The 72,089-nt window shown below is 39.0% G+C and overlaps 1 protein-coding gene and 1 pseudogene across 1 annotated transcript; both read left to right on the top strand.

Moving 5' to 3' along the window:
• The first annotated feature begins 21,456 nt into the window (after positions 1-21,456).
• On the top strand, positions 21,457-22,390 carry LOC131898770 (vomeronasal type-1 receptor 4-like; annotated as a pseudogene).
• Positions 22,391-56,344: 33,954 nt separating this feature from the next.
• LOC131898663 (zinc finger and SCAN domain containing protein 4C-like) lies at positions 56,345-59,739 on the top strand. Its single transcript, XM_059249914.1, has 4 exons — positions 56,345-56,674; positions 57,889-58,048; positions 58,136-58,498; positions 59,642-59,739. The coding sequence occupies exons 1-4, from the start codon at positions 56,345-56,347 to the stop codon at positions 59,737-59,739; spliced, it is 951 nt and encodes a 316-aa protein (XP_059105897.1).
• The last annotated feature ends 12,350 nt before the right edge of the window (positions 59,740-72,089 follow it).

The raw sequence follows: 72,089 nt of genomic DNA, 5'->3' as shown, positions 1-72,089 counted from the left end.
TTTGTCTGAGTTTATCAAATGTTACTGGAAATTGTTAATATATATATAATGGAGTTTTTATCTGAATCTGTCAAATTTTAATGGACTCCACATCGTTAATGTAATCTTGACTGTATATTCTTATTGGATAGTGAGGTGGCTGTGACTTGTTCTGTCTCTCTGATCTTCCAGTGTTCACCCCAATACTTGGCTATGGGTTGTTTTATTAAAAGAGACTCTTTAAGTTTCCTGCTACATGGATGGAACTAGAAAAAATTATCATGTGTGAAGTAACCCCAAACCAAAATGATAAATATGTTATGCATTCCCTTATAAGCAGAGATTAGCCAATAAGTAAAAAATATCCAAGCTGCAATTCATATACATAGAGATATTAGGAAAAAAAGAGGAGTCTAGGGTTGAAACATGGATCTCCCTGGGAGGGAGAAATAAAATAGATATTACATGCAGACTGGGTAGGTAGGAACAAGATTGGAGTAATGAGGTGGTGAGGAAGATGGGGTGCAAGGAGAGAGTGCAGGGAGAGACTGTTGGAATTCCAGGCATTTTGAGGTGGTGTGGAAAACTAGTACAGTAGAAATATATTGGAATTTATGTGGGAAACCCTTTGAGAACTTCTACTAATGGGAGATTCAGAGGCTCAACTGGCCATCTCTTGTCACCAGTCAGGGCTCCCAGAGGCAGGACTAGGTTGTATTTAATTGAGTTTTGGCCAATGGGGTTCCATGGAAATCCCCAAACAACCTAGGCTGTTACTGACACAAAGGTTGTTTTCCTCAAAGTGCTGTGGGGTTCCAATGCTGAGGACAATACCCAAACAAATCATTGAACATGGAAAAGGAGAACTGGTATCTACATGGAGCCTTCACCCCTACATTCTAGTCTCTTTAGTGCAGGAAGGTACTCTGCAGAATCCCAACAGAGAAATGTAAACACCAACACAGTCACAAAATTTTTGACCTGTAATCTTTCTTGCCTGCAAAATACTCTAGGGCAATTGTGGCACAAACTTGTGAGAGTAGCCAACCAACACCTGATATGATATAAAGCACACTCCACGAGAAAGAAGACCATACCCAACGTTGCTTGAGTAAGCAAGAACCAGAGACTAAGTGGCCAGAGACCTAGGGTAAAACTGTTTAAGAAAAAAATTTGTCAGTACAAATGACTCCTAATGATATTCTGCTATTCTCACAGAGATTTTAACACTCAAAGTTTACAGCATTGTGGTTTTAGAGGACTTTAGATTTCAGAATTTTTAATCACTGAACTTCATGCCTTTTTTGGGATTATGGCATTTAGGGTTCTGTCTTTTGTGCTGAGGTCAAGAAGTTTTTTGAAACAAAACTTTATGATGAAAATCTCAACATGTTAATTTCACAGCATATAATTCAACCAAACAAATAGAGTGCTTTTAGAAAACCCATCATTGTGGCTGTGGTAGTTTGAATGTAATTGGCCTCCATAATATCATAAAGAGTGACAGTAATAGGAGGTATGGCTTTGCTGGACTAGGTATGGTCTTGTTAAAGGAAGTGTGTAATTGTGGGTGCAGGCTTTGAGATTTCCTATGCTCAGGATACTGCCCAGTGTGTCAGTTGACTTCCTATTGCCTCCAAGATGTGGCACGCTCAGCTCCAGTACCATGTCTGCCTGCATGCCACCATGCTCTCTGCAGTGATGATGATGGATAGAACCTCTGAAATTGTAAGTGAACCATCCAAATGAAATGTTTTCTTTATAAGAGATGCCATAGTCATGTTGTCCCTTCAGAGCAATGAAATCTCTAAGAGAGAAGTTAGTACCAGTGACTGGGGTATTGTGATAAGCCTAACCATGTGTTTATTTGGAGTAATATGGATTTGGGGACTATGGATTAGAAAAGCAGTTGAACATTTTAAGTGCTGCTTGATGGGCCATACTTGGAGGAGTGAGGGAAAAAAGTGGTACTGACTGTGATTTGATGGACTATGGGGTGTAGGGAGGGATATATCAAGAGTTTTCAGAGGAGACATATTTTCTTATGTTGCCCGATGTTTATTCTTGTGATATTTGGTGGAGAAAGTGGCTGCCTTTTCACTTTATTCAAAGAATCTTCCTGAGGCTCAACTGAAGAGTTTGGAATTAATTCTGTTGGCAGAAGAAATCTCAAAACAGCCTAGTAGACTCTGGTAACTATAATGAAGATTTATAACGAAAAGGAACAAATTGAGTGGGGTAAAATACAAATGTATGTTTCAAGAAAAAAAGAACAGCAAGATGTGGAATGGAGCTAAATCCTGTGTTCACAGAGATAAATGCATTGAGAAATGGAATAAAGGTAATGGTAACCTCTATGCAAGATCTCACACTAATTAAGTTTTCAACTTGGGAAAAGGACCTGAAGAAAAGCTTAGAGTCAGATATGATGGGGCACACCTTTATTCCCAGCACTGGGAGGGCAGAGGCTGGCAGATCTTTGAATTTGGGATCAACATGGTTTACAAAGCAAGTTTCAGGACAGCTAAGCCCAGGCATTGAAAGACAGAAAGCTGATGAAGATGTTTAAAGTGTGTGTGGGGTGTTCCAACCCAGTAAGGAGCAGAACTTGACAGCTTCAACCATGGGGATCTGGCCTTAGAGTTAATGATAGAAGAAATAGAATATGTAATTAGCCTGAGCCAAAGGAAAGCTGCTGAGACCAAGCATGTGTCCGGGGTGTACTTGAATGGAGGCCTCGAAAGACCATTTAGTGAAGGTTTAAAGTGAAAGCCCAAATTGCCTAGGAGAACCCAAGATATTATAGATGCCATAGTTGTGGGATACCCAGAGAAAGAGCTGCTAAAAGGGAGTGGAACTAGCCCAAAGGTATGAAGTGTGCTGCAGTCAACAAAACTGAACAGAACTGGACATCTGAAGATCATTTCAACATGAGACATGAAGGTGCAGTTTGGAGTTTGCCCAGCTGGATTTTGGTCTTGCTTTGGTCCATATTTCCTCACTATGCTGCTTTTCCTATGTTTGGAATGGTAATGTATATTCTGTGCCATTATATTTTGAAAGTATGTGATGTGTTTTTTCTTTTGATTTTATAGAGGATTCCATTTAAGCGATTGTATGAAGCTCAGAAGAGACTTTGAACTTTGGACTTTTAATCATTGCTGAGACTGTGACAGACTATGAGGACTTTTAAAGTCGAACTAAATGCATTTTGCATTTTGATATTATTATGATGCAATGGGGGCCAGAGAGTGCAATGTGGTAGTTTGAATATATTTGTCCCTCATAATCTCATAGGGAGTGGTACTACTAGGAGGTACTGCAAGGTTGGAGTGGGTGTGGCATTGATGGAGGAAGTGTGTCATTGTGGGTGAAGGCTTTGAGTTTTCCTATGCTCAGGATACTTACTGCACAGTGTGTCAGTCAATTTCATGTTGCCTACAAGATGCCTGCACTCTCAGCTCCAGAACCACATCTGCCTGCATGCCTCCATGCTCCCTGTCATGATGATAATAGACTGAACTTCTGAAACTGTAAATGAGCCACCCTAATTAAATGTCTTCTCTTTAAGAGTTTCTGAGGTCATGGTGTCTCTTCACAGCATTAAAAAGTCTAACTAGGACAGTAGCACACACCTTTAATCTGAGCACTCAGGGTACAGAGGCAGGTGAATCTCTGTGAGTATGAAGCCAGTGTGCTTACATAGCACGTTCCAAGAGAGCCAGAACTGTACAGGGAGATACTGCATCAAAAAGACAAAATGAAACAAAATAGACTAGCAAAAAAGAAGTTGCTTGAAGTAGTGGAACAGCTCTGAAACCCCAGAACTGGGGAGGTAGAAGCCATAGAATTAGAGTCCAAGGTCATTCTCAATTACTTAGTGAGTTTGCATACAGACTGGCTTACAAGACATCTTTATGCAAAAACAAGCAAACATCAAAAAATAGAAAAGAAAAGAAAAAGATGAAGGAATAAAAATATATTTATTCCCACCAGCAGTGGAGGAGAGTTCCCCTAGCTCAACATCCTCTCCAGCATAAGGTGTCTTCAGTGTTTTTGATCTTAGCCATTCTGACAGGCGTAAGGTGGTATCTCAGAGTTGTTTTGATTTGCATTTCCCTGATGATTAGGGATGTTGAGCAATTCCTTAAATGTCTTTCAGCCATTTGAGTTTCCTCTGTTGAGAATTCTCTGTTTAGTTCTATAGCCCATTTCTTAATTGGACTGTTGGGCATTTTGATGTCTAATTTCTTGAGTTCCTTATATATTCTGGATATCAGTCCTCTGTCAGATGTGGGATTGGTGAATATCTTTTCCCATTCTGTAGGCTGTCGCTTTGCTTTGTTGACCGTATCCTTTGCCCTACAAAAGCTTCTCAGTTTCAAGAGGTCCCATTGACTGATTGTTTCTCTCAGTGTCTGTGCTACTGGTGTTCTATTTAGAAAGTGGTCTCCTATGCCAATGCGTTCAAGACTACTTCCTACTTTCTCTTCTAGCAGGTTCAGAGTAGCTGGATTTATGTTGAGGTCTTTGATCCACTTGGACTTAAGTTTTGTGCACGGTGATAGATATGGATCTATTTGCAGCCTTCTACATGTTGATATCCAGTTTTGCCAGCACCATTTGTTGAAGATGCTTTCTTTTTTCCATTGTGCACTTTTGGCTTCTTTGTCAAAAATTATTTGTTCATAGGTGTGCGGATTAATGTCAGGGTCTTCAATTCGATTCCATTGGTCCACATGTCGGTTTTTATGCCAGTACCAAGCTTTTTTTATTACTGTAGCTCTATAGTACAGCTTGAAGTCAGGGATCGTGATGCCTCCAGAGGTTGTTTTATTGTACAGGATTCTTTTGGCTATCCTGGGTTTTTTGTTTTTCCATATGAAGTTGAGTATTATTCTTTCCAGTTCTGTGAAGAATTGTGTTGGTGTTTTGATGGGGATTGCATTGAATCTGTAGATTGCTTTTGGTAAGATTGCCATTTTTACTATGTTAGTTCTGCCTATCCATGAGCATGGGAGATCTTTCCATTTTCTGACATCTTCTTCAATTTCTTTTTTCAGGGACTTAAAGTTCTTGTCATATAGGTCCTTCACTTGCTTGGTTCGTGTTACCCCAAGGTATTTTATGTCATTTGTGGCTATAGTAAAGGGTGATGTATCTCTGATTTCCTTCTCCGCTTTTTTGTCCATTGTATATAGGAGGGCTACTGATTTTTTTGAGTTGATCTTGTATCCTGCTATGTTGCTGAAAGTGTTTATAAGTTGTATCAGTTCCTTGGTGGAATCTTTGGGGTTGCTCTAGTATACTATCATGTCATCTGCAAATAGGGAAAGCTTGACTTCTTCCTTTCCAATTTGTATCCCCTTAATCTCCTTATGTTGTCTTATTGCTCTGGCTAGAACTTCAAGTACTATATTGAATAAGTATGGGGAGAGCGGACAGCCTTGCCTCGTTCCTGATTTTAGTGAAATTGCTTTGAGTTTCTCTCCATTTAATTTGATGTTGGCTGTTGGCTTGCTGTAAATTGCCTTTATTATGTTTAGGTATGTTCCCTGTATTCCTGATCGCTCCAAGACCTTTATCATGAAGGGGTGTTGGATTTTGTCAAATGCCTTTTCAGCATCTAGTGAGATGATCATGTGGTTTTTTTCTTTGAGTTTGTTTATATGGTGTATCACATTGACAGACTTTCGTATGTTGAACCATCCTTGCATCCCTGGAATGAATCCTACTTGATCATGGTGGATAATTGTTTTGATGTGTTCTTGGAGTCTGTTTGCCAGTATTTTATTGAGTATTTTTGCATCAATGTTCATGAGGGAGATCGGTCTGTAGTTCTCTTTCTTTGTTGTATCCTTGTTTGGTTTGGGAATCAGGGTAATTGTAGCCTCATAGAAGGAGTTTGGTAATGTTCCTTCTGTTTCTATTGTATGGAACAATTTAGAGAGTATTGGTATTAACTCTTCTTTGAAGATCTGGTAGAATTCTGCACTGAAACCATCTGGTCCTGGGCTTTTTTTGGTTGGGAGACTTTTAATGACTGTTTCTATTTCGTTAGGGGTTATTGGACTATTTAAATAGTTTATCTGGTCTTGATTTAATTTAGGTATGTGGTAACTATCCAGAAAATTATCCATTTCTTTTAGGTTTTCCAGTTTTGTGGAATAGAAGTTTTTGAAGTATGACCTGATGATTCTCTGGATTTCCTCAATGTCTGTTGTTATGTCCCCCTTTTCATTTCTGATTTTGTTGATTTGGATGCTCTCTCTCTGTCTTTTGGTTAGTTTGGATAAGGGCTTGTCTATCTTGTTGATTTTCTCAAAGAACCAACTCTTTGTTTCATTAATTTTTTGTATTGTTCTCTTTGTTTCTATTTTATTGATTTCAGCTCTCACTTTGATAATTTCCTGGCATCTACTTTTCCTGGGAGACTTTGCTTCTTCCTGTTCTAGAACTTTCAGGTGTGCTTTTAAGTCACTAGTGTGAGATTTCTCCAGCTTATTTATGTGGGCGTTTAGTGCTATGAATTTCCCTCTTAGTACTGCTTTCATAGTGTCCCATAGGTTTGGATATGTGGTGTCTTCATTTTCGTTGATCTCTAGGAAGTCTTTAATTTCTTTCTTTATTTCTTCCTTAACCCATTGGTGATTCAGTTGGGTATTGTTCAGTTTCCAAGAGATTGTAGGTTTTCTGTAGTTTTTGTTGTTGTTGAAATGCAACTTTAGACCATGGTGGTCTGATAGAACACAGGAGGTTATTCCAATTGTTTTGTATCTGTTTAGATTTGTTTTGTGACCAAGTATGTGGTCGATTTTAGAGAAGGTTCCATGGGGTGCTGAGAAGAAGGTATATTCTTTTTTGTTAGGATGGAATGTTCTGTAGATGTCGATTAAGTCCATTTGAGTCATGACATCAATTAAGTCCTTTATTTCTCTGTTAAGTTTCGATTTGGGGGATCTGTCCAGTGGTGAAAGTGGGGTGTTGAGGTCTCCCACTATTAATGTGTGGGGTTTTATATGTGATTTAAGCTTTAATAATATTTCTTTTACATATGTGGGTGCCCTTGTGTTTGGGGCATAAATGTTCAGAATTGAGACTTCATCTTGGTGGATCTTTCCTGTGATGAGTATGTAATGCCCTTCTTGATCTCTTTTGATTGAAGGGCGAGGGTCGAGGGAAAGAGAGCTTGGGTGAGTGGGAGATCCCAGCTGGATCAACAACAGAGAGGGAGAACAAAGAATAGGAGACCATGGTAAATGAAGACCACATGAGAATAGGAAGAAACAAAGTGCTAGAGAGGCCCACAGAAATCCACAAAGATACCCCCACAACAGACTGCTGGCAATGGTCGAGAGACAGTCCGAACTGACCTACTCTGGTGATGGGATGGCCAAACACCCTAATTGTCGTGCTAGAAACCTCATCCAACTACTGAGGGATCTGGATGCAGAGATCCATGACTAGGCCCCAGGTGGATCTCTGGGAGTCCAACTAGCGAGAATGAGGAGGGTTTATATGAGCGAGAATTGTTGTGACCAAGGTCGGATTAAGCACAGAGACAAATAGCCGAATGAACGGAAACACATGAAATATGAACCAATGGCTGAGGGGTCACCAACTGGATCAGGCCCTCTGAGTGGGTGAGACAGTTGATTGGCCTGATCTGTTTGGGAGGCATCCAGGCAGTGGCACCAGGTCCGGTGCTCATTGCATGAGTTGGCTGTTTGAAACCTGAGGCCTATGCAGGGTCCCTTGGCTCGGCCTGGGAGGAGGGGACTGGAACTGCCTGGACTGAGTCCACCAGGTTGATCTCAGTCTGTGGGGATGGCTTTGCCCTGGAGGAGATTGGAATCGGGGGCGGGCTGGGGGGGAGCTTGAGGGGGGCAGGAGGGGGAGAACAAGGGAATCTGTGGCTGATAAGTGGAACTGAATTGTATTGCAAAATACAAATTAAAAAAAAAAATATTTATTTTGACCACACAGTTTTATTTTCTCCCTAGACTAGAGTGTTCAAGTCATGTCTATCAAACATTATGTTTTCCCAAAATGAAACAGTCACCTCTCTCTGCCTACACTGCTGAGCCTGGTCCAGCCTGTCTTTTCTATGTAGGGCTGCAGACACCTCCTGGGAACTGCCTTCTGTCTAATTCCACTGCCAGAGGTTTTCACCTGTTCATTGCAGCACTTGGGATCAAATCTATGGAAATCAGGAACTTCTGACAGGTTTAGAATGAACACTATATGAGAGCACAGGATCAGAATTCCTGAGAGATGGAAGTCAGTCTTGATGCTCCCTAAGTGTGGTACTGTCCCCTTTCACTACAAGGACTTGTGATGCTTGCTTAGAATGTGATCTTCTCCCAGAAAAGCCTCAAGCATTGCATGTGAGACACAGAGCTGGGCCTGAGTTAGGATTTCATCTGTGACTGAATCTTCTGGAAAGGTTAATTTCCCCTGTTTTGTTTCCTTGCTTGTTTTTGCTGCTGTTATTATGCATCTGTCAGGTAACAATGAAACCAACCATAATGGTTAATTTTTAGTTATTTTTTTACTTTAATCATGTGTCTCTTCTCTTTTTAATTCATAGCTTTTATACATCCACAAATTGTTGAAACAGAGCCTTAAGTCACAAGGCAGATATGGAATTGTCATGGTTGACTCTTTCTGAGGATCCTCACCAGAATGGCTTCACTGTTCAAAAAGCCTTTAAGCCAGAGTCACCAGCAAATGACCTTGAATTAGACAATGCAGAGCTCATTCCAAGCCAGTCTGGAGAAGAAATCTCTAACTCTTCAGGCACACAGCTCAACTTTTCCCCAAATAATTGGGCAAAGCAGGGGCTGCAAAGATCCTGGGAGATGTTTCCCTCATGGTTGTAGCCAGAAAAGCAGAGCAAGCAGCAGGTGATTTCTCAACTGGTCTTGGAGTTTTTTCCCCAAAACTATAAATTATAAGGACAGATTTGCCTTGAAAGAGATGTGGGAATCAAGTGGCAGGATCCCTGGGAGGTTCACGGAGTGTCTCTTTGATGAGTGTTAGAGCCTCCTCTCAAGGTGAGTTCCTGGGTTGAGAGATGACTAACTCAGGATGACAGTCATTTTGAGAAGCAGTACTGAGAAGGTGTTGCAGTTTTTTATATTCATGAGAAAGTACTGTCCCCAACAAAACCCTTATCAGGGAGAATACCAAGTGCCCTAAATTAGCATAAATATAGCAAAATAAACCTTTTGCTGGTTTGAGGGACACACTTAAATGTAATTTATTTACATGGTGACAGAGAGACTAGGGAATTAATATTTGGGAACTTAAGGCTTTAGAGGAGATACCCTGGTCTTAGAGATGACTCAGTCAGGGAGTCAGGGAGGTGCTTACAATGTAATCATGAGGTCTGAGGTGGAACCTCAGTACACACTTAAAATATGGCTTGAGACACTAACGTGTGATCCCAATTCATGGGATGCAGAAATTGGGGATCAAAGAATTTACATGTCTTTCCAAATATGCTAGTACACGTCATTAAGGCACTGTGTCTACACAGCTGAGTTGGCAGAATGATAGAGTAAGGTTTGTGATGTTGAAATCTGGATTTCCCATGCACATGCAGCAGTACACACCCATAAGAAATGCCTTCAGGATTCCTGATGCATCATTTCAAATTTTTGAATCTGGGAAAGCTTTATATAGAGGTAATTATATTGGATCCTTTTTCAGGGTCTAGATTTTCATAATTCTCAGTCAGTGACAGAAATGGCCAATGTAGTGAAAATTTTAAAATACCCCATATACACAATTCCAGACATTATTGTAAAAATCACTTCTTAGGGTTTTAGGATGTTTGTTTAAATATTTGTTTGTTTGGTCATATTTTTGTTATTAGAAACTTGGTTTCATTGTGTAGCCCTGGATGGCCAGGAACTCAGGGAATTATACATCCTCTGCTTTTCAAGTGCTGGAATTACCGTTGCAGACCACTATTCACTACTATTTATTTGAGTTTCTTGCTCTTATACACAAGTTCTCATTTCACAGTTTAATTCCACATTTATACTCTTTTGAGCTTTGTTTTAAATTGAGAATTTCATGACTGATACCAGTTCCAAGTACACTGCTGCCATACTGTCCTGTCATGTGCCTAAGAGCAGAGGCAGTGTGCATCTGTGGAGACAATGTATGTGAGGGAGGATCAGATAAAGTTAGGCCCATGTGGTAAGCAGAGGCTGGCCCCTTAAAGAAAGACTCCCTCCTTCAATGACTTGACTAGTTGAAGACAGCATTGTGACCAGAGCTAAGAAGAAACTAACTTTGTTTTTGTTGTACCCAGAATCCCCCAAAGACCATCATGAGACCAAATTTGATACAAAAGCAGAGTCTTTTTACTATGAGTTAACTCGGTACTCTGTCCATTGGGGGCAGCAGCAGAGCAGGAGAGACCCTGAGTAGCAATGAAGCAGGGTTTTTAAAGCAAAAGGGGCTTGGTGGTCTGTGGGGCATTTACCCACAACCCCCACAGTTCCCCAGAGTTTTCTTGAGTGCGAGCAGCAGGAAATATTAGATAGAAGGATTTATTGTGGAGAATCTTGCGGAGATAAACAGATAGAAAATAAAGGATAGCCTCGAGAGGGCCTGGAACCTATTCCAAAGGGCCCCGACTGGCTCTGCCCCAGGGTTTTTATAGAGATGCCAAGGGTAGAGCAAAAGGCCTCCTCCCCCAGCACAGCCAAGTGCAGACCATCTCAGACACCTGCACTGAGGCCCGTGGTCATAATCATCCTCTATGCGGACCCGCTGGGTAAAGCCTCGAGGAACCGAGAACAGGTTCCCACAGGTCCCCCTTTCTTAATATATAAAAAAATAACTATTAATGGCTTACTGCAATCTCCATAGCCGTTACACCTCCCAATATGGGAATAGAGGATGATAAAGATGGCATTTCTCTTTTGAATTAGGTCCAAGGTGACTACAGCAGTCTTAGCTGCCTCAAGCCTTTCTAAACCAAAAACTCTTAAGGCGACTACAAACTTAAAGAATCCCTTAGCTTCATCATTACCATTAGCAGGTTAACATAAATATTGCTATACATAGTCACAATTCTCTCAATCTTACAACTCAAACTCTTAACAGAACCATTTGAATTAGCATATATGGTGCTATATATAGTTAACAATTTTCTCCGTCTTACAACTTTAACTCAATCATTTGAATTTTCTTGCTAACAGAACACAGGAAAAACTTCGATGTATTCACATCAAACTTAAATATTTCCTTAACTCCACAAAACCAGAGTGCATTAATATCAATAGGTTAAACATAATTTCTGCAAACATAATTCAACCTTAATTCCACTCATAACTCCTCCTTTTCTTTATAATTTTAAAGCAAAATCTCAAACCTAGTTAGAAAACCCAAACTTTTCCATTTAAACAGTTCCATTTGTAACACAAAACCAGTTCTGTAAGTAATTTCATTTTTACAAAAACAGTTCCACAAAACAATTCATGAATCCCCAATTAATAAAGCATATATGCATGCACAAAACTGCATCTTGATTCTAGGTATAAACAATAAATTTCTTCATTTAAACAGTTCCATTTTTAACCCAATTCCAGAAAACAGTTCCTAGGTCATTACTATAAGTAAACTCAAAATTGTCCCATTGAAATGAAATCTCTACTGTTCATTTCATTTCTTTTTTCTTTCTTTTTGTTTTTCGAGACAGGGTTTCTCTGTGTAGCTTTGCAACTTTCGTGGAATTCACTTTGTAGACCAGGCTGACCTCGAACTCACAGAGATCTGCCTGGCTCTGCCTCCCAAGTGCTGGGATTAAAGGCATGCATCACCACTGCCCAGCTCATTTCATTTCTTGAGTCCCAAAATTCAAATGATAAATCATGGTACAAGCCTTCCAAATATGAAGAAATCCATAACCAAAATCTTTTTGTAGTTTTATCTCATTTTAAGTTCAAAAAGTTCAAAGAAATAAATTCTTGTTTTAGGCTTTCACTTCAAAATATGAAAAGACATTTTTCAACCAAAACTTTTTGCAGTTAACAATTTTTGTTCAAACAAGCATCACTGAACTTATTCTCAAGGCAGAGATCTTTTGAGGTACAGTAGTATTCTAAACTGCACGGTTTTTTATGTTAGCTTAGGTTTTTCTGTGTTGTGATGATTTTCCACGGATCTCAGCTCCAGATGCCTTGTGCTGGTTCTGGCATCCGCCATTCTTAGCTTCTTAGCTGCTTCTGGAGCTTTTGAAACCATTCAGATGGCCTACTTTGCAGTCTACTGGGACACTAACCTTCTGTGTCTTGGGTTCTTTCACCATATACATCAGGAATAGATTCACATTTAACATTTACACTTTTTTTACAAATTCACATATAATATTAACATCTACTTATTTATACTCTTTAAGGGAAATATAGAACTACTTTAGCAAATATATTTCTTATTACTTCTTATAGACTTCTTATCTTATTTCTTATTTAAACTTACATTTACAACTAGTATCTTTACTTCTTACAAGCTTATTACTACATGTCTTAAGACTACCTTAGATATTTCTTGCAAGCTTATATTCTTAAAGGAACTCTATAGATCTATTTTACAAACTTACACAGGTCTACCATTAGCATATATTTAACTTAGCAAACACCTAAAGATTTCTTAACACAGAGATCTAACAAGAGAATTTTTAGAAACTCACATATCTTATTTAAGACTGCAGCTGCTCCCTGAGACAGAGCCCACTAGCGCCAGTTGGATGAAGAGCTGATCCCTGAGACAAAAAGTTCATCAGCATCGACTAGACCAAGAGCTTTTTTTTTTTGATTAGACAGGATTAGGGTATGTGTCCCCACTAGCATTGTTATAGTGGCAAAGCCCATATTGTGTAAGGTAATCTAATAAATAATAATAATAATAATAATAAATTACAACTGTAAATGTATCATAATATATAATATATATTAGAAATCATTTACTCAAGAATTAAGGAAAGCAATATTTTTCTTTTTATTATTAAACATATATTACACTTATGATTTGTTATATATATAAATATAAATATATGGACATATAGATATAAAGCCTGAAATCTATCAGGCTGATGATCAAGACTAACCATCAACAATAATCTGTGAGATTTTTAATCACAGTGATGATGCTGTATGCATAGCCACTTAGACATGTGTTGTACGAATCTTAAAATGTCTTTTAATAAAAAGCCCAGGCCTAGATATTGGAGTAAATGCTGAAAGATCAGAGAGACAAAGGAACAAGCTACTGCCATATCTTACCTCTAGAACTCTTCAGCCTAAAAAGCTCTAAGTCCTCACTCAAAAGTCTCCAGCAAAGAAAGTCTTTATTTCCTGTCTCATCATAGCTTATATTCCTTTCTCTCCCAAGCATTAAGGGGGTGTATGCTTCCCAAGTACTGGGATTAAAGGTGTGTGCTGCTACTGCCTGGCTCTGTTTCTCCCCTAGACTAAATCTATATCATAACTTCCAGGGTGACTTTGACCTCACAGAAGTTCATCTGTAAAGCCCCCTAGGTCCAAACATTATATTCCTTGTCCTCCTATCACCTTATCTACTGACCCGCTGGTCCCTTCTCCCAAGACTCTGACACTAATGAATGACTTGCTTGCCCAGTTCCCATGGGAACACACAGGAGAACTTACACATACCCAGAAGAATTGCACTCAACAAATAAATGACATACATCTCACCCTTTTTAAAAATATTATATGCAATTGTTATATCATTATCCACAGTGGTTTTTTTTTAATGCTTTTTAGAAAATGTCTTGGAAACTTTAGTCAGGTATATAATGAAATATGAGCCTCTATATATCCTCTATTCGTTCACTCCAATCCTTCTTGTATCGCTTTTCATATGACCCATCTCTAAAATCCTGTCATTCTTTTTGATAGCGTATAAGACTATTTAGTGCTTCCTAAGCAAGCATGAGTGTAGGATCATCCACCAAGTGTAGGAAACCTACCAGTGACTACAAACTCAAAGATAATGATTTCCCTTATCCAGTAGCTGTCAAATGCCAATAGCTCATCAGTGAGGCATTGGACCTGAAATACTTCTGCTCCACTTATGCATAGAATTAAAACTAGTATTATAACTAGACTAAAGACCTCTGTATGTAAATCATGAGTTTAAAAATTTTCAGCTCTGCCCAAGGTCAGAGTTGCAGTTGTCTTTCAAAGGATAGTATCACAAAGCACCCAAAGAAAACCCTGCAATTTCTTTGCTTGCCAAGTATCCTGAAAAATGGCTATGTCTCAGGGAGTTTGTCACTCTGAGCATTGCACCCCCTCCCTCTGATTTCAGACCTTGGATGCTTGGATTACCATGGTAAAGGCTATGATCTTTATCATCTATTCTAAGAATGTGCTGTGAATTTTAGAGTACTGAAACTTTTCTCAGCATTGCAAGGAGTCTTCTGTTAGAAATATATGGATAGTGAGACAAGAGAGGAGCTAAGAATGAGAGCTGAAAAGAAGATGTAGAGAAGAAGTAGAACATAGAGAGATGAGCAGAGAGATCAGAAGCTTACATAAAATAATAAAATGAATGGACTGAAAGAGCATGGTGTGTGTAGATTTATTCATAACCTCAGATAAGTAGAGTTTTCTAGCTGTTTGTAGGTTCTTCCTTGCACACCTGGAGAAAGCTTTGGGTGCTGGACTTTAAAGCTTTTGTTAGTGAAGGGGGTCAGGAGGTCCCACTACTGGCTGAATGTTAGCTATTGGCCACAGATGGCTTCTGGGAGACAAAGTGTCAGATTTCTTTGAGTATTCAACTTTAAGAGGCTAACGGTGTTTCCACATGTGTCCCTGAATTAGGCACATACTAGATTCAGTAAGTAGACTTTGTGTTTATTTTGAAGACATGAGATTTGGAGAGAATGTTGGTGGAGGGTATGAAAAGTAAACTGAAAAGTAGGCAAAGGGAGTGCACCAAACTAAGAGGCATACACATCTATGAAATACTCATTTTAAGTAATAAATTTTATAAATCTTTTTAAAACTAATTTGATTTGTGCTCAAGAAGTCAGTGAAACCTGTATTCACTGAGATAGAGAAACTTCACTAACTTTCTTGTGAAACAGACCTCAGAGTTTCTAATGCCATCCACAAGGGCCTTAGACTTGAGGAATTATGGAAACTCAATGCCTCCTAACAACACTTCGCCTCTGTGGAGATATTCACCAGAACATCTTATGTATCTTTGTTAATGAGCATCTGGAGAAGTTTCATCAATTATTTTGTCTCCCAAACCCACACTGTCATTGTCACTGCAGATGAAATGAAAATTGCAGTTCTGGAGGGAGGTGAGGTCACAGACTTCTATCTCAGGTTTGACATGACTCTCTTACAAGTGCTTCTTAATCCTCAGTATCTCTCCATTGACCCTACCTTCCTGCAGATGATGAAGCCTGGTGAGTACTTTGTATTTCAGGTTGGGTGGAATATCCATCCGAAGGGCGAGGTCTGCATAAGTGCTCATGTCTGGTAATGGGAATCTGTGGTAGGACCAGGTCTGTTGAACAGAGAGAGAAAGCACAGGTATAACTCATTAACTAAAGAGGGACTGAGAAATATACACATTTTTAACATTGTTTCCTCCTTGTTGGTTCTTACTACTATGTAAGGTCCCCACTAAAGATAACTATGGGTAGAGTAGGATAATGCAGGCCAACTGTGAAGGTCCTGAAGGACAATTGTAATAATTCAATGTGATAATTTGGCCTACCTTCCATGAGTGTTGATTATTTTTGAAGTATTATTATTATGAGTGAACATATCATGATTTTTTCTGATAGTGGACAATATAATGTGACTATAAGAAGCACACAACCATGGGAAGGTCCCAGATGTGAATGTTTCTTGAGTTAAAAATTCTTTTTATGTGACACTGTATTTATCATCTGGTTATACAGGCAGTGGTAACTTTGTGTTGAATGGCCAGTGGTAAAATATCTGGTTTGAAAACTCTTTCTCTTGAACTTGGAAAGGTAACAAGGAAAGGAAGGTAGAGTGTAATTATTGGACAATGACGACCAGGACCATAATAATTCCAAGCTAATCAACACAGTATGGAGGGTAGGATGAGTTTTCCTATTAACTTATTACAATAGTCCTTAAGCACCCTCACAGATGGCCTGCGTTATTCTGGGGTATCCACAGTCACTGAGTGGGGGACTTATATTACAGTAAAAATCACAGGGACTGCAAAAAGTTAGGTACACATCCATATTTCTCAGTCACTGCTAAGTTATGGTGTTATTCTTGTGTCATCTCTTTCTGTTTTACACATCAGTTTTTACCCATTATTTCCAATTCCAGTTATCTCCACTGTATTAGTCTTACTTTAACGTTAAGCAGAATGTGACACCATGCCTTTTGTTACTGTTTATTGTTATTGATTTTAGAACATAGGGCTTTGTGCTTTGCAAGCCTGGGCTCTACCACTCAGCTACTTCTGTAGATACTCATCCTATATACCATTGGAGAATATTTAAGGAATCTCTTTATTCTGATTATTCTTTATAATCTAACACACACTATCTGAATTTTAAATCATCATGGATTTCATTATACTGTATAAATCAATATAATAATAATTAAATATTCCTGTTATTGAGGTGCCTAACTTTTTTCTCATCATTTTTAAAGCATGGGTAGGAAGGTCTCTGTGAGTTTGAGAGCAACATGATCTACAAAATTAGTTCCAGGATAGCCAGAGGTACATAGTGGCACACTGACTTGAAAATAAAAACAGGAAGGTATTAGCAAATAAGTGCAGAATTTTCAGTCATTTGTTTTGGTCATTCAGTTTTATTCTCATGCTTTTATTTGTTATTCACATGTTAGTATTTTATATTGCATTTTACAGAGTAATAGTGTTAATAATTCCTCATTAGTTTCCACTGTAGCTTTTATATGTGTAATGATAATAATGCATATTTCTGGTAGAATCATAAACTCCTGGTGTAAATCATACTTGTGAAATTAAACTGAGAGTTGGGGCAATATTCTATTCTGTCAAATCAAACTTAGAACACTGTATTTATTTACAATCTTGAAAGCCTTATTTGCACCTTGTACTTTTTTATGGAGGAAACACTCACGTTGAAGTGAAAACTAAATTTTAAAAAGATGTTTTTATTTGTCTCTTTTTATTTTGTGTATATGAATGTTTTGCCTGCATGTATATGTGTGCAATGTGGGAATTCAGTGCTTACAGTGGTCATATGAGGGTGTCAGTGTCCACTGGAACTTCCATTGCAATTAATTGTGGGCCACCCAATGGGTGCTGGGGACCAAGCCCAGGTCATCAGCAAGGGCAGCAAGAGTTCTTTAACACTGAGCCTTTTCTCTAGTCCTCTCAGATGAAAATTAACACCAAAAAGCATACAAGTACATAACAACAAAATAAAAATATCAGGTGGGAGACACAACCGTGTAAGAAGTAAATGTGTTTGACAATGTGTATCACGGCCTTATAATCACAGACTGAGGTCACTGTGTTTGTGATACACTTGCCACTTTCATGACCTTTTTGTATCCACTTTGCAACAAAACAGCTGTTGGATTAAAGAGGCATTTACTCTCGATGTTTCTCAGATCAGATCATGACAATATACACCTAATACAGCTAAAAAAAAAAAAAAAGAAAAAGGAAAAGAAAAAAAAAAGGAAAGTGTCAAACTAAAAGGATAACAGGGACTCAAATATTTCCACTGCTATCTGCCATATATTCACTTAATTCATAAAAGTTTTATTTGCCTTTATACACTCAATCCTTAACAAATAAACACAGTGACTGTTTATTAGTGAGAATATTGGGGTTCAGTAGATGTGATCAGTAACGTCTTGCCTTGTGTGAAATGTACTATGCCTGTGAAAACAAATATTCATTAGCAGAATTGGGCAGTGTGACCTTACAGATTTGTGCATAGGAATAGCCACAAACAGTCATGGTCTTTGGTCCCTATTTATTTTACCATTTTTCTTCACTAAAATGAATGCAGGTGGACACTGAAATACTCAATTCTAAAAGATGTGGTACAGACATTTCCTAGTCACTGTTATTCAAGGAGTTTCAAAGACCACAGCAGGTCATAGCATGGAACATCTTGTTGATACTTCTCCATCCTCACAGATGCAGCAGGGTAGGTATATTGGCATCAATTTCCTGGAAATGGGCCTGGCATCTCAGCAAGGAAACAGTGCCAGGAAGATAGACCTTTGAAAAGCATCCAGGGATGTTGTGTTTTTATGTGTCCAGTGTTGGATGATGTGTATCCTAAATAATGTCAAGTGTCCTATATATACGATCATCATATGAGCCAGCCAATGCATAAATAGAGAACATACTTATGACACTGTTCTGACAAACATTTCAGTGAATTCATAGGTCAGTCAGTATCAGTGTTCCCAAATATTGCATGGTGTTCATTAGAAAATTGGTATCATTGTTATTCCATGATTTTCATGTGCAGATGTCAGCTGCCGTTCAACCAACAAAATTAAACCATTCTCATTTTTGTTTGTGATATATACTTTTTAAGACTTAAAACTAATAACCATGAATTGCATGGGATTTCTCAGGGAACCCATCACTGGGAACTCAGTGGTATATAGCAAAATCCAATAGTGTAAGATTTTAAGTGGCGTCCATGTATAAAAGTCTATTGTGTATATATTGATTATTTAATCAAGGGCTGTTAATTGATCATGTGCGTGATTTTCATGGTGATGCTCCTAAGAATACTACTGTATTATACACTTCAAATTTCTTCAGTAACCAAAGGAAATTTACTTTGGTGTTGTGTTGGTTTGAATAGTTAGGTATATTCCCCACAAACCCATGTGTTTGAAATCTTGGACTATAGGTAGTGACACTGTTAGGAGGTGTGGCATTTTTGGAGCAGGTGTGGTCTTGTTGGAAGAAGAGTGTCATTGTGGGTCAGGCTTTGAGTTCTATATGCTCAAGTTATGCCCAGTGTGGGACTGAGTTCACTTCCAGTTGCCTGTGGATCCTGATGAAGAAATCTCAGCTACCTCTCCAGCTCCATATCTGCCAGCACTCTGACATGTTTCCCACCATGGAGATAATGGACTCAACCTCTGAAACTGTAAGACAGCCTCAATTAAATATTTTCCTTTATCAGGGTCATAGTGTGTCTTCACAGCAATGGAAACTCTGACTAAGACAGAAGTTATTCTTAGGCCTGGAGTTATTGCCATGCACTTTTGTATTTCTTCTTCTTAAGCAGATGTGATCAGTTTGGCACAGCATTGGGTGTTACATTCAGGTACATTGCCACGATAAGAGGTTAATCTACAAACAAGCCCAAGCTTGGTATTTCATCCTTTATTTTTCATTTTATTTCCTTTTATTTTTAGTTAGCTTCAATGTACCCAGTTTCTTTAAGGCTTCTTCATATTTAATGTTTTAGTTGAAACAATCCTTCCTCTCCGCACCTCACTGCTCCTTTTCCATCTTATCCATTGCATGCACATTATGTTCCTTCTGTTCTCAGACCTTTTGTGCTTTCTTTCCTTCCACAGCCTCTCTCATGCAGACTCTTTTTAACTCTCTTATGACCCAATTCTAGTTTGTTGGGATCAACATACGTTTGTTCCACATAAACATGTGTTTCTTACGCCTATAACTAATGAAACCACGTTGAGAGAGATAATACGCCAGTTACCTTACTGGGACTGTCCTACCTCACTGAATAGAATGCTTTCTATATTCTGCTGTAGCCATCCCCTAGGGTGTTCCACAATACAAGTGAATGGAAAGTGTGTACTGCTAGTATCTAGTAGTTCTTAATGTTATAGCTCTTATATCCAGTTTATTTTAACTTTTTCAGGTCCCAAGAATCTTACCCAATTTTATTCCAGTTCTTGATTGTTTAGTTGAATGTCGTTGCATGGCTGATGATTACATGGAGCAATTCTGCCTTATCTGGGACTGTATGGTTCAGCTTGGTATTGATTTACAGATGTTTCTGCCTACTTCTTCAAGGTAATCTCAGCTACCTAAGAGGATTTCAGACACCTTCTCCCACAGGAAGAGAGTATGGTTTGCTGAGAGTTTACTCTGACATCACTTCACTGATGGACTGTCTAACATATTGCTTTTTTTTACTATCATTTTCTCTCTCAGCCAATGGAGGGGTACATGATTATCCCATACACAGTTTCAACTGAGGCACAGAATATTATTCCAGTAGCCATCATTCATAATATATTGTACTTCCCCTTGCCATTTATGGTAGTGTTTTTTTTTTGCCTTACACTATGCTGTTGTGTATTCTTTGAGATTTTATCACATCTGATACCCACTTCTCTCTAACAGCCCAGAAAGTGTGCGCATACGTGTGTTTGTCTATGTTTTATGAATTTTATGAATACATGTCTGAAAGTGATGTCAGTTGTCACTTAAAGACTCATTCTAATGCATTTTGTGCTTTTAATAATTTTTCCTTATCTAAAACTATTGTAGGGTAAAGGCCCAAAGACAACGCAGCATGAACAAAGTCCAAAATGAGATTCTGTATTAAGTGGATTTGGTTACTACATGGAGGAAAAACACTTCGCACAGTGAAGATTGAAATTAATTTTTCAGATGTTTTAAAGGCAAACATACCAGAACACTTATAACTGATTTGCTGTTGTCAGGGATTTGTGTGGATAAAGCAATCAAGCACTTAAAAGAAGTTAAAAACATTCAGTTTTGTGGGGCACTTTGACTCCCATTTTGTAGAACAGAGTTGAGTACTTTCCAAGAGACTTTTCATAGAGGAAGTAGAAAAGGGAGAGTTAGTTTCAGCTTAAAGAAAAGATAGCTCCACCTGAGTCAGGATGAGCTGAGGGAACTCTGGCCACGTCAAAAGACCATAGACATGTTCTTTGTGGTATTATAGTTTCCTCACTCTATAATCTTCTATTTTTAGATGAGATAAACATTAAGCATTGATATATTTAATCTGTGTCAACATTATTGAAATTGTTTTCTTTTATGCCATGACTAGAAAATATCAAGATATTCGGAAAATCTTGCATTATATTTGTTCTATGGGCTGTCATTTTTCACTGTCTCTCATGGGCCCATGTCACATCATCGTGAATGTTTCATTTTCTATGAAACTTGTTGGCTCTCATTCCATCGTTATGGACATCCTGAGTTATTGCTCATTCTCATAGTGATTGATATACATGGAAAGTAACTAAACTTGTCAAACTTTTGAGGAAGAGGTCTGTTTAAGTGTTCAGACTGGCCTTGAACACCTTAGCTTCAAAGTACTTTTGTTTCAGTCTTCCAGTAGTCCAATCAATTAAAGGCTTTTCCTCCACTGCAGGTTGTAAATATTTGTCAGTATTTTTCTGACCAGATGAATTGTGTGTCTATATTCTGAAGGTAATTGTACCAAATCACATAATGGACTTCTGGAATATGGCAATGAGAATTCTTTTCTTATCACAAATTTCATCTGGAATGTTGGGAAACTCCTCTCTAATTTTCTACTATCTCATCCTTTACTGTAGAGAATGCACATTAAAGCCCACAGATTTGATTCTCATGCACCTAATGGCAGCCAACGCCTTGATCATTCTCTCTGCAGGAGTGCCCCAAACAATGGCAGTATGGGGACTTAAACATTTCTTGGATGATTTTGAATGCAGGCTCCTATTGTACATTCAAGCATTTGTCAGGAGTGTGTCCACTGGCATCATCTGCCTCTTGAGTGTGTTTCAGGCCTTGACCATTAGTCCCAGGAAGTCCTGTTGGAAGGATCAAAAAGTGAAAGTTGAGAAGAACGTTGGCTGTCACATTTACCTCTTCTGGATCCTGTACATGTTGATAAATTTCATTCCTATTGCATACACATTTGTCAACAGGAATAGCAAAAATGTGACAAGAAGATGAGACTTTGAATACTGTTCCATCGTAGTTCAATATGAAATTTCTGAATATCTCTATGCAGCCGTGGTGGTGTTCCCTGAAGTCTTCTTTTCTGTGTTCATGGCCTGGTCTAGTGGATCCATGATTGTCATTCTTTACAGACATAAACAGAGGGTCCAACACATCCGTAGCACTCATGGTTCCAGCAGAAATTCCCCTGAATCCAGAGTCACCAAGAACTTTCTGATCCTAGTATCTACCTTTCTGGCTTTTAATACTTTCTTCTCCATCTTAAGAGGCTTCATTAGTCTTTTGTATTATCAAAATTGGTGGCTGATAAACATCAATTGCTTAAATTCCCTCTGTTTTCCATCTTTTGTACCCTTTTATTTTCATGGATCATTACTCTATTGTATCCAAGCACTGTTTGTTCTGGATCAGGAATAAAAAGAATGTAATCTCATTTTAACTGTGGAAATATGTTTTGCTTGGTACTTAGTTGTTTACACACCTTTCACACTCAAAAGGTCAATACAGGAATTTAAATTGGTAAATTTTTGTCTTTTTAGGAGTAGCTGAATTGATTATGGCCATTTGTTAGGTGATTAAATAGCAGCCTGCAGGATCAAATCCTAATGTGTGAGGCCCATTGTACTCTTCTACTTGAAGGGCTGAGAGTCTTCCCTCTCTAATTTTCTACTATCTCATCCTTTACTGTAGAGAATGCACATTAAAGTCCACAGATTTGATTCTCATGCACCTAATGGCAGCCAATGCCTTGATCATTCTGTCTGCAGGAGTGTTCCCTGAAGTCCACCTGATACACTAAGGAGCCAGCCAAAAGCTGCCAATAGAATATCTTTTATGTGGCTTTCATTCTGTCTGGGAATCTTGGCTGCTTGGTGATTTCACAGGTAGGTCTCTTTCCTATATTCTAAGTGCACCAAGATGGAAATAGGGCATGGCCATGAAAATGGGACAGGGTGCGCTTGTCCCATTTCAACTGGTGTGCTCTGTACCAACATAAGAAGAAAATAGGATTAATATCTATACAAAAATCAATTAAAAATGACTGATGGTTTTGGGGTAATTCTGAATTTGGTTTGCTAGTATTTCATAGAGAATTTTAGACTTATCAGAGATATTGACTTGTAATTTCCTTTACTGTTGTCCTGTCTTCGTCTGGTTTGGCATCAGTGTAGTGCTGGCCTCACCAAAAGAGTTTGATAGAATTTAAAACATACATAATAGAAATCATTTTGTTCTTTCTCAAATAAACAGAAAAAGGAACAACTATTTGTCCCAGCATTTTGTTCCTGGGCATATACCCAGAGAACGCCATATCATTCCCCAGAGACATTTGTAATTCTATTTCTATTACTGCTCTATTTATTATCAAAAGGAAATGTGGACCACTTACATATCCATACATGGACAAATTGATAATTACATTTGTGTCCATATACAAAATGGAATATAATTTGACTACAGTAAAGATGAAATCACAAAATGTGCAGGAAAATTGATGGAATTATGAGGGATAATATACAGCCAGGTCACTTATCATATAGATAGGATAAGATAAAAAGTAGAATATTGAATCTACTTCTAGAAAGCAGCTACTAGTTTTTAATATTTTATATTGGATTAGATTTTTGTATATTGTATACAAATTATGTACATTGATACAAATTTGAGTTGATTTTGTTAGAAAATACTGTACACATACTTCTAATCTTGTTCAAGGTATTGGACCTATACAGCACAATTAAAAATGTAATGCAAATTGCTAGCCCTTGAAAATTATTATTACCTACTAATTGGGATATAAAGAAATACAAGTTGTATTTAGGCACTCACCTATTACAATTGAAGTCACACTAGGTATATTTTCAAAGTCAAACAGAAATATATTTTAGATAAACATGTCATCTTCAAACACTTCAGAGATCTACACAATATGGCATTTAAGATGTTTTAATAATGTAGATTGTTTTTTGTTTATGAAAATGAGACATGTCTTCTCCTGGCAGCACCAATCTACTTCAGAGAAGATAATGGGCATCAAAGAAACTCCATATGGAGTTTACTTTCTTTGTGGTATGTTAGCCACTGGGCGAGAAAGTGTCCTTGCCTCAATGACTGACAGTATGCTGTCCAAAATGGACAAGCAGGACACAAATTGAAGGACTGCCAGTCTTTGCCAAGACAAGGTAGGAAGGCCCCTTAAAAAATCCTACTTCACAGGAATCTGTCAGATATTCTAGGTCTGTAGGCCAAAGATGAACACTCCAACATTGCAGAGAGTTCTTGGGTGACTGTCCAGGCAGCCAGTTATTTGTCATAACTCACAATTTTTTGGAAGTTGCTTGCTTGCTCTTTGCTTTCTTAGGTAACGTTATTTCCTTCTTGGATCTCTGAGGGAATAGAATATTATATAGTGATAGTTATTGTTATCTTTGTTAACATATTCAGAAAAGAAACTCACTAAAGATATATAAAGTATGTAAGTTTGGAAGACATAAAAGATAGATCCTTCTGGTTCTCTCTGAGTTCAAGGCCACAGTGGGCTACATGAAATTGATCCGGTATAGGAGTGAAACAGAGCCAGGCAGTGGTGACACACACCTTTAGCCAGCACTTGAGATCTCATGCCTTTGCTTGGGAAGCACACACTCCTTTAATCCTAGGAAGTAATATGGCAGGGCAAAGAAAGGTATATAAGGCAGGGGATACAGGAACTCTCTCTCTTTAGGCTGAGGATTTTGTAGAGGTAAGCACTAGTGGCTGCTGCTCTGCTTCTCTGATCCTTTAGCTCTCACCCTGATATCTGGCTCTGGGTCTTTTATTAAAAGACCATCTAAGATTCAAACATTATCTCCTTGTTTCCACTTCTTTGCTAAGTTCTATTATACTATGTTCTATTATATTTGGATTTTGATATGTTTCATTATCTTTCTTCCCATCTTTTATTATATCAAATAGGCACCCTGTTATATTGAAAATTTTATATATGAGGACTGTATTTACCTCCTTTCCTCCCATTCTCTACTCCAACTTTCCCTTGGTCCCCTCTGCTTCCTCCCAAATTCATAGACTCTTTTAATTTATTTATATGTATGGATAATTATAATCTTCAAATCCACATAGTGTTGATCATATGTATGTATTTTTATGGCTGAGGACTTGGTATTGGATTAACATTTAATGGATTCATTCCCAGGGAAGACTAATTTTTCCTCTTTCTGAGCTCATTAATTACCTGTAGCTTTACTTTTTTCTTTTGTTTCTTTCCTTCTTTTTTCATGGTGATTTTTTCTTTCTTCTTGAATATAAATTCATCTCTCATACATGATGTGTCATTGATTAAGATGCACTCTCATGAGAATTATAAATTGCTGTGATACATGTAGTCCTGGTGTTGACATTTTTCTATTGGTAATGATCTTACCAGAAAGAATTGCTAACACTTTTCATATTTTCACCGGACAATAGGCATTTTCCTGTTGAAATTTTAGAAAATGTAAGCTTATAGCTAAGTCTTACATGATAAGCACAATAAATGGACAGAACCAAAAGAATGGGAATAGGATTTGCAGTGTAAATGTTAGAACTCTGAATTCTGACATTTGTTGTTTGATATTACCAAGTCCATCAGAGCCTGGAAATTGAGGTGTAGTGTCTGATGATAAGAAAGGGACAGAATGTTGGGAAGCATGCAGCTGTTGGTGCACTGGCATTGACCAGCCACCTAGTGTTTCCATTTACAAAGCATAAACATGGTGAAGATACCAGGAGTTTAATAAAGACCACAAAACTGCTCACCAGGACAAGCATGGTTTAGGTGGCTCTAGTCACAGGAGATGGCCAACGGCACAGAATTCTGAAAAGTTTTGGACCCTCTGCTTGTGCTTCAGCAAGAAAAGCACCAGGGAAACATTGGATCACATCATGATTACCAAACACATAACATCCAAAGATCTGAATAAGATGACAAATAATGTGTAGGTTAGATTTTAAGCTTTGGCCATACCACAATATAGAAACTTTCTAATCCCTGTGCAGTTTCTTCCATCCCTCATGTCTGTCACAAGCACAGGAATCAAGTTATTTACCATCAATTTCAGGGCCAGCATAGGCAGCCAGAACTTCTGATGATGGGTCTCTGTCTTTGAACTGTACTTGGCAGTCCATGAGGTGATCAAGATAACCTGGAATAAATTTAAGATTGATTTGGATCCAAGGGATATTCCTCTGGCGACTCTATAAAAAACAAGTTTACATGCAATGTTATGTAGAAAATATGTCTAACCAAAAGCAGCCATTTTCTGAATGATTCCTTTACAGAGAAGAACTATGAAGTTAGCCGTGGTCAGGTGTTTGACAATTAGGTCATTTGGCCTGGCTCTGATTCCAGAGAATACATCAGTAATGAAACGGCAAAGCAAGGCTGAGTTAAACAACGTCCCCAGTGCATTCTGAGACAGGAAGAGGATCCCCATGGCCATGTCTGTGGATGACATTCTGTTATATTACTGTGACTATCACTTAATGTGAGATCCAGAGAACTCTTGATAGACATGCAGGACTACTCTCTTCATGCCATTCTAAATACTGTGTTCACCTACAACCAGTACATTCCAATCTAGAGGAATTAGAAAGTGTGTCATTTTCAGACAAAGCTTCCTGAGTTTAAAAGTGTGCAGACTGTGGTGAACGGTCATCCCTATAGTGTCCTTCACTTTGAGTTGGCATGTTGCACAGTGCCTCACAATCAATATTCGATTTGAATTTGTTGCAGCACTGATAGATGGATACAGTTAGTGAACAGCTCACAGGAGTATTATCTGACTTTCAACCATGTAAGTCTCTGAAATTCTCAGGATTGGAGGCAGGCATTTTACTCATTGCACCATCATTCCAACTCCAGATTCACCAGATCCCACCAAGGGTAAAGGGCTTAACTGGACTGAGAACAGCTGCAGCAAATGAGATTACAGTGTTTGGAATACATGCAACACTACCATTCATCACCTTTTCAAATATTTCTTGTTTGAATATAAAGAAAATTTGTTCATCTAGCTGTTCTTTTCTTTGTTCCATTTTATAAATTCCTTCCCTGTGTTACCAAAGAATCCTGTTGAAACCTGAAATATTTTTAGACCTGTATTATGAAGGTATAAAATAAAATAACCCCAGGACAACAATGCTGGTCATGTGAAGATAAATTTTACATACAAACTAAAATAATTAAAGGTAAAAATAGTCTCATAGTCAGAATTGCAGTCTCATGAAATTTACCTATATTTTTATAACTAAGGTACCATTATTCACACCTAGAAAATGATCAGTAATATACTACAGTTGTCTAAACATGTTGCAAATTAAATTAAACATACATAAATATTTACAATATATAATATTTCATATTAAAAGGGACAGCAATATGTTCTTTGTCTGTATATATGTCCAAGGAAGTACACAGAAGACAAAATAATATCTAGCAGTTAGACTCAAACAGTAGCATTGCTGTGAACTGTCAGCTTCAATTATGAAAATGTAAATTTGGTACAGAGAGAGAAACCCCATTAGAATTACTTGCTATTGGTTGCTACCGATGTCTGCCTTTTCTACATTTTATATATATAAATATGACATTAGATCCTTGTTACTATTGCTTTCCTTTACAATGTGATCATATCCCTTAATTCCTACTGGACACTCAGCTTTGCACTAGGAAAAAGAAAACCATCAACTTCTGGAACCCAGAGTTTGTACATTTAAGCAGGGGTGGCTCAAGTCTATACAAATCTCCTCCTTTAGCTCACTGTTGCTGCCGTGCATTGTAGCATCTTTCTGAATACAGACTGATATTTCTTCAAACGGAAAGGGAGAAGTTGTGAACCCATAAGCACTGTCACACTTTGTTTCACTCATAAAGGTCTTACGCCCCTTTTTCTGGTACAGACCTATAGCTAAAACTATAGCAAATAGTTTCAAGAAGAGTGGAATAGGACTGTAAGAGCATCTCATGTACAGGTTTCTTTAACTCTTATTGTTCTAAAGCACATACTGGATCATTTCCTCTGCTTACAAATTTGCCTTTTGCTGTGTCTCTAGGGAAAGGAAAAGACCAGTTCAGAGCTGCACTCACATAGCATGCAGCAGACTGTCCTAGCTTCTATAATTCTGAGGGAAGAATTTAAGATTTACTTGTGAAAGTAGATTCTGTGATGGCTGATGCTGCCTGCATAGGACCTCAGTGGTCACAGGACAGACAGCCTGTTTCCATATAGGAGGAATTTCCTGATAGAGTGTGACTGATATATCGTTATGTCATGAACTCATCTCCTTTCTGGTCAAGATGAGGTCATAGGAGGTAACCATGGCATTGCCCGCTGAGGGAATTGATGTCACCCCTGAATAAACCTTATTTCCATCACAAACACTTAGAAAGATTCACATGCTATTGATCTGCAGACGGACATGCTGAAGATTGTCTGCATTCTGCTCTGCTGGGTGTTAGGACACAAAGGCAAGCCAGGGAGCTGGAGAATAGGGATGGATTTTGAGGAGGAGTGAGTGATGGTGAAAAGGGAAGCAGTGGATGGGTTTTGAAATGTAGAGCCAGTCTCACCAAAATTACTGAATAAACCAATAGAAAATGGCCACCTCCCCCACACAGACAGAATATCAACCCAAAATATTTTCCCAGGATGCCAAACACCACCCTCAACAATTTTTTATAGGAACAAGATAGGATTACATAATGCCACTTTCTTCAACCTCTGTCACAACCTAGGGAATATATTCTTATTCTATTTGACAATTTCAGTATTGCCCATGAAACTGAAAATTCCACATAGCATAGCTTGCTTCTGTTATGGGTTAGGGTTGCTCAGAGATTCACCATAACTATGAATAAATATTAATAAGTAGATGCTTTTTATATAGTTACTGGAGTGATTGGAGCATGGTCTGCACCTGAGAGCTCTACTAAAATACAGAACTAACCCTCTCCATCCAGACATCATAAAGGCAAAACTCACAAGTCATATACACTGTTTCTGTGTAGATAGAGGCTTATTTTAAAATATTTTCTTGTATAAGTCCTAGTCATTTCTCTAAGTAGAGTAAGGAAGTTTGGTTACAAAAGTAGAAGTATCCATTAGTCTTATGATCTATTTTCTCATAAGAACATGCGATTTTATAAGCTCAATCTATTTTAAAAAATAGGTTTTTATGTCTGAAAAAATGGGAATGAGCTGTTAAAAAAGCCTATACAATTTAGGGATATTTTAGTTTCATATATGCATCTTAAGCATAGTAATTGAACCCTTAAATGTATTGGAAGAGAGCCTGGCACGGCCATATCTGATGAGAACAGAAAAAGTCATAAAGCTGGCACAGCTGCTTGACAATGATCCAGGAATGCTGAGCCCCGTGATGGCTGCCATGCCACCTCCTATTTTCATCTCCACCTGTTGCATACTTGAGGCACTTTTCATATTTGTACAATTGGGGATATTGGATTGATGGAAAATTTCTTATAAATCATTTATGCCTTCTCCCAAGAATGCTGCTTCTAAGCTTTCCCAGAACAGTCTTGAACATACTATTTCCCCCTGCTTTAAAGAAGATATCCTTATCTACTTGAAGGTCTTCCTTATGCCTTGGAGGTTGTGTCAACAAGATTTGGTGGGCTAGAGGAGTTGCCTATAGATCAGATTACAAGCCTCTTCCCAGTATACACTCAGACAATTACATGGTAGTAACAATTTAGGTTATCTCTGCCCTACACAGAGACTTATACTTATGGGCAAGGAATGATGTAGAATGATGCTAAAAGTATGAAACATCAGGATCTCTCTTTCTTAGAAAAGTTAGCTCATGCAGCACCCCTATGGTGACACATGACCAAGGAAGAACAGAATGCCAGGATTAGACATACAAACAAAATTTACAAAGATAAAAATGTGAATATAGTACAGGCAAGAATTTGAATAATAACTGCAATAGCTTTGGCCTGAGGATTTTTTTCCTGGGCACTCTGACCATTAAAGTTAATAATGCATGTCTTGGGACATAGCAGTATGCCTGGGCTGGCTTGAGAATTTTGTTTTGGTCTAGTGTCTTGAAGCAACCAGAGATAAAAGCCTGAGAAAGGAGTGTCATATGCCTCTATATTCTTAAAAATTGGGTTATGGAGTTAATGAATAAAAATGATAACTCTGTTTATCAGTGATGTTAAAACTTGAGGGAAATGTTTGGAAAAGATAACTGATTTCCTATGGTTTATCAGTGATGACTAAAAGATGTGCAAGAGGTAATGATTTTTTGTATAAATAAAGCCTGTGAGAGAGACGGGTTGCCAGACAGAGTAGGAAGAGTCATACTGAGATGTGCTTTCTCTCTGTCAATCTCTTGTAAAATGAAACTCAGAAGTATACCATGTCTAATTTATCTGCTGCCAGTTTTGCATTCACCCATCCCTCATCTGGACCTGACACCAGCAAGAATCTACTTCTGTAAGTAAATTACAGTACCTCTGTATGTAAATTTCAATTTGCAGAGACCAAAATCTCAGAGGCCAACATTCTCTTACTATGTGGTCAAAAGGAATTTTTAGCATGTGTTGCACTGTGAAACTGATAGATCTGTAGGGTTCTAAATGGTTAAGAATGAGCATTTAAAAATATGGTGAAATAAAGTGTTTGGCCCACACTGGATAAAGAAACCTCAAAAACACCAACAAATGAAAATATCAGGTTGGGCACCTAAACTTTAAATGTGTTTGAGAACATCTCTCATGGCTTTATGATCACAGACTGAGGTGACTGTGTTTATGTCACACTATCCAAGATCATTAAATTTCTATATACACGTTGGATTTAGAGAGTCGTTTATCCTCAGCGTTTCTATGGTCTTGGCATGACGGTGTCTACATTATTCAGTTAGAAAAATCAAGGAAGGTGTCAAACTTACAAGATAGCAGTGACTCATCAATTGTCACTGCTATCTGCAATATATGCACTTAAATCATAAAAATTAATTGTCCTTACATGCTCAATTCTTAACAAATAAACTAAGTGACAATTTACTAGTGAGAATATTGGAGTTTATTAGATGTGACCTGTAACTTCTGTGTTTTGTGTGCAGAATACTGTGGCTTTGAAGGCAAATATTCATTACCATAATTTGGCAGAGTGACTGTACAGATTTGTGCATGGAATGGTTTCATACAGTGGTGGTCATTGGTCAGTATTTCCTTTCTTTAACATTTCTTCTACTTCAATACACTTAATGAAGGTAGAACCTTAAATACTCAATTGTCCGGGATGTGGTAGAGATATATCTTGGTCATTTTCATTCAAGGTGTCTCCAAGACTATATATAAATGGTCATAGAATAAAGCATCTTGTTGACACTGGTAATTTTTCTGTCATCACAGGTGCAACAGGGTAGGTCCATTTTTATCAATTTCCTAGAGATATGTCTCGTATCTCAGCAAGGGAAAAATGTCAGGTATGTACACTTTGAAAAGCATCCATGGATGTTATTTATTCATGTGTCTACTGTTGAACAGTCTCTACCCTAAAATATCAAATTTCTTGTGTATATGATCATCATATGAAGCAGCAAAAGCATGTATAAAGAGCATGTTTGTGATACTGTTCTGATCAACATTGGAATGAATTACGATATGAGTCAATATCAATGTTCACAAATATCAGATGGTGTTTGTTGGAATATTGTTATTAAACACTGACTCCATGAGTTTCATGCACAAATGTCAGCTTCCATTAAACAAACAAACTGAAACCACACTCATTTTCTTCTTTTGTTTGTGATTCATACTGTTTCACTTTAAGGACTAAAATTCATGGTTATAAAGGTTATACATTTCACAGCATTTTCCCAAGTGAAACAATTTGAAACCATTAGGCATAGGAAAAAACAATAGTGTAAGATTTTCAATATTCTGCATGCATATAGAAATCGATTATGTGCCTGCTGTTTAACTGAAAATTGGTTGTTAGTGAGCACATCTGGATGATGTGCAGGTAATGGTCCCAAGAATATTACTGGATTGTAAATTTCAAATTTCTTCAGTGACACAAAAAATTACTTTGATTTTTGTGTGGGTTAGCATAGGTAGATATGTTCTCCAGAGATGCATGTATTTGAATGCCTGGACTAAAGGGAGTGGCATTGTTGGAGTAGTGGTGGCCTTGTTGGAGGTAGAGAGGTTTTCTATTCTCAAGCTATACCAATTGTGGGACTCAGTTCACTTTCCATTGCCTGTTGCTTAAGATGTAGAATTATCAGCTGCCTTTCTGGATCCATATCTGTTGGCACATTGCCATATTTTCTGCAATGAAGATGATGGACTAATCCTCTTAAACTGTAAGGCAGTCTCAATGAAATATTTTTGTTATGAGAACTGTGGTCAAGGGCTCTCTTCACAGCAATAGAAATCCTGACTAAGACAGAAAGGGCTATCAGTGATTGGGGTATTGTTCTGATATGGCCCACCATGTTTTTGTTATAGTAATACAGACTTTGGGAATATGGACTAGAAAATCATTTCAATGCTTTAAGTGAGGTATAATGGACCATTCTAATAGGATTATGGAAGACAGTAGAGATAAGGATGATCTGAAAAGTGAGGGCCTGACTCAAGAGGGTTCAGAGGGGAAGGATGTTAGTATTTGTCCTAGATATTGGTCTTGTGATATTTTGGTGAAGAATGTGGGTGCTCTTTGCCCTTGGCAGAAATGTTTGCATGAGACTGAAATGAAGAATTTTGGGGTTAATTCCATTGTCAAAGGAATTCTCAAAACAGCCTACTATTGACTGTCTTGTATCTATTAGAGTTTACTCCTATGCAGATTTGTAATGAAAAGGAGCAAGCTGAGCAAGGAAAATACAAAATAAGCAATTTGATGGGGAAAGGAGCACCAGGATGTGGAATGGAGCTTAGTCCTGTGTTCAAGGAGATGAACAGATTAAGAAGGGAAATAATGGGAAAGATGACCTCAGGGCAAGATCTCACTCAGGCAATTTCCAACTCTTACAACATAAATGAAAAAGCCCTAGAGCCCGGTGTGGTTGTGCCCACCATTAATCCAAGGATTCTAAAGGCAGGTTTCTGCGGATCTCTGAGTTTGTGGCCAGCCTGGTCTACAAGTCATATTTTATATTAGCCAAGCTAAGGCAATGAAGGAAACCATTAAAAACAGAAAGTTGTTAAGATGTAATTGAAAGATTTCTGACTTCAAGGCCAGCCTGTTATGCAGAGGAAGTTTAAGGACATCTAAGATTAGGAGTGAAGGAAATGGAGGAAAATAGAAAACTGGTAAAGTTTCAATCAAACAAGGTGTATATTTTCCAGCATCAGAAAGCAGCAGAACTTGGCAGCTAAGAACATGTGGCTCTGGCATTGGAGTCAAGCATAGAAGACAGTGGATATGGACTGGAAAGCTGCTGAGGCCAATCATGTTAAATGTATGTGCTAGCCTTGATGCCTGGAGAGAACATTGTCTAAAGCTGTCAAGGTGAATCCTGGATTTCTATACAGACCCCATATTTTATAGATGCCAGAGCTGTGGTATACCTGCCCAGCAGAGCTGCTAAGGGGCAGTGGAAACACCCTGGGACAGAGAGTGATTTGTAGTCAATAATGCTGAAAGAAGTTGGAGATCTAAAAGCATTTTGACATGGAGATGAAGGATTTGATATTGGCCCATGAGGTTTTTGAATCTTGCTCTCATCCAATACCTTATTATCCTCCCTATTCTCCAATGTTCCAGTGTATGTTAGAAGTATGTGATCTGTTTTTGATTTTAATTAAATAGGAGATTACAGTTAAGCAACTGCATGAATCTCAGTAGAGAATTTTAACTTTGGACTTTAAAACATTGTTGAGATTCTGATACACTATGAGGACTCTTGAAGTTGAACTGAGTGCATTCTGCGTTATATTTTGGTTATAAGACAATGGGAGCCATGCAGTGTAGTGTAGTGGTTTGAATAAGTATGACACCCATAGATTAATGTTTTGAATATTTGGCCTAAAGTGTGGCATTATTAGGAGGTATGGCATTGTCAGAGTAGGAGTGGTCTAGATGGAGGTATGTGTGATTGTGTGGGTTGATGTTTGAGGTCTGTCTCATAGGCTCAGGCTATACCCATTGTGGGAGTAAGTTCACTTCTTGCTACTGCAGGTCAAGATGTAGAATTCTCTGCTGCATTTACAGCAGCATTTTTGCCTGCATGTTGCTATGTCTCACACCATGAGGATAGTGGACTAAGTCTCAGAAACTATAAGCCAGTCTAAATTAAATATTTTACTTTGTAAGAAGTGCTCTCATCAAGATGTCTCTTCACAGCAATAGAAACCATAACAAAGGCAGAAGTTATTCTTAGGACAGGAGTGATTGTCATGTAGGCTTGTGTTTGTTCTACTTCAGCAGATGTAACCAGTTTTGCAGTGTTTGTAATTAGACTGAGGGGCAATTACAGACTAACAGTTCTTACTTTATCTCAAACAAGTCAAAGCTTGGTATTTTCATCCTTTTTTCCTTCATTTTTGTTCATGATTTATATTTTATTTTATTTTAACTACCTTATATGTAGTTAGTTCTTTAAGGCTTTTCATATTTAGTGTTTTAGTTTGAACAATTTTTTCTCTCCCCATTTCTCTGCTCCTATTCCAGCTTATCTGTTGCATGCACATCAATTTCTTTCTATTCTAATATCAGGTCTATTTCTTACCTTCTCCAGCCTCTTTCAAAGGGACTCTTTTTAACTCTTTTATGGGCTTTCTTCTAGTTTATTGGCTCAACATGCAATTATCCCCCTTAAACACATATTTCTAACACCTATAAATAGTGAAATCACATTGGGACAGAATATGTGGTATTGATATTTCTGAGCCTGTCTTACTTCACTTAATGGAATGCTTTCTATTTTCTGCTCTAGTCATTCCACAGAATGTTCTACATTGCCAATGCATTGAGTAGGGAAAGTGCTAGTATGTTGTAGTTCTTAAGATCTCAGCCCATGTCCCCGGTTTGTTTTAACTTCTTCAGATCCCAAGACTCATGGACAATTTTGTTCCAGTTCTTGATTGTTCGGCTGTCTGACATTGTGTGGCTGATGATTGTCTGGAGCACTGGTTATTTCCTCGGACTGCATTGTTCAGCATGGTACTGGTTCACAGCTGCTTCTACCTAGTTCTTCAAGGAGATCTCACCCTGATTAAGGGCCTTTTAGATACTTTCTTCTACATGAATAGCATATGGTGTGCTGAGAACTAACTCTGACTTTACTGAACTGATAGACTCTCTGACCCACTGCCTTCTTTCCTATGATTTCCACACTGAGACTAAGGATTGGTACATGATTTTACAAAACACTGTTTCAATATAGACTCTAAACCTTCCCGCATTATCTATCATTCATCAGATGTTGTCATCCTTTTCCATTTATGGTAGCATTTTTGCCTTACTTCAAACTGTTGTGCACTATGTCAGATGTCATCATATCAGATATTCCCATCCCTTTACCAGCACTGACATGCATGTGCTAACATGTATGTCTATGTGGTATGATTTCCTAAAGTCATTTCTTATCATGATGTAAGTTGTCACTTAAAGCATCATTCTAATGTATATTGTGCTTTCAATAATTTTTTTTCTCTTAGTTTGTTCAGGATAAAGTCCACTCAGCATGACAAAAGTCCAAATTGTGAGTCTGAATAAAGTGGACCTGCTTACTATATATATATATATATATATATATATATATATATATATATATATATATATATATATAAAACATCTCACAGTGAAGCCTCAAATTCATTTTACAAGGAATATTTAAAGGCAAACATACCAGGACAAGTATATTCTTGTTGACCTTTTTCACGGAGGGTAGGGGGTAAAGCAATCAAGCAGTTTAAAAGAAGCTAAAACATGCAGTTATTTGGGGCATTTCCACCCTCATTTTGTAGAATATGGTTGGTACTTTTCCAAGAGACTTTTCTTGGAGGGAGTAGAAAAGGGAGAGTGAGTTTCAGGTTAAACCAAAGGTGGCTCTCCCTGCATCAAGATGAAAGACCCTTTGTAATGTCAGAATTACATAGCTATGTTTTGAGTGGTATTATAAATATTTCATTCCATGTAATTTATTTTTAGATTAAATATACATTATACAATAACATTTATTTTTTCTTGACTTTATTCACGTTGTTTTCTTTTATACTATGACTAGAAAATATCAATATATTCTGGAATTCTTGCAATATATTTTGTTCTATGGGCTGTCACATTTCACTGTCTCTCATGGGCCAATGTCACATCATTGTGAATGTTTCTTCTATAAAACATGATGGTTCTCCTTCCAACTTATGTATGCTCTGAGGTATTGTGCAGACTCAAAGTATCATACATGGAAAGTATTGTCAAATTTTAAGGATGAGATCTGTTTAAGTGGACAGACTGGCCTTGAACACCTGAGCTTAAAAGACCTTTTGTTTCAGTCTCTCAGTAGTCCCATCAATTAAAGGCTTCTTCCTCCACTGCAGGCTGCAAATATTTGTCAGTATTTATTTGAGCAGAAGAAAAGCAGTTTCATATTCACAAGGAAATTATGCCAAATCACACAATGGACTTCCGGAATCTGGCATTCAGAATTATTTTCTTATCAGAAACTACAACTGGAATTCTGGGAAATTCCTCTCTAATTTTCTACTATCTGGTCCTTTACTGCAGAAAATGCATATTAAAGCCCACAGATTTGATTCTCATGCACCTATTGATAGCCAATGCCTTGATCATTCTTTCTGAAGGAGTGCCCCAAACAATGGCAGCTTTTGGATTTAGGCATTTTTTGGACGATTTTGGATGTAAGCTCCTGTTGTACTTTCAAGGATTTGGTAGGAGTGTGTCCTTTGGCACCATCTGCCTCCTGAGTGTCTTCCAGGCAATGACCATTAGCCCCAGTAAATTCTGTTGGAAGAATCATAAATTCAAATTTGAAAAGAAAATTGGCTGCTACATTTTCCTCCTCTGGATGACATACATGATCATAAATTCCATTCATTTTGCATACAAACAGGTCATCAAGTATAGACACAACAACATGACCAGAAAATGGGATTTTGAATACTGCCACAGTGCAGGGATGGATGACATGGGTAGCTCAATTTATTCCGCATTGGTGGTGTTCCCTGAGATCTTTTCTGTTCTCATGACCTGGTCCAGTGGATCCATGATTGTCATTCTTTACAAACATAAGAAGAGGGTTCAACACATCCGCAGCACTCATGGTTCCATCAGAAACTCCCCTGAATCCAGAGTCACCCAGAACATTCTGATCCTGGTGTCTACCTTCCTGGCTTTTTATACTCTTTCCTCCATCTTAAGAGGCTATATTGCTCTTTTTTTTATAATCAAAACCAGTGGCTAATGAAATTCAAAGCCCTCATTTCTCTCTTTTTTCCATCTTTTGTACCCTTTCTTCTCCTACATCTTTATTTTATCCAAGCTTTGTTTTTTCGGGATAAGAAATAAAAATCATTTAATCTCATTTTAACACTGGAAACAATATGTTTTGCTTGATATCCAGTTTTTCTTCTATGTCACACTTAAAATGTCAATGCAGAAAATTATGTAGGTAGTATTTTTTTTTAAGATTAGCTGAAATGAATATGACCATTTTGTCAGCTGGCTGTATGTGCAGCCTACATGAGCCAATCCTGTTCTGTGAGGCCCATGGTAGTCTCAACTTGCAGCTGTGAGACTTCTGCATTTGCCACCTGACGTGTAGAAGAGCCAGCATAGTGCTCACAACAAACATGCCCTCCTTGTGGTTTCATTGTTTCAGGGAATCATGGCTGCTTGGAGATTTCACAGTCAGCCTGTTTACTTTAATCTATCTGCATGAATACTGAAGTAGTGCCTGGCCATGAACTTGTGATCCCGGACCAACGACCCATCACATCTGCTCTAGCCTGCACCTATACTAGACAAAATAGAATTAGTGTCTTTTTCCTTGTACAAAAACCAATTCAAACTGACTGAAGGTCTTTCTGTAATCCTGAATTTTGTGTGTTAGTGTTTTATTGAGAATTTTAGCATCCTCAGGGAAATTGACTTTTCCCCTTCCTTTGCGTTTGCTCTGTCTACCTCCTACGGCATCAGTGCAATACCCTTTTCACCAAAAGAGATTGGAAAAATTTAATATAGCAATTATAGAAATCAATTTTTTGGTTTCTTAAATAAACTGAAATTGGAACTACTATTTGACTCAGGTATTCCACTCGTGGACACATACCCAGAGAACTCCATATCATACATTAGAGACAACTGTACACCCATATTCACTGCTGCTCTATTTATTCTGACAAGGAATTGGGTCCATGTCCATGTACATAAACAAATAAATTGATAATTAAATTTGTTTTCATGTCCAAAATAGTATATTATTTGACAACATTGAAAGGTGAAATCAAATGTGTAGGAAAATTGATGGACTTATATGGGTAATATTCAGCCAGGTCACACATCTCAAAATGAACATAAAAAATCACATTTTTCATCATTTGCAGATCTTATCCAATAATGTCTACAAGTATATATGCAAATGTGTATCAGTATAACATCAGTATAAGATTTAGAAAGGAGAGCTAGACAGGTAGTATTAGGTGATGACCTGATAAAAGGTTCTAGGATTTATAACAAGGATAAAAACATAATTATTTTTCAATTTTCTACTTTGTAATTTTTTTTCAATGTTTCTGGTGCAAGAGTCATAAAATACAAGTATCAGTGACAGTGTAAACCATAAGCAATGATTAACGTCTTTTATGACTATTCTAACTGTATCAAAAGTTCAGTGAAATGTACAGAATTTTTCCACAAGCAAATGTTGCTGTCATTGGTTATTACATTGTTGCCTTTAACACATTTATTTGTGAATTTATTGCAATAAACTGGTGTTAGTTGAAAATGAAACAGTATCAAAATCTTTCCAAAGATGCAGGAATGGTTCCACATATAGCCATCAGTAAATGTAAGGCACAGATGGACTCAGAGTCAGAAATGACATGATAATGATATTAAATGCCAGAAAAAATTTTTTGTTTTTCTTTTTGAACATATTATTGAAAATGGATTGTACTCTCATATGATATATCCTTATTATAGCTTTATTTCCCTCAATATTTCCCAACTCCTTCCCACCTTCCAGTCCATGCAGATCCACTACCTTTCCGTCATTAGGAAAGAACAGGCTTCTAAGACACCACAACAAAACATAAAAAATAAAATATAACCTGATAAAACCATCACATGGAATTTGGCCATGATAAACTAACAAAGGATACAGCCCAAGAGAAGGCACAAGAAACTTAGACCCACTCTCATTCACATAACATGAATTCTATAAAAAAATATTTAACTGAAAGGTATAACATTTTGTTTCAGTATCTATGAATTTGTATGAGATTTACTTATTTAATTTAGAGGTCCTTTTACTCTTGGTGTCATCCATCCCTTCTGGCTTTTATGCCTTTCCAGTCTCCTCTTCATGGATTCCCTAATCTCTCAACAGCAGGATCAAATTAGACAGTTCACTTGCCAGACTGGATGTCAGAAATGTTTTAAAAAATACCCTTCATTATAAATGCTATAGAGTGTCTAGGTATCAATAGATCATAACTTGACCTAAGACAAACTTCATACTATGAATCTACATGCAAGTGTTAGGACCAAAGAATCTTATATATAATAGGCACATGATTACTGACCACCTCCAGTTATGTTTAATCTTCAAAAGTGTACACTAGTTTTCGGGATAGTACTGTAATTAGGGAATGACCTGAAAAACAAGGCGTTTTCTTTTTTAGCTATATTTATAAAAGGAACAGATATGGGGAAAGATAAAGATATGTGGAGGGAAAATGAACACAATAAAATGAAAGGAAATGGGTAGGGCAAGACAAGAGTGGACATGAGTTGATGAAAGATTTTCCAAAAACAATGACAAGGACTCTATGTGTCAAGAGTATATACTAGTGCCATAGAGGAGTTGTAAATGCCCAAAATTTGAGCCACAAGGCATTTAGAGTAGAATATGGAGGACATAGGGTATCATCTAAGATATTTGAGTTGGACTGAGGCAGAGAACTAGAGAATGGAAGACACAGATGATTAAAAATTGTCTAAAGGTTATGAAAGTCACTACAAAGGAGTTTAAACTAATGAAAACACCTACTACCCCAATGAGTTTTCAGGGTGGAAAAGGGATGCCATAGAGACTAGTGACATATGCTGATATGTAGTGAATTTCTAACAGTCACTATGGTAGAAAGATGATGGAGCAAGACATTGCTATCTCAAGGGCACCACAAAGCATCTATTCTTTTTCTGACCCCATATATATGTCTATAGTACAAACCACCCATCATTTCTGAGAAGGTATATGACACTAATACCATATTATCTGTATCCATGTCCTATGAATGCCCAGTTTGAGACAGGGTAATAGCTATCTACAAGTTCAGATGTCTTCTAGATGCTGAGATGGTAGATGTAGAGCTATGGATTGAAATGATTGAGCCTCTCTTTGGAAGGGTACATGCATGATGAGACTCACTGTTTGTGTAATTATTATGCTATAATAAAGAAGATCTAACATCATAGGGGTCCATGCTATGCTGAAATCTCCCCATCTGGGAAACAGTGACTGGCAGTCCCGATGGAAAGAAGCGGTCAAACTATTGCTGTGATTTGTCCACTTTACCAAAAGCATTTTTGAGATTCAATAGAACCCAAATGAGAACACACATCTCATTCTTCATATAAATAAAAAAACAAACCCTAAAATTCATGTGCAGCACAACAGACCTAGACAGAAAAAATCCTGAACCAAAAAACAATGCTAGTGGAATCGCTATTATAGATCTTAAGAAATATTATAGAGACAATAAAAAATATGTTGTTGACATAAACACACACATGTAGAACAATGGAATAAATTTGAAACCCAACATGAGGACACATAATGAAGCCAGTTAATATTAAAGAGTGTGCCAAAAGTGTTAGGTGGAGGGAAGAAAACATCTACAACAAATGATTTTGGAAAATTGAAGCCAGTTAATATTAAAGAGTGTGCCAAAAGTGTTAGGTGGAGGGAAGAAAACATCTACAACAAATGATTTTGGAAAATTGAATTTCTACATTGGCAGAATGAAATGTACCTGTCACTTCACTCAAAAACTAACTCCAAAAGGAACAAACACTTCAATGTGAAACTTAAAGACAGAAACTGCTAGGAGAAAATATAGGCAGGATCCTGTATGGCATAAGTGTAGGAAAGGATTTTCCTTTTTTCATTTAATAAAATTTTTTCATTCATTTTACATATCAACCACAGATCCCCCTCTCATCCCTCCTCCCACTCATCCCCAGCTTCCCCCCCTGAACTACTCCACAGACCCTACTCCAAAAGGGTAAGGACTCCCATGGGGAGTCAGCAAAGCCTGGTACATTCACTTGAGGCAGGACCAAGGCCCTCCCCACTGCATCAAGGCTGATACAGGCATCTGAATCATCGCTAATGTGCTCCAGAAAGCCAGCTCATGCAATGGAAAAAGATCCTGATCCCACTGCCAGGGCACCCTCAGACAGACCAAGCTACACACCTGTGTCCTGTATGCAGAGGACCTAGACCAGTCCCATGAATGTACCAGAGCTATTGGTCTTAAGATCATGAGTTCCTACCAGCTTGGTTCAGTTGTTTCTATATTTCCTCATCATTATCTTGACCCCCATTATATATTATATATAACCCCAATACGCAAATTATATATATATATATATATATATACCCTCTTCCCTGTCTTTGACTGGACTCCCAAGGCTCAGCCTGTGGGTTGGCTGTAGTTCTCTGCATCTGGTTCCATCAGTTACTGGATGAAGGCTCTATGACAGGGTATTCACCAGTCTGATTAGCAGTATAGGCCAGTTCAGGCAAACTCTCTACTGTTGCTAGCTGTCTGATCTGGGTTCATCCTTGTGGATTCTTGGGAATTTCTCTAGCACCAGGTTTTTCCCGTACCCCATTATGTTTCCCCTATCTATCAAGACATCTCTTTCAATGCTCTCCCACACCATCACACCCCCATCTTGACTATCCCATTCACTCATGTTCTCATCACACCTCCCCTCCACTCTATTGCTCGCCTCATCCCCAGTTTACTCATGGAGATCTCCTCTGTTGCCCCTTTCCAAGGTGACTGATATGTCCCTCTTAGGGTCCTCCTTGTTTCCTAGCTACTCTGGATCTGTTGGTTGTTGTCTGATTATCCTATGCTTTTATTTAGTATCCACTTACGAGTGAGTACATACCATATTTTTCTTTCTGAGTCTGAGTCTTTTCAATAAGGATAATATTTTCTAGTTCCATCCATTTACCTGCAAACTTCATGATGTCATTATTTTTTACTTCTGAGTAATACTCCATTGTGTATAAGTACCACATTTTCTTTATCCATTCTTCGCTTGAGGAGCATTACAAATAATGCTGCTATGTACATAGTTGAGCAAGTGCCCTTGTGGTAGGATTGAGTATTCCTTGGGTATATGCCAAAGAGTGGTATCATTGAGTGTTGCGGTAGATTGAGTCCCAATTTTCTGAGAAACTGCCATACTGATTTCCTAAATGGCTCTATGAGTTTGCATTTCCATCAATCATCATTGGAGGAGTGGTCCCCTTGCTCCGTAGTCTCTCTAACATTAACTGTCATCAGTGATTTTGATCTTAGCCATTCTGACAGGTGTAAAATGGTATCTCAGAGCCATTTTGATTTGTAGTTTCCTGTGTCTAAGGTTGTTGAGCAATTCCTTAATTGTCTTATGGTCATTTGAGATTCTTCTATTGAGAATTCTCTGTTTAGCTCCATATCTCATTTTTTCATTGAATTGTTTGGTATTTTTATGTCTAGTTTCTTGAGTTCTTTATATATTTTGGAGATGAGCCCTCTGTCAGTTATGGGGTTAGTGAAGATCTTTTCCCATTCTGTATGGTGTCACTTTGTGTTTTGCATTACAGAAGCTTCTCAGTTTTAGGAGGTCACATTCATTAATTGTTGTTCTCAGTATCTGTGCTACTGGTTTTATATTTGGGAAGTGGTCTCCTGTGCCAATGTATTCTAGGCTAATTTGAACTTTCTTTTGTATCAGGTACGATGTAGCTTGATTTATGTTGCGGTCTTTGATCGACTTTGACTTAAGTTTTGTGCATGGCAATAGATATGGATCTATTTGCAATTTTCTATACATGTACATACAGTTATGCTAGCACCATTTGTTTAAGATGCTTGCTTTTTTCCATTGTACAGTTTCGGCTTCTATGTCCAAAATCCATTCATAATTAAGTGTGTTAATGTCAGGTTCTTCAATTTGATTCCACTTGCCCTCATGACAGAATTTATGTCAACACCAAGCCCTTTTTATTAGTATTGCTCTATAGTAGAGCTTGAATTCAGGGACAGTGATGCCTCCAGAAGTTTTATTTTTTTATTTTATTTTTATTTTAAAGGATTGTTTTACCTATCTTAGATTTTATTTTACATGTGAAGGTGCCCTTCTACTTGGGGCATAAATGTTCAGAGTTGATGAATTTTTGGTACATCATCTTGATATATTTTTCTTGTGATGTATATATAATGTCCTTCTTGATTTATTTTGATTAATTTTATTTTGAAGTCCATTTTGTTCAGTATTAGGATAGCTACACCAGCCTGCTTTTTAAATCCATTTGATTGGAACATCTAGAAAGCATTTTCTTTTTAGGACTCCCATTGGTTCAGGAATTAAGAAAACAATATATTTTTCTTATTAATTATAACTGTTTCAGATAATTTTATATGCATATATATATACATATATATCTCCAAGAAAGTCTTTATTTTCTGTCTTTTCATACCTTATACCCCTTTCTCTGCCAAGCATTAAAGTTGTGTATGCTTCCCAAGTACTGGGATTAAAGGTGTGTGCCATTACTGCCTGGCTCTGTTTCTCTCCTAAACTGAATCTATCATATATTCCAGGATGACTTTGAACTCACAGAGGTTCGTATGTATCTCTGCCTGGTGAGTGCTAGGATAAAAGGTGTGTGCCACCACTGTCTGGCATCCATGTTTAATCTAGTGGCTTGTTCTGTTCTCTAATCTTCTGGCACACTTTTTTAGGGTAAAATATATCACCACAGACATGTGCACAGGTATGGACAGCCATGTTGATAGAGGGTTGCCCTGAGGGCCTAATGTGTATAGAGTCAACACAGCTTCTTCTCTACAACCAGGAATATGCTTGGCAGAGTTAGTAGTGAACTTGGGCCAGAAGGTAGAGCAGCTCTAGCTTCTAGTCCTGAGAACACAACTCTTAGCACCCTAAGGGGCAATGGTAATCATTGCAAGTCCACTGTGTGCTTGATCTCTGATGTCCTTGAGCTATCCCATGTCTCCATGTGTAACATTGCTTAATTCAGCATCCCATTGAATTGTCTCATTGTATGGCAGTTTCTCCTTCTTTATCTTACTTCCATTGTCTTCATTTCTCCTTCCAGGAAAACTACAGATAAGATGTACTTCTTAATAAACTTGTTTGACATGAGACATATCTTTTGTAAATCCATCTAGCCTCAAACATTATATTTCTTGTCCTCCTATCACCTTATCTTCTGACCCCCTGGTCCCTTCTCCCAAGACTCTGACACTGATGAATGACTTACTTGTCCATTTCCCAAGGGAACACACAGGAGAACTTACACATACCCAGAAGCAAATGCACCATTTTTAAAATATTATATGCAATTGCCATATCATTATCCACAGTGTTTTTTTTTCTTTTTTTGGTTTTTCGAGACAGAGTTTCTCTGTGTAGCTTTGCGCCTTTCCTGGGACTCACTTGGTAGCCCAGGCTGGCCTCGAACTCACAGAGATCTGCCTGGCTCTGCCTCCCCAGTGCTGGGATTAAAGGCATGCGCCACCACCACATGTCTCCACAGTGTTTTTTAATGCTTTTTAAAAAATGTCTTGGAAACTTCATTCAGTTATATAATGAAATATGAGCCTTTATATATCCTCTATTCACTCACTCTGATCCTTCTTGTATCCCTTTTTATATCAACCATCTCTAAAATCCTATCATTCTTTTTGACAGTGTATAAAACTATTAAATGCTTCCCAAACAAGCATGAATGTAAGATCATCCACCAAGTGTAGGAAACCTACCAGTGACTACAAACTCCAAAGATAATGATTTCCCTTATCCAGTAGCTGTCAACAGCGAATAGCTTATCAGTGAGGCGTTGGATCTGAAGAACTTCTGCTCCACAAATGCATAGAATTAAAACTAGTATTATAACTAAAGACCTCTGTATGTAAATCATAAGTTTAAAACTTTACAGCTATGACCAAGGTAAGAGTTGCAGTTGTTTTAATAGGATACTAACACAAAGCACCCAAAAAAAACTCTGCAATTTCTTCCTTTGCCAAATATCCTGAAAAATGGCTATGTCTTGGGGAATTTGTCACTCTGAGCATTGCACCCCCTCCATCTGATTTCAGACCTTGGATCCTTGGTTTACCATAGTAAAGGCTATGCTCTTTATCATCTATTCTAGGAATGGGCTGGGAACTTGAGAGTTTTGAAACTTTTCTCATCCTTACAAGGAGTCTTCTGTTAGAAATGTATGGATAGTCAGACAAGAGAGGAGCTAAGAATGAGAGCTGAAAAGAAGATGTAGAGAAGCAGTAGAACACAGAGAGATGAACAGAGATCAGAAGCTTACTTAAAACAATAAAATGAATGGACTGAAAGAGAATGGTGTGCATAGATTTTTTCATAACCTCAGATAAGTAGAGTTTTCTAGCTGGTTGTAGATTCTTTCTTGCACTCTGGTAGAAAGCTTTGGGTGCAGGACCTTAAAAGCTTTTGTTAGTGAAGGGTGTCAGGAAGTCCCACTTATGGCTGAATAATATCTATTGGCCACAGATGACTTCTGGGAAACAAAGTGTCAGATTTCTTTGAGTATTCAACCTTTAATAGGCTAACAGTGTTTCCATATGTGTCCCTGAATTAGGCACATACTAGATTCAGTAAGTAGACTCAGTGTTTGTTTTGAAGACATGAGATTTGGAGAGAATGTTGGTGGAGGGTATGAAAAGTAAACTGAAAAGGAGACAAAGGAAGTGCACCGACCTAAGACGCATACACATCTATGAAATAATCAAAGACACATTTGAAGTAATAAATTATATCAATCTTTTTAAACTAATTTGATTTGTGATCAAGAAGTCAATGAAACCTGTATTCACTGAGATAGAGAAACTTCACTAACTTTCTTGTGAAACAGACCTCAAAGTTTCTAATGCCATTCACAGGGGACGTAGACTTGAGGAATCATGAAAACTCAGTGCCTCCTAACCACACTTTGCCTCTGTAGAGATATTCACCAGAACCTCTTAAGTATCTTTGTTAATGAGCATCTGGAAAAGTTTTGTGAGTTACTTTGTTTTCCAAAGTCAACATTGTAATTGTCACTGCAGATGAAATGAAAATTGCAGTTCTGGAGGGAGATGAGGTCACAGACTTCTATCTCAGGTTTGACATGACTCTCTTACAAGTGCTTCTTAATCCTCAGTATCTCTCCTATGACCCTACCTTCCTACAGATGATGAAGCCTGGTGAGTACTTTGTATTTCAGGTTGGGTGGAATATCCATCCGAAGGGCGATGTCTGCATAAGTGCTTATGTCTGGTAAAGGGAATCTGTGGTAGAACCAGGTCTGTTGAACAGAGAGAGAAAGCACAGGTATAATTCATTAACTAAAGAGGGACTGAGAAATATACACATTTTTTAACATTGTTTCCTCCTTGTTGGTTCTTACTACTATGTAAGGTCCCCATTAAGATAACTGTGGGTAGAGTAGGATAATGCAGGCCAACTGTGAAGGTACTGAAAGACAATTGTAATAAGTCAATGTAATAATTCGGCCTACCCTCCATGAGTGTTGATTATTTTTGAAGTATTATTATTATGAGTGAACTTATCATGATTTTTTTTCTGATAGTGGACAATATAGTGTGACTATAAGAAGCACACAACCATGGGAAGGTCCCAGATGTGAATGTTTCTGGAGTTAAAAAGTATTCTTATGTGACACTACATTTATCATCTGGTTATACAGGCAGTGGTAACTTTGTGTTGAATGGCCAGTGGTAAAATAACTGGTTTGAAAACTCTTTCTCTTGAACTTGGAAAGGTAACATGGAATGGAAGGTAGAGTGTAACTATTGGGCAATGACAACCTGGACCGTAATAATTCTAAGCTAATCAACACAGTATGGAGGGTAGGATAAATTTTTCTATTGACTTATTACAATAGTCCTTAAGCACCCTCACAGATGGCCTGTGTTATCCTGGGGTATCCACAGTCACTGAGTGGGGGACATATATTACAGTAAAATCACAGGGACTGCAAACATTTAGGTATACGTCCATATTTCTCAGTCACTGCTAAGTTATGGTATTATTCTTGTGTCTTCTCTCTCTGTTTCACACATCAGTTTTTACCCATTATTTCCAATTCCAGTTATCTCCATGGTATTATTCTTACTTTAATGTTAAGCAGAATGTAACACCATGCCTTTTGTTACTGTTTATTGTTATTGATTTTTAGAACAAAGGGCTTTGTGCTTTACAAGCCTGGGCTCTACCACTCAGCTACTTATGTACCACTGGAGAATATTTAAGGAATCTCTTTATTCTGATTATTCTTTATAATCTAACAAACACTATCTGAATTTTAAATCAACATGAATTTCATTATTCTATATAAATCAGTATAATAATAACGAAATATTCCTGTTATTGAGGTGCGTAACTTTTATCTCATCATTTTTAAAGCATGGGTAGGAAGGTCTCTGTGAGTTTGAGAGCAACATGATCTACATAGTAAGTTCCAGGATAGCCAGGGGTACATAGTGGCACCCTGACTTGAAAATAAAAACAAGAAGTTATTAGCAAATAAGTGCAGAATTTTTAGTCATTTGTTTTAGTCATTTAGTTTTATTCTCATGCTGTTATTTGTTACTCACATGTTAGTATTTTATATTGTATTTTACAGAGTAATAGTGTCAGTAATTCTTCATTATTTCCCACTGTAGTTTTTATATGTGTAATGATAACAATGCATATTTAGGGTAGAATAATAAACTTGTGGTGTATCTCATACTTGTGAAATTAAATTGAGAATTGGGGCAATATTCTATTATGTCAAATCAAACTTAGAACATTGAGCCCTGCTGGCGGGGCAGCTCTTGTGGTGGTGGCGGGGCTGATTCACAGGGCCACAGAGAAAGTCACCTGCAACAGCACCCCTGGTGCTGGAGCAGCCTGACTCTGGGCCAGAAACATTCTGCTAACCTCCCTGCCCCAACCCCCTCCATCCCAAGCGCCCTCCCTGTCTCTGTCCCAACACTCTGCCCAATAGACACAGATCTCCTCCCTGAGAGGCTCCTCCAGGTGCAGCAGAGTGCTGCCTTGGCTGCAGATGGAGGAAGCTGTCTGAAGGCCTAGATAGCTGCACTCAGCATTATGCTGATGCAGCACCTGGACCTTCCCTGCAGGATTTCTGCAGCATCAGCAGAGTTCGCACTCTGCAATACAGCTCCTGAAGGCTCTCAGGGCACTTACAGGGTCCGGGCCATGCTCTGCTTCCTGGTTATGCACAATTCCTCAAAGATGATTAGCTGGCCACTGGAACCTGTTAGAACCCTAGACATAGACAGCAGCCAGCCCCAGGAGATCACCTGGCAGACAGCAAGCTGTGCATGCAGAAAGGGACAGATTGCAGGCACCATGGGATGCCCGTCTGCTTGTGGGTACAAGGCCTGGGAGGCCAAGCCCGACATTGCCTGTGCAGCATCAGTCAAGGCCTCTCAGAAGCTAAGAGTGCTATGTTCTAACATGGGCAAACTCCCTCTTCCAGAACATTTACTGGCAGCATGAATCTGTTGAGAAGGCTGTTCTCATGACAGAACTTTGATGGCTCACCATAAGAGGTGGGGTTAAGTTTTCAGTGTGAACACTGGGGGACACAATCAAGATTTGGTATTTTGCAATTATGCAAACTGTTAATGCACCTGTGCAGCTTCAGGCAGGTCCCCTGGTATCTCTGAGTTGTGGGCAGAGAAGAAGCAGAAAGCTGTTGTGTGAAGCCTCCCTGCGGCCTGAGCCCTCTTTTGTGGCTTGGCATCATTGTCTCCCTGCAGCCTAGATCTGCACTGAGGATCTGCAGCTGACTCTGCTAACATGGGAGAACCACAGGTGAAAGTTTCAGCTTTGCAAGTTGACAGGTACACACAGCCCGTATTATTATGTATATGTGTCACCTGTAATTGAGCTATTCAAACAATGGTAGGCTTCTGACCATGCTAGGAAGACAAGAGCAGACCACATCCAAATTTAGCAGAAGAAAGTAGCAGCAAAAGTGTGGATAAAAGTAGGGAACTAGACAAAGAGTGAAGTTGGCTAACTTGGAGTTGATAAATAATAGAAACCAGGGATGGGGCAGTACAGGAAAGGCAAAAGGCTCAAACCATCATATCAGGAACAGGGGCAGGTGTGTCCAACTTAGAGACATCGAGAGGGTTAAAGAGAACACTGCAGACAACTGTCTGGAGATGTCTGAAAAGGACACTGACATCCACAGTAAGACACAAACAACCAATCTGAGTTGAAGAATGACAAGAAGAATGAGAGAACTGATGAGCTAAAATTCCAAGGTGCTGGGCAACAGTGGCACATGCCTTTAATCACAGCACTTGGGAGGCAGAGGCAGGGGGATCTCTGTGAGTTTGAGGCTAGTCTGTGTTACAGAGTGAGTTCAAGAAAAGGCTCCAAAGGTACACAGAGAAACCTTGTCTCAACAAACAAACAAACAAACAAACAGACAAAAAAGTCCCAGGCCATGATTTTTCTAGTGAATCACCAAATCTTCAGAGAATTGGAACCAATTGTCTTCAAAGTCTTGGGAACATGGACATGTTGAAACCACTTGTATAACTTGCTCTGTGTCAGTCAAAGTTCTTTAGAAGAACAGACCCAATGAAAGAAAAACAGTATTTTTCAGATTTGGAATACACACTGTGGTCTGGGTAGTCCAAACAGAGACATCTTCACACTGAAGAGGCTCAGAACCCTCTAAGTGTTCAGTCCACAAGACTGAATGCCTCAGCAGTCCCATTGGGATGCTGGAGACCTGGAGGATTCTGGAGAGCGACTGCTCTTCAGTCCACATTGGAAGGCCAAGGAGCTGTTCTGGTGTCATCAAAGGTCCAGAAGTCAAGGCTGGCGGCAGTCACAGCAACAGCAGAGCAGCTCTCAGCAAGAAGCCAAAAAACAAATCCTTTCTTACACTTCCTTCTATCTGGGTCACCAATGAAAGGTTCCTCCACATTCAGGCTGAAGCTTCCCATTCCAATTAACATAATCAAAAGACTGATCACAGACATGCCCAGAGGCTAACCTAACCTTGACAGTCTCTCCAGGATGTACCCAGAAGCTGACAGTATTAACCACCACATTCTGTGAAGCTTGTATGATTCTGTGAAGCAGAAGAAGCAGCAGACATTTGAAGAAAAACTGTAGGCCTTGGACACCTAAACACAAAAGCTATTCATGCTGTAAAAACCACATTGGGTTGGAAGGACCAGGTACCATGTCCCTGTGGAACTCCTCTCAGGAATGCAAGTTTGGCTCAACACACGGCAATTAGAAAACCAATCTTATATTTCCCCTGGGTACAGTGACTCAGGACTTGCAATTGATTTTAGAGAACATAACTTATGAATAATAGAATAACACCATTAGAGATGAGAGAGAGACAAATGACCTAAGCCATCGTCCAGTGCAATAAGTTAGAAGGCACATTTTGTTTTTGTTTTTTGTTTTTGTTACCCACAGATCCACAGATTCATTGACAATAGTCATCTGGATTTTTTTATAGGTTCATGTCCGCATGCAGGGCAGGAAGCCCATTTTTCAGAGAATATGTCCTTAAAAGAAGTCATTAGCCTTCTGAAAGAGCAGCATTCAGCAAGAACTTCAACACAAGAGAATGCAATGACACCTTTGCCAATCGCCCAGACTTGTTATTGGCAGCAGTTGAGTGTCAGAAAGCAGCATAGAGGAGGAGTGTTGTGTAGGGATTCCTTCTTGGGCACAGTTTCATACACTGTCTTATTTCTACAGGACAGGAAAACAGTGAAGATATCCCAAGCAATCCCTGGAACACTAGTGAAGTAAATGATAGTGTTAGTAGTCCTGGAAATGAGATGGACTCCCTTTCCATTATCCAAAACGGTCACTTTCCTGAGACAGAAGTGTTTCTGATGGAAACCCTAAGAATTCCAGAAGACCAAGTCAAATCAACTGCAGTTACCAGGAAGAATCTCAGAAGGAAACTTCTTCTGAAAATAGATGGTCCCTATGGAGGTACAAGCAGAGATTCTCTCCAGGCCAGAGCAGACTGAACACTGCTGGGGTCATGATGCAAGCTCCACATGTGTGGGTCATAAAGGGAAAAGCCATAGAGACCCAAAGACATATAAATGTGAGGAATGTCAAAGAACCTTCAAATGTCCCTGTGATCTTGCAGTCCACCGGAAAGTACACAAAAAGAAGAGATCATTTTACCTGCTGAGTGTGGTAAAGGTTTGTGTAGGCACTCAGACCTGAGAGTACATTAGCTCATACACATGGAAAATAAGCTTTCCAATGTAGTACATGTGGAAAGTCTTTTAGCAATCAAACAAAACTGAAGGCTCATGAGAGGATTCACACAGGAGAGAAGCCCTACACCTGCTCCCTGTTAACCTTAGCTTCTGCCAGTCATCCACATAACACCTTCACCTGAGGAATTGCCACAAGTCAGACTGAACTGTGTACCTCTTCTCCAGAGGTTAGCAGAGCTCCAGCTCAGTGTCTCATGTGCACATGAAGCATGTAGTTTCAAGACAGCAAATAGCGATTGCACTTGTGACATGTAACTTCTGGATTGTTCCATCTACCTGTTTTCACATTCCAGTGCCATGTGTGTAAAGAAGATGAGTCTGTTTTCTGCTCGGTAACATTTTTCTAATGACTTAAGTTAGCTTGCAATTTTTTACTGATATATATCAAATAAATAGATGGAACTGTAATACAATTGGCTCTTTTTTATTATTTTAAAGAAATTTTCTGCTCATCCTAGATACCACCCACAGATACCACCTCCTCCCTCCTCCTATCCCCCAGTCCTCCCCACCAAGACACCCTCCATCCCCACATCCTCCAAATCAAGGTCTCTCATGGGGAGTCAGTAGAGACAGTCACACAGAGCCTAGGCAGTTCCAAGCCACTCCCTGCTGCACCAAGGCTACACAAGGTGCCACACAGCAGGCACTGTGCTCCCAAAAGCCTGCCCATGCACCAGGGATGGATCCCAATCTCCCCAGCCCAATTGTACCCTAAAAGTTGAGGCTAAACAACTGTCTCTCTTATCCAGAGGGCCTAGTCCAGTCCCATGGGGGCTCCACAGCCACTAGTCCACTGTTTATGGGTCTCCACCAGTGTGGCTGGTTATTTCTGCATGTCTTCCCATCACAGATAGAGGGTGGGGATATAGCTCAGTGGTAGAGCACTTGCCTAGCAAGCACAAGGCTCTGGGTTAGGTTCTCAGCTCTGAAGAAAAAAAAAGGTATGGAATCTGAAGCCAGTTCCCTAAATAAAATTGTCTCTTATGTATATTTTGTGTGGAGTGTTTGTGATTGTGAGTATTTGTCTGTTTTTTTGCCTCAGTTACACAGCATGAGAGTTCACCAGAGGACTTAGTTTTCATTTCTTTATTTTTGCCTTGTTTGAACAGGGTCCTTCTTATCAGGAGCTTTGTACCTCAGTATATCTGGTACTACAGATTGCAAACATTCTCTGGTCTTCTGCTCTCCATGTAAGAGGGGTTCATGTCAGCACCCTGCCATTCCTTCTAATTTTTTTCTACACTGTGAAGATGTCAGACTCATGTCTTAGGCTTGCATGGTAAGTGCATCACTCTTTCAGACATCTCCTCTGACTTTTTCTACCAGTCAATCACAATGGTTCAGATGAGACTGCCATACTTATTCCAATGTTGTAACACCATATTTTTCATATCTCTATCCACATGACACCTAGAATATAGGGAGTAGAGTTGGTTATATGGAAGATGGCCAGACAGAAGGATAAATAGATTACAAAATGCAGAGTTTTTTTCCATGAATAAACTCTAAAAACTGTAGCCAAGAAAGGAAAAGTGGATAATAGCTATATTGAGAAACTGGGACTCTGTGCATAGTTGAACCCAGCATGCATAGAGTCACTGAGTTGATGGCACCTTTATGTGGTTGATTTCATGGAGGAAGCTGAGCTGAGTTCCAGTGTCATGTCGAAATGTTGAGGATGAATTATGACTTTCCCCTGATGTCCCTGGTTCAGCCTTCGAGTAGGAAACCAGGAGGCTTCAATTGTTAAATCCAGAATTTATTCAGCTGACATAAGTTCCAACATAATTTATACATTTTCACATTGAAGTTATTATTGTTGGGGTCCTTGTGGCTGATTTCTCACCCAGTATTTGCCTTCAAACCCTCTTCTTATGGTGGTGTGTTCTCTAGTCTTTCTTTCCTTGTGAGACTTTGTAAGTTGGGTAATTTAGGCTTCAAGCTTTCAAAAGTAAAGTTTCATAGATTATGGTTTGGGGGATATTTAATTCTTTATAATCTTTCAAGATTCTAGCCCTTTGGTGATTACAGATTTTGGATAAGAATCATAATGTTCCTTATGTTTCCAAATAAAACATAGCCTAAAGCCGGTGGTTAAGTCCTGTACATCTGAACACCAGAGGACAGAACTCAGCTGATAGCAATGAGATATCCTGATGGCATGAAGCACTCCTGCCATCTCTGCACCTGGGAAGTGTGAGCAGGGGGATCAGATGTTGAACCATTCTCTGCTACAAAGTGTGTTCAAGGCCACCTTGGCCTACCCAGAGGAAATCAATAAATCCCTTAATGAATGTCAAGAAATCCAAGGGAAAAAAAACAAACATTTCAATGATATCCATAAGACAGCTCAAAAAGAAGCAATAAAGCAAATAGAAAGTGTGGGATTTCGGGAAATGTAAAATCTAGGTAAGCAGATGGGAACCAGAGATGCAAACATCACCAACAGAAAACAGAGATGGAAGAATCTCTCTCTCTCTCTCTCTTTCACTCTCTCTCTCTCACCGCCCCCCCCCCCCCCGCCTCTCTCTCTCTCTCTCCAGACAGTTTGCTGTATAGTTTTCATGCCTGTCCTGGATCTTTTTAATTTTAAAAATTTAAAAAAAAGGGATGGAAAGAAAGACAACAAAAACCTTCTCATTTGGAATATACATTTTAATTCTTCCCCAGACTATACTCCTCACATCTTATCTATCAAATATCATATATTTCAATAGTGATACATCTTTGCTTTACCCATAGTGATGAACCCAAAAAAGCCTGTCTTTTCTAGGCTGTGCTTCAGACACCTCCTGGGCATCTCTCTCTCTCTCTCTCTGTGCGTGTGCATGTGCGTGTGCGTGTGCATGTGTAATTCCACTGCCAAGGGTTTTACCTTGTTCACTGCAGCATTTGGGTTCCCAAACTTTTGGGATATCAGAAAATTTTAACGAGTTTAGAATGAGACATATGTCAGCAGTCATGGGACTAAATTGCCAATCTTGATATTCCCTTTCAGTGTGGTATTGTCCCCTTTCACTACAGTGACTGACAATTCTTGCTTAGGATGTGTTCTCCTTCTATGAAAGCCTCAAGCATTGCATAGTGATGCAGAGCTGGGGCTGAGGTCGGATTCCATCTCTGATTCAACCAGAGGGAAAACTGGATTTCCCCTGTTTTGTTTGCTTACTTGTTTTGGCTGTTCTAATTAGGCACCATCTTCCCATAGGGCAGGCTGACCTTGGTCTTCCTAGGTTACTAGGCTGTGCTGGGCCTGGAGACCCTCCTGCTCTACTGCAAGAGTAATAGGAAGAAAGTATTGGCTGCCACACCCAGGCACAGAAGGTCTAATGCAATCTCATTCTCATTTCAATTAACTTCACAGATTGATTTATGCAAGCCAGGCACTATAAAAGGAAGTCAACTTGAAAAGAACTTCAGATTAAGCAGAGCAGAGGACTGTAAACACATTCTACCTTCCCCTGCTTCCTGGAATCATCCTTGAGATTTATCCAAGAAAGAGTTAAGTTTGGAGAATAGAAACATTACCCTTCTTTGTTGCCTTGAGTATGTAAGTGTGTGTGTGTGTGTGTGTGTGTGTGTGTGTGTGTGTGTGTGTGTGTGTTTTCACTTGTGGGTTGTTGGATATTCTGCATCACAATTATTGGAATATATTTTAAAGTCATAATGCGGCTTTTCTGAAAACCTTTATTTTTATTTTTAATTATTTCATTTTCTTTGGTTTTTTTGAAACAGGTTTTTTTTCATGAGACATACTGGCTATCCTGGAAATCACTATGTAGACCAGGTTAGCCTTGAACTCACAGAGATCTGCCTGCTTTTCAGATATCTGCCTGCCTCACAGAGATCCGTCTGCCTCATCCTCCTAAGTAATGGTATTAAAGGCATGTGCCAGCGCTCCCTGGCTAGGACATTCTTTCTGATCAAGACTGTTGCATTTAAAATTCTGAGGGCTACTCAAGAATAGACATGTGCTTCTTTTTATCAACATTCTTTAGTATCTTGGGAATTGAAGTTTGCCGGTCATTGACTTTTATCATTTTATATTAAAGTGTTGCTCTGGGGCATTTAGAATGGGAGACAAGGGTGAAACTTAAAATTTCTGGTTCAGCAACAATAACTCTGCATTTTACCAGGGTGAAAAACTTGTGCTACTGCATACCTTGCTGTTTTCTTATTGCAGGTGTTGCCCTCCTCAACAAAGGAATTTATCTCCTTCCTGAGTCAAGTGCTGTTACACTCACATCTCCTCTTTGTTGTGGTCACTAGAAGAATTTGTGTGGGCATACAATGAAATATATATTCTTAAGAAATAATGATAATACCTGTTTCAAGACTCTTAGTTAATCTTTGACTTAATTACATGTCTTTTCTCTTTTTCACTTATAGAATTAACACGTCCATAATTACTTAAACAGTTCTTCAAGTCACAAGACAGATACATGATTGACAAAGTTGAATTTTTTGAGGTCTCTCAACAGAATGGCTTCACACCTCAGAGATCCCTTTAAGCCCCAGTTACTAGAAAATGACCCTTTATTAGACTACATGGAGTTTATTCCAACCCAGGTTTCTCCTGTGCAGTGGGAAGAAGGTATCTCTAACTCGCCAATTGCTCAGCTCAACTTTCCCCAAAATGACAGTGTCTCCTGTGCAAAGCAGGAGCTGCAAGCACTCTGGGAGACGTTTAACTCCTGGTTGCAGCCAGAAAAGCAGAGCAAGGAGCAGATGATTTCTCAACTTGTCTTGAAGGAATTTCTCATCACTGGTAAATTCAAGGACAAGTTTGCCTTTAAAGAGAAATGGGAATCAAGTGACAGAAACATGGGGAGATTTATGGAGGGTCTGACTGATGAGTACTTGAAGCCTCCTGTCATGGTGAGTACCTTGGCTGAGAGATAGTTAAGTCAGCAATTAAGACAATCATTTTTATTTGAGGAAAAGTAGAAAGTTGTTTTTGCTTTTTAATTGGTAAGACTGTATCACTGCCCCACCACCAACATGTTTCAAAAAGAGACTACCTAATGTTCTATATTACTATGAATAAAACAGAGAAGAGCCCATGGATTGTTGGATGGATGTAATTTTAATTAAATTATTTAAATGATGACAGAGACATTGGGATAAGACATCTAAGCAAAGCCTTAATCAGTTTAGAAAAGATACCTTGGCTTTGAAGTTGGCTCATTTAGGGTGCTGGTTACATCCTAATCAGGAGTACTGAGTTGCAATCTCAGCATACATTTAAAATTCTGATTCTCAAAAGTAGCCTGTGATCCCGGGACCTGGGGGGGCAGAAATTGGAGATTTAATTCAATTAATAGTTCTCCAAATTATCTACTACAAATCATTAAGAACAACTGTCTATGATACCTAAGTTTCAGGATGCTAGAATATTATTTCTGATGTTAAACTATAGCTATCACATACATATTTAACACTGACATAACCATAGGATATACCTTGATGAATAATGGTGATGCAATGCAAATTTTGAAAACCCCAAACTAAACATAGACGTAATTACATTGGATCTTCTTTAAACATCTAGGTTTGCATAATGCTTAGTCACTGACAGAAATGGCCAATGTGGTGACATTTTTTAAACACCCCATAAACACATTTCTAATGTCATTGTACAAATCTCTTCCTGATTAGACCTATCAAACCTTGCTGTATTTCACTAAGACAGCAATTTTGTTATAGGTTCCATAACTTGGCAGGTGGAAAGGGGACAATCCTTAGAATAATGAGAAGCCATTCTTGAAGGGTAAAAGTCCTTATATTTCAGTTTGGACCAACCTCATCTTTCCACAAATGTAATGACCATTGGTGGAACCAAGAAAATGTTGTGGCCATGCATTGCAGAAATATAACTTTACCTTTTCCCTGGGAACTGTGACTCAACACTTGCAAATACATTGCGAATAGGGACTTTAGAGAACATAACTTGTGAATGACAGAATAACATCATCAGAGATGAGAAATAGACAAATGACCTAATCAATATTCCAGTAATGCCATACAATCAGTTGGCAGGATTTCTGTCATCCACAGATTCATTGGCAATTGTCATTTGGCTTTGTTTACAGGTTCACATCGCCATGCAGGGGCAGAAAGCCCTCTTTTCTGAGACCATGTCCTTAAAAGAAGCTATCAACCTTCTGAAAGAGCAGCAATCATCAAGAAGTTCAACACAAGAGAATGCAAGGACACCCTTTCCAGTCTCCCAAGACATGTTATTAAAAACAGGTGAGTGTCAGGAAGCTGCACAGAGGAGGTATATTGTGTAGGGATCCCTTCTTGGGCACAGTTTCATCAAGTGTCTTATTTCCACAGGACATGAAGACAATGAAGATGGCCAAAACAATCCCTGGAGCACTAGGGATGTAAATGGTGGTAACAGTAGTCCTGGAAATCAGATTGACTCCCTTATCATTATCCAAAGAGAACAATTTCCAGAGCCTGAAGATAGAAGGGTTTCTTATAAAAACCCTCATAATTACAGCAGAACAAGTCAAGTCACCTCCAGGTACCAGGAAGAATCTCAGAAGGAAACTCCTCCTGAAGATGGCCCTATGGAGGTACAATCAGAGATCATCTCCAGGCTAGAGCAGACTGAAGACTTCCAGATTCATGATGCAAACTCCACTTTTGAGAGTCACCAAGATAGACTCCACAGAGACCCAAAGACATACAAATGTGAGGAATGTGAAAGAATCTTCAAATATCCCTGTAGACTTTCAGCCCACCAGAAAACACACAAGAAGAAGAGGTCATTTTTCTGTCCCAGGTGTATTGGTGTAAATACTAAGGACACTCCACATAGTTAAAAGGAGATTTATTTAATGGCATAACTTACAAATTAAGGGATAGGTAGGTCGTGGGGTCTGGGGAAGGTGTATCACAGTCCAGCGGTGTTCTCTGGAGCTCTGCTTGGTCCACCTCCACCATCCAGGGTCCCAGAACCGAGCACCCACCCGCTTATCCAGATCTCGGGTCCCCAGGAACCTCTCTTGGCCCCGCCTTGTAGGCGTGACAGTTGCCGAAGTCTCAATGGGGGTTGGAACTTCCAGATCAAAGCTGGAATGGCTACCCACTACATCTCCCCCTTTTTGTCTAAATAAGAAAGTTCTAACCTAATACAAGACTATATACAAAGGAATGGTTATCAAATATTGTCCAGGAGTAATGGGGGATAATGACCATAAAGCCTTCCATACTTGCTCATGTACTCTCAGGTCTGAGAGTACATGAGGTCATACATAGGCAAAATAAGCCTTTCCAATATAGTACATGTGGGAGGTCTTTCAGCAGTCAAACCAAACTGCAGACTCATGAGAGGATTCACACAGGAGAGAAGCCTTGCACCGGCTCTGTGTGTAACCGTAGCTTCCGTCGTTCACCAAAAATTCCATCGTCACCGGAGGGGTTGCCATAGGTCAGACTGAACTTGCAGAGCTACAGCCTCAGTGTCTCATGTGCACATGAAGAAGCATGTCGTTTCCAGACAGCAAGTGTCCATTGAAGATGTGACATGTAAGTTCTGGATTGTTCCCTCTGTCCAGTGTCACATTCCAGTGCCATGTATGGTAAAGAAGGGGTGACCATTGTTCACTAACATTTTTCTAAGGCCTTAAGGTAACTTATAATTTGTGCCTGCTATATATTAAATAAATCAATGGAACTGTAATACAATTGCCTCTTATGTATATTTTGTGTGGTGTGTGTTTGTGATTTTGTGAACTTTTCCTGTTTGTTTTATTTTTTGCCTCAGTTCCACAGCATGAGGAGACAACAGAGGACTTAGTTGTCAGTTCTTCACTTTTGCCTTCTTTAAAACAGGGTCCTTCTTATTAGGAGCTTTGTACACTAGTACATCTGATACTGCAGATTCCAAACATTCTCTGGTCTCCAGCTCTCATCAGTACAGAGGTTCATGACAGTGCCCTGTCATTCCCTCTGTTTTCTACCCTGTTAAGGTGTCAAACTCAAGTTTTAGGCTTGCATGGTAAGTGTATCACTCTTTCAGCCATCTCTCATCCCATAAGTGCTTACTGCTTACAGTTCAAGAATGTACCCCCACATGAGTGGGCAGGGTTCCAAAGTAGTATAAAAATATTCAGTCAATTGCAGTGGTTCAGAGAAGCCTCCATACTTATTTCATTAAGACTATAGTCTTCATTGCTCTATCCACAGGACACATAGAAAGTTGCATATATGGAAGTTGGTCTGACAGGATGATAAATAGATTACAAGATGCAGATGTTTTCCATGAGAGAATTCCAAAAACTGTAGTCAAGAAAGGAAAAGAGAATAATAGCTATTTTGAGAAACAGGAACTCTGTGCTTAGCCTAAGCCAGCATGCACAGGGTGATTGACTTGTTGGCACCTTTGTGTTGTTGATTTTCTTGAGAAAGTTGAGAAGAGTTTCCAGCATCATGTAGAAATGTAAAGGATGATATAAGACTTTCCCCTGATGTCCCTTGTTCAGCCTTAGAGTAGGAAAACAAAAGGTTTCCATTATTGAAATCCAGAATTTCATCAGCTGACATCAATTCCAACAGAATCTATGCATTTTCACATTGACGTTTTGATTCTTTTCTTTTTATTAAGAGATTTTCTATTTATTTTACATATTGTAGCATGAATCTTAACAGGTCTTATTAATGAAAATAAACCTGGAGCAAGGTATTGGGGTGAAGGGTGGAAGATCAGAGAAACAGAACAAGCCACAGCCACTTCACCTTGCCAGTTCCTCAGCTGATCCTGTTTCCTCAGACTGGAAGCTCTGAGTCCTCATCCAGAATGAATCTCAGTTGAACTGTTGCTCAAAAGCCTAAAAGCTTAACCAGCCCAGTTCCTGGTTTTCATGCCTTATATACCTTTCTGCTTTCTGCCATTACTTCCTGGGATTATAGGTGTGAGTCACCATGCCTGGCTATTTCCACTGTGGCTTTGAACTCACAGAGATCCGGATGGATCTCTGCCTCCAGAAGGCTAGGATTAAAGGTGTGAGTGCCATCATTTTCTGTCCTCTATGTCTGTCTAGGGGCTGTTCTGTTTTCTGACCCCAGATAAATTTATTAGGCTGTATGATATATTGGGGAACACAATATCACCACAATATATCAACCACAGATTCCCTATCTTCCCTCCCCCCACCCTCCAGAATTCCCCCCAACCCACTCCCATTCTCACCTCCTCCAAGGCAAGGTCTCCCCAGGGGAGTCAGCAGAGCCTGGTACATTCAGTTGAGGCAGGTCTAATACCTTCCTCCGTGCACCAAGGCTGAGCAAAGTGTCTCATCACAGGCACTAGTTTCCAAAAAGCTGGCTCATGCACTAAGGACAGGTCCCAGTCTCACTGCCTGGGTGCCCCCTAAACAGTTCAAGCTAATCAACTGTCTCACTTATCCAGAGGACCTAGTCCAGTGGCATCAGGACTCCTCTGCTATTGGATCACCGTTTATGTGTTTCCACTAGTTTGGCTAGTAGTCTCTGTACTTTTTCTAATCATGGTCTTGGTATTTCTTGCTCATATTATCCTTCCTCTCTCTCATCGACTGGGCTCCTGGAGCTCCTCCTGGGGATCAGCTATGAATCTCTGCATCTGCTTCCCTCAGTTACTTGATGAGGGTTCTCTCATGACAGAGTGTTCGGCCATCTGATCACAAGAGTAGGTCAGCTCAGGCACCCTCTCAACCATTGCCAGTAGTCTATAGAGGAGTCATCTTTGTGGCTTCCTGGGGACCTTCTAGGACTCTATTTCTTCCTATTCCCATGGTGCCTTCATTTAAGGTGGTATCTCTTTCCTTGTTCTCCCATTCTCTTTCCTGATCCAACTAAGACCTCCCGCTCCCCTAAGTTCTATTTTCCCCAACATTTGCCCTCTATTACCCCCCCCCCAACCCCCGGTTTGCTCATGTAGATCTCATCCATTTCTCTGTCGCTGGGCAAACTCTGTCTTTTCTAGAGTCCTCTTTACTAGCTAGCCTCACTGGAGCTGTGAGTTGCAGTCTGGTTATCCTTTGCTTTACCTCTAGTATCCACTTATGAGTGAGTACATAACATGTTTGTCTTCCTGAGTCTGGATGGTATTTTCTAGTTTCATCCATTTGCCTGTAAACCTCATGATGTCATTGTTTTTCTCTGCTGACTAGTACTCCATTGTGTATAAGTACCATGTTTTATTTATCAATTCTTGAGTTAAAGGGCATCTTGGTTGTTTCAAGGTTCTGGTTATTACAAATAATGCTTCTATGAACATAGTTGAGCATGTGTCTTTGTAGTATGATTGAGCATTCCTTGGGTATATGCCCAAGAGTGTTATAGCTGGGTCTTGAGGAAGATTGATTCCCAATTTTCTGAGAAACTGCCATACTGATTTCCACAGTGGCTGTACCAGTTTGCATTCCCACCAACAGTGAGTTTGTATACACTTAGTGAGTTTGTATACAGACTGGCTTACAAGACATCTTTATGCAAAAACAAGCAAACATTAAAAAAATAGAAAAGGAAAGAAAAAGATGAAGGAATAAAAATATATTTATTTTGACCACATAGTTTTATTTTCTCCCTAGACTAGAGTGTTCAAGTCATGTCTATCAAACATCATGTTTTCCCAAAATGAAACAGTCACCTCTCTCTGCATACACTGCTGAGCCTGGTCCAGCCTGTCTTTTCTATGTAGGGCTGCAGACACCTCCTGGGAACTGCCTTCTGTCAAATTCCACTGCCAGAGGTTTTCACCTGTTCATTGCAGCACTTGGCATCAAATCTATGGAAATCAGGAACTTCTGACAGGTTTAGAATGAACACTATATGAGAGCACAGGATCAGAATTCCTGGGAGATGAAGTCAGTCTTGATGCTCTGTAAGTATGGTACTGTCCCCTTTCACTACAATGACTTGCAAAGCTTGCTTAGGATGTGATCTCCTTCCAGAGAAGCCTCAAGCATTGCATGTGAGACACAGAGCTGGGCCTGAGTTAGAATTTCATCTGTGACTGAATCTTCTGGAAAGGTTAATTTCCCCTGTTTTGTTTCCTTGCTTGTTTTTGCTGCTGTTATTTATGCATCTGTCAGGTAACAATGAAACCAACCATAATGGTTAATTTTTAGTTATTTTTTTACTTTAATCATGTGTCTCTTCTCTTTTTAATTCATAGCTTTTATACATCCACAAATTGTTGAAACAGAGCCTTAAGTCACAAGGCAGATATGGAATTGTCATGGTTCACTCTTTCTGAGGATCCTTACCAGAATGGCTTCACTGTTCAAAAAGCCTTTAAGCCAGAGTCACCAGCAAATGACCTTGAATTAGACAATGCAGAGCTCATTCCAAACCAGTCTGGAGAAGAAATCTCTAACTCTTCAGGCACACAGCTCAACTTTCTCCCAAATAATTGGGCAAAGCAGGGGCTGCAAAGATCCTGGGAGATGTTTCCCTCATGGTTGTAGCCAGAAAAGCAGAGCAAGCAGCAGGTGATTTCTCAACTGGTCTTGGAGTTTTTTCCCCAAAACAATAAATTATAAGGACAGATTTGCCTTGAAAGAGACATGGGAATCAAGTGGCAGGATCCCTGGGAGGTTCACGGAGTGTCTCTTTGATGAGGGTTAGAGCCTCCTCTCAAGGTGAGTTCCTGGGTTGAGAGATGACTAACTCAGGAAGACAGTCATTTTGAGAAGCAGTACTGAGAAGGTGTTGTAGTTTTTTATATTCATGAGAAAGTACTGTCCCCAACAAAACCCTTACCAGGGAGAATACCAAGTGCCCTAAATTAGCATAAATATAGCAAAATAAACCTTTTGCTGGTTTGAGGGACACACTTAAATGTAATTTATTTACATGGTGACAGAGAGACTAGGAAATTAATATTTGGGAACTTAAGGCTTTAGAGGAGATACCCTGGTCTTAGAGATGACTCAGTCAGGGAGTCAGGGAGGTGCTTACAATGTAATCATGAGGTCTGAGGTGGAACCTCAGCACACACTTAAAATATGGCTTGAGACACTAACGTGTGATCCCAATTCATGGGATGCAGAAACTGGGGATCAAAGAATTTACATGTCTTTCCAAATATGCTAGTACACGTCATTAAGGCACTGTGTCTACACAGCTGAGTTGGCAGAATGATAGAGTAAGGTTTGTGATGTTGAAATCTGGATTTCCCATGCACATGCAGCAGTGACACACCCATAAGAAATGCCTTCAGGATTCCTGATGCATCATTTCAAATTTTTGAATCTGGGAAAGCTTTATATAGAGGTAATTATATTGGATCATTTTTCAGGGTCTAGATTTTCATAATTCTCAGTCAGTGACAGAAATGGCCAATGTAGTGAAAATTTTAAAATACCCCATATACACAATTCCAGACATTATTGTACAAATCACTTCTTAGGGTTTTAGGATGTTCGTTTAAATTTGTTTGTTTGGTCATATTTTTGTTATTAGAAACTTGGTTTCATTGTGTAGCCCTGGATGGCCAGGAACTCAGGGAATTATACATCCTCTGCTTTTCAAGTGCTGGAATTACCGTTGTAGACCACTATTCACTACTATTTGAGTTTCTTGCTCTTATACACAAGTTCTCATTTCACAGTTTAATTCTACATTTATACTCTTTTAAGCTTTGTTTTAAATTGAGAATTTCATGACTGATACCAGTTCCAAGTACACTGCTGCCATACTGTCCTGTCATGTGCCTAAGAGCAGAGGTAGTGTGCATCTGTGGAGACAATGTATGTGAGGGAGGATCAGATAAAGTTAGGCCCATGTGGTAAGCAGAGGCTGGCCCCTTAAAGAAAGACTCCCTCCTTCAATGACTTGAGTAGTTGAAGACAGCATTGTGACCAGAGCTAAGAAGAAACTAACTTTGTTTTTGTTGTACCCAGAATCTCCCAAAGACCATCATGAGACCAAATCTGATACAAAAGCAGAGTCTTTTTACTATGAGTTAACTCGGTACCCTGTCCATCGGGGGCAGCAGCAGAGCAGGAGAGACCCTGAGTAGCAATGAAGCAGGGTTTTTAAAGCAAAAGGGGCTTGGTGGTCTGTGGGGCATTTACCCACAACCCCCACAGTTCCCCAGAGTTTTCTTGAGTGCAAGCAGCAGGAAATATTAGATAGAAGGATTTATTGTGGAGAATCTTGCGGAGATAAACAGATAGAAAATAAAGGATAGCCTCGAGAGGGCCTGGAACCTATTCCAAAGGGCCCCGACTGGCTCTGCCCCAGGGTTTTTATAGAGATGCCAAAGGTAGAGCAAAAGGCCTCCTCCCCCAGCACAGCCAAGTGCAGACCATCTCAGACACCTGCACTGATGCCCGTGGTCATAATCATCCTCTATGCGGACCCGCTGGGTAAAGCCTCGAGGAACCGAGAACAGGTTCCCACAGGTCCCCCTTTCTTAATATATAAAAAATAACTATTAATGGCTTACTGCAATCTCCATAGCCGTTACACCTCCCAATATGGGAATAGAGGATGATAAAGATGGCATTTCTCTTTTGAATTAGGTCCAAGGTGACTACAGCAGTCTTAGCTGCCTCAAGCCTTTCTAAACCAAAAACTCTTAAGGCGACTACAAACTTAAAGAATCCCTTAGCTTCATCATTACCATTAGCAGGTTAACATAAATATTGCTATACATAGTCACAATTCTCTCAATCTTACAACTCAAAATAAACTCTTAACAGAACCATTTGAATTAGCATATATGGTGCTATATATAGTTAACAATTTTCTCCGTCTTACGACTTTAACTCAATCATTTGAATTTTCTTGCTAACAGAACACAGGAAAAACTTCGATATATTCACATCAAACTTAAATATTTCCTTAACTCCACAAAACCAGGGTGCATTAATATCAATAGGTTAAACATAATTTCTGCAAACATAATTCAACCTTAATTCCACTCATAACTCCTCCTTTTCTTTATAATTTTAAAGCAAAATCTCAAACCTAGTTAGAAAACCCAAACTTTTCCATTTAAACAGTTCCATTTGTAACACAAAACCAGTTCTGTAAGTAATTTCATTTTTACAAAAACAGTTCCACAAAACAATTCATGAATCACCAATTAATAAAGCATATATGCATGCACAAAATTGCATCTTGATTCTAGGCATAAACAATAAATTTCTTCATTTAAACAGTTCCATTTTTAACCCAATTCCAGAAAACAGTTCCTAGGTCATTACTATAAGTAAACTCCAAATTGTCCCATTGAAATGAAATCTCTACTGTTCATTTCACTTCTTTTTTCTTTTTTCTTTTTTTTTTTTTTTTGGTTTTTCGAGACAGGGTTTCTCTGTGTAGCTTTGCAACTTTCGTGGAACTCACTTTGTAGACCAGGCTGGCTTTGAACTCACAGAGATCTGCCTGGCTCTGCCTCCCAAGTGCTGGGATTAAAGGCGTGCATCACCACTGCCCGGCTCATTTCATTTCTTGAGTCCCAAAATTCAAATGATAAATTCTGGTACAAGACGTCTAAATATGAAGAAATCCATAACCAAAATCTTTTTGTAGTTTATCTCATTTTAAGTTCAAAAAGTTCAAACAAATAAATTCTTGTTTTAGGCTTTCACTTCAAAATATGAAAAGACGTTTTTCAACCAAAACTTTTTGCAGTTAACAATTTTTGTTCAAACAAGCATCACTGAACTTATTCTCAAGCCAGAGACCTTTTGAGGTACAGTAGTATTCTAAACCGCACCGTTTTTTATGTTAGCTTAGTTTTTTCTGTGTTGTGATGATTTTCCACGGATCTCAGCTCCAGATGCCTTGTGCTGGTTCTGGCGTCCACCATTCTTAGCTTCTTAGTGGCTTCTGGAGATTTGGAAACCATTCAGACTGCCTACTTTGCAGTCTACTGGGACACTAACCTTCTGTGTCTAAGGTTCTTTCACCATATATATTAGGAATAGATTCACATTTAACATTTACACTTTTTTACAAATTCACATATAACATTAACATCTACTTATTTATACTCTTTAAGGGAACTATAGAACTACTTTAGCAAATATATTTCTTATTACTTCTTACATACTTCTTATCTTATTTCTTATTTAAACGTAGATTTACAACTAGTATCTTTACTTCTTACAAGCTTATTACTACATGTCTTAACACTACCTTAGATATTTCTTGCAAGCTTATATTCTTAAAGGAACTCTATAGATCTATTTTACAAACTTATACAGGTCTACCATTAGCATATATTTAACTTAGCAAACACCTAAAGACTTCTTAACACAGAGATCTAACAAGAGAATTTTTACAAACTCACATATCTTATTTTCATCTTTTTCTATTCTTACTCTTTATTATTACTATCTCTATTAGAAAGATTCTCTTAACTAGACAGGAAGTAGGTACATCATTTCTAAAGTTTAGAGTTTATAGTCAGCTTTGCTATAAAACACTGGGATTTAGAGTTGTTATAGAATTGTGATAGTTGTTGCTAGGGGACTATAGCCTTCCCAGGATGACGCCACACTCCAAAGTTGCCAGTTCTCTCAGCCGTTCTGGAACCGGCAGAGATGCACTGTCAGCAGTAGACGGTTTTTAACTAGAGGCTGTCCCTTCACCCAAATTCATAATAGTTCCCCTAAGTGCTTCAATTCAGACAAACGTTTCTATTACAGCAGTACTTTTGGTTTGTTCTACTGAAAAACTTCACTTCACTCTGAGGGTGAAATTACTGTAGTTAGCTGCTGTAAAGCTCTTCGCCAAAATCTGCACAGCTATTAGGTGATATAAAGTATTTTTCTAAAGTTGCTAGTAAAGCCACAAGTGGCACATCTCCGAACTGTATTTCCTCACTGTTTGCATTAACCAGTGACAAAACCTCAGAAATACTTATCGAGCCACTTTCATTAGCTTTAACTCCTGATATTATTAGCAGCTGTGATATTTAGCATTGATTTCTAATAAGGAACTTTCAGGTGAAGCAACTCTTTTGTAAGACAGCTAGATTTTCTGAAGTTTGTTTCCCATCTATAAAGCAGTCATTTCTTTTTGAATGCTTGTTTCTTATCCCCTTAATTAGATTTGCAAAGGAATCACTCTTTGCAGGCAGTTTGTTCAAGAGGTAAATAATTTTTAATTTCACATAAGTTTCTTCATATCTAAGACAACGTCCAGTGTATAAACTGCGCAGTGGCTTGTCTGCTCTTATAGGTAGCTTTTTGTCATCCAACTATTGTAACAAATTTGCACAGCTATTAGGGTAAATAAGGCATTTTACCAATGCCCAAACCGTGAAGTGCCTAGTTCCATATCCTTTCAATTTTTCATTGGAACGGATACTTAAACTCTTAGACGATTTTACTCCTTATTCTTATAAAAGCTGTATTTTAAGTTTACCATGAATGTATTTTCGAGCTGACAAGTGTTTCAGGGCAATGTCGCCATCTTTAGCGGAAAAACTACCTTTCCCAGAATGAATTTCCCTTATATCAGTCCATAATAATATCAGTCCCATATCAGTCCCTTATATCATTTTCCTTAATCATTTCCCATCAGTCATTTCCCATAGTTCTTTTCGGGTCTGAGAGTCAACTGGTTCTTGCTTACAAATTCTTGCCCGGGAGATTTGAACAAGCATTTTACATTTTCAATTATGGGACTTTGGGAGGGTTCTGGTCTCTCCACAGCTGGCTTTAACAGGTGTCTCTCCTTCATTTGACACTGGTCCCCAAATCAGAACTGCACCTGCCTCATTAGCCAGCATTGAGGCTGGCATTTCTGATAGCAACTTTCCTCGGGGCTTGTGTTTCAGCCAGTCAGTGAAAAACATTAACAGAGCTTTTCTATAGCTCCTTCAGAGAGATTTTCTCCCACTGATCTGTCTCATTTTGCTTGTTCCTTTCCCCCCAGATGCAGAGTTTCAGGTATCTATCTGCAGCTCTGTACCTCTGCTAGCTGCCCTTGGAAGTAGGGGCTTCCCCCCCCCCCCGAATCTGCCTCAAATTCTAGCAGCTTTTTCAGGTCACATATTTTCTGGGGAGGATTATGTCCCTTCTCTGTTTCTTCAGAGTCTTTTTCCCAGACAGTTCCCAGTTTGGTCTCAGTTTATCCCCTCTACCCTAGAAACAGTTTCCGACACTACAGTGGTGGCTTTCCCTGCTACTGAATGTAGGGGCTTTTTGTACATTTGTTTTCGGGGTCTGTGTGGTTTGCATACAGACTGAAAATCTAACAAGGGAGGTTTTTGCCATTTCTAAACTCCCATTAAGACAGGTGTTTTGCCTCATCAGGCCTTCACCTGGCCCACCTGAAAATCTTGGCTTTTTTGCTTTTCTCAGGTAAAGTTTTCTGCCATTTGGGCTCTGTAGGTCTTTACCCACACTCTCCCAGCGTTTCCCTCAGGGGACTTTGACCCACTCTCTTTTACTAGCTTGAAGAGACAAGGCTCAGAAGAGGTTTTTAGGAACTTGTCCCTGCCTCCTGCATTGCAGGGAGAATTTTTAAAGCTTGAAAGAGAACTTGGAGAGGTTTTGCTTTCTTAAGAAGTTTGTTGTTTTCCCTTTGAGCTAATCACAGGTGGTCCCCATACTAATATCTTCAGGTGATTCTAATTTTTGCCCTTTTGAGATAGTTAAAGGCTTTAGTTTTTAAGTTTAAGAGCTTTTGAGAAAGATGAAGGCTTTTTAGAGATATTTCCCCCCAAAATTTAAGAAAATGTTTTAGTTTAAGAGAAAGATTTTTTTTCCTAAGAGAAAGACCAACTTTTCCCAAAGCTTCCCAACTTTAAACTTTTTGGCTTTTTACACCCCCATTTTTGCCTCAGGGAGAAATTACTTTCTCCTGCCACTTGGACTTTGCATTTCAGCTGTCCCCAGGTCAAAAGCTTCCATAGAAAACTTTTTCTTCCCCATAAGCTCAAAGAAGAGCTTTTATAGTACCCGTAAAGCCCAAAGAAAGATTTTTTTTCCCAGTTTGCGTTCATAGCCCCCAAAGTTAGAAGAGTGTTTCTGTCTAGTTGCCTTACTTATTTTTTCCTACATGATCTTACATTTCTAAGTTTTTCCTACCCTATATTACTACCCTATACTTTCACAGACAGAAACTGAGAAAGGGATAGAAGATAGAAAATTTTGACAAAGAGAATTGCGCTGCAGCATAGGACATCCTTCCAGTGCTTTCCTTTTCACTCGAGGATAAAACCCCTGCCTCTCAATAATATATATAAAAATATATATTTTCCATAACACCGGCAGGCCTTTCCGCTGGCAGGGCTGACTCAGCATTTTTCCAAAAACTCTGTAAAAAATCTATTATTTTCCTTTATCTTTAGTCCCTATTATTTGTCTTTAGTCCCCATTCATTTGTCTTTAGTCCCCCCTTTTTTTAGGCCCTTTTTTTACTTTTTTCTTTGGTCCCTGTTCAGGTGCCATTCTGTGGGGCGTTTACCCACCACCCCCACAGTTCCCCAGAGTTTTCTTGAGTGCGAGCAGCAGGAAATAGTAGATAGAAGGATTTATTGCGGAGAATCTTGCAGAGATAAACAGATAGAAAATAAAGGATGGCCTTGAGAGGGCCTGGAACCTATTCCAAAGGGCCCAGACTGTCTCTGCCCCAGGGTTTTTATAGAGATGCCAAGGGGTGGAGCAAAAAAACCTCCTCCCACAGCACAGCCAAGTGCAGACCATCTCAGACACCTGCACTGAGGCCCGAGGTCCTAATCATCCTCTATGCGGACCTGCTGGGTAAAGCCATGAGGAACCTGAGAACGGGTTCCCACAGTGGTCTACAGACTATATAGGAACAGACTCAGGATGTTTGGTGTGAGTGCCAATCATGTTAGTAAGTTTTAATTGGCTAGGGTTAATTGGGGGCTACAGTTACCATTGTTGTGCAGCCTTGTGCTGTCCTGTGCTACAATGGAGGCTGGCTGGCCTTGCATGTACTGACTGTGAGGACTGACTCAGTGGCCCAGGCTCTGTCCTTGACTCAAGCACATAGCTCTAAGTTGGTGAAGGTTTCCAGTCAGTAAACAATTGGCTTCACCTTGAGCAGTTAGAGCAAGTGCAGAAAAGAACTACGGCAAGGGCGATGTCTTTTATTGATGGCCCTCCCAGAAACTGCTTGCTCAAGTCTCAGGAAACTGACATTGAGCCTGATCTCTGAGAGTAGACTGAGCAGGCTGTTATGGTTTCTGCTTGGTTCCATCAGTTTTTCATTAGGAATAGCGACTCAACACTTGCAAACACAGTGTGAATAGTGACTTAGGAAGAGAACCTGGGAATGCCAGGATGACATCTTTAGAGATGAGTGATAGACAGATAAACCAGGCTACACTCCGGGGATCCTGTGCAAGCAGATTGAGGGCAGTTTTTCTGTCTTCCATAGATTCATTGACAATGGTCATCTGATCTCCTCTAGAGGTCCGTTTCTCCATTCAGGAACAGGAAGCTTGTAATTGTTTTTTCCCTTTACTCTTTGGGGGCCCAGCACCCAGCTTCCAAATAAATACACGGAGACTTATTCTTACTTAAGAATGCTTGGCCTTAGTGTGGCTTGTATTGAGAAGGTTTTCTAACTTAAATTATCCCACTTCTCTTTAACTACGTTGTGCTTCTGGCCTTTTTACTTTTCTTTATTCTATGTATTTTGCTTTTCTTCTTATTCCCTGGCTCGCTGTGTGGTTGTGTGGCTGACCCCTGGAACCTCCTCTCCATTTCCTTTTCTTGCTCCTCATTCTTCTCTTCTATGCAGTCTAGATTTCCCCTCCTATTTATTGTCTCTGCCTGGCAGCTATGCTTACCCCTCTCCTGCTTAGCTACCTTCTGTTCAGCTCCTTATTAGACTAAGTGAGTGTTTTAGACAGGCAATGAAAAACAGCTTTACAGAGTTAAACAGATGCAACATAAAAGAGTGCTGTAGCACAAATCTTAAATGGTCTTATTTAATAAAACAAACCCAGAGCGAAGTATTGTGGTGAACACTGGAAGATCAGAGAGACAGAACAAGTCACAGCCACCTCACCTCGCCAGTTCCTCAGCTGGTCCTTTTTCCTCAGACTGGAAGCCTCTTTGTCCTCATATCCGAATGGCTCTCAGCTGAACTGTGCTGCTCAAAACCTAAAAGATTAACCAGCCAAATGCTTCTAGTTCCTGGTCTTCACACCTTATATACCTTTCTGCTATCTGCCATCACTCCCTGGGATTAAATGCTCACTTCTTGGGATTAAAGGTGTATGTCACCATGCCTGCATGTAACCTTGAACAAATGGATTTCTGCCTCTGGATGCTAGGATTAAAGGCATGTGCTACCA

The sequence above is a fragment of the Peromyscus eremicus genome, chromosome 1 (assembly GCF_949786415.1).
Source record: "Peromyscus eremicus chromosome 1, PerEre_H2_v1, whole genome shotgun sequence".
NCBI lineage: Eukaryota > Metazoa > Chordata > Mammalia > Rodentia > Cricetidae > Peromyscus > Peromyscus eremicus.
This window is presented reverse-complemented; position numbering and strand designations above follow the sequence as displayed.

Excerpts from the sequence above, each read along its gene's own strand:
- LOC131898663 (XM_059249914.1), top strand. The coding sequence starts at position 56,345 with ATGGAGTTTATTCCAACCCAGGTTTCTCCTGTGCAGTGGGAAGAAGGT. Across the intron at positions 58,049-58,135 it reads AGACATGTTATTAAAAACAG|GACATGAAGACAATGAAGAT; the intron begins GTGAGTGTCAGG and ends TTATTTCCACAG. Across the intron at positions 58,499-59,641 it reads AGACCCAAAGACATACAAAT|GGTCCTTCTTATTAGGAGCT; the intron begins GTGAGGAATGTG and ends TCTTTAAAACAG.